At 33.9% G+C, this 72,089-nt stretch overlaps 4 protein-coding genes across 4 annotated transcripts in view; 2 read left to right on the forward strand and 2 right to left on the reverse strand.

The window, feature by feature from the left end:
* LOC133205012 (uncharacterized) overlaps positions 1-2,075 on the forward strand; it is a 5,126-nt gene extending 3,051 nt beyond the window's left edge. The window contains exons 4-5 of the mRNA XM_061340753.1: positions 1,589-1,739; positions 2,026-2,075. Coding sequence (XP_061196737.1) covers positions 1,589-1,739; positions 2,026-2,075 — 201 coding nt within the window. The remainder of the gene's footprint in view (positions 1-1,588; positions 1,740-2,025) is intronic.
* Positions 2,076-18,106: 16,031 nt separating this feature from the next.
* On the reverse strand, positions 18,107-25,581 carry LOC133205513 (PRKR-interacting protein 1 homolog). Its single transcript, XM_061341341.1, has 6 exons — positions 25,464-25,581; positions 22,744-22,822; positions 22,122-22,222; positions 21,887-21,972; positions 20,008-20,063; positions 18,107-18,969 (listed from the first exon to the last, which is right to left on the reverse strand). The coding sequence occupies exons 1-6, from the start codon at positions 25,572-25,574 to the stop codon at positions 18,806-18,808; spliced, it is 597 nt and encodes a 198-aa protein (XP_061197325.1). The 5' UTR covers positions 25,575-25,581; the 3' UTR covers positions 18,107-18,805.
* A 2,619-nt stretch (positions 25,582-28,200) lies between these two features.
* LOC133172503 (uncharacterized) lies at positions 28,201-44,180 on the reverse strand. Its single transcript, XM_061307395.1, has 6 exons — positions 44,087-44,180; positions 43,629-43,772; positions 43,287-43,390; positions 36,545-36,595; positions 32,778-32,991; positions 28,201-31,246 (listed from the first exon to the last, which is right to left on the reverse strand). Exons 1-6 carry the CDS (start codon positions 44,161-44,163, stop codon positions 31,084-31,086), a joined length of 753 nt encoding a protein of 250 aa, XP_061163379.1. The 5' UTR covers positions 44,164-44,180; the 3' UTR covers positions 28,201-31,083.
* Positions 44,181-62,235: 18,055 nt separating this feature from the next.
* The window catches only part of LOC133205753 (G-protein coupled receptor 161-like), a 19,579-nt gene continuing 9,725 nt past the window's right edge, over positions 62,236-72,089 (forward strand). Inside the window, exon 1 of the mRNA XM_061341623.1 lies at positions 62,236-62,457. The gene's annotated coding sequence lies outside the window, so the exon portion shown is untranslated. The remainder of the gene's footprint in view (positions 62,458-72,089) is intronic.

Genomic DNA, 72,089 nt, shown 5'->3' on the forward strand with positions numbered 1-72,089 from the left:
CAATTGAGATGTGTTTTTATCTTTTCTTTGATTATGTTAAAGAATGTGAAAAATAAACACACTGAGAAATTGTTATTAAGTTCAACTAATTCCATCTCAACTTCACTGAAACAACAGAACAAGTTCTGATATAATTTTCGCTTCACAATTCTACTTTAAAAACTCCCATGTTTTTGGTCAGGAGTGCAACAAATATGATAGATTTATTGCTGATCAAATATAAATAAATATAAAGAAAAAATGATGATAGAATGTTTTGGTTGACGTCATTAGCTTACAGTGTTTGTCATGTGAAGGAAAATATACTATAAAATATTTTTTATCCTCTAAATATATATTTTAGCTAGTTTTTTGACATAGACAGGAAATAATTCAAGATATAAAGTCAAGTTTATATACTTTCATGTGTTTCAATTATGAATTATTGGACTATAAATATTGCACAATTTTGTTATGTACCACTTGATGTTGCCAACACTTAATGAATTTTTTATGTACTGTTTTTTTTTTTTCAATTTTAAATTTTACTGCAGTCAGGAGTGCAACAAAACTGTTTTATAATTATCAATGATCTTCATCTATCTTTACTAAAAAATAAATTGAAAAAAAAGTTTGATACTATTTGATGTTCAAAACATTATGTCTATCAACTAATTACAGACATTTTACAGTCAGTTTTCATCACTTTATGTAAATTTTTTTAATACAATGTATATATATTACACGTTGCAAATAATCATGTTTTGAAGTCTTGAAAATATGAAAATCTTGCCGTAAATGATTAAAAAATATCAAAACGGGGAACTGATTTACAAACTAAGAATGGGTTATTGTGTGTTATAATTTTTAAAACAATGTTAAATAAAATCGGATATCAGATGTCAGGAGTGCAACACAATAATGTTACAAAGGGTTCCTTCAAAATCTAATATTTTTTGTAAGAAAACTTGTTTGTCAAAATTCTCTTTTGGCTTAAATTTAAAGAACCGACTTAAATGGACAAAAAAAATGATTTTGGCGGAATTTTATTGTTTCATATTTCTTTCATATTAAAACCTTTCAAACCGAACTGAAAAAAATAATGTAAAATACCAATCAAAAAGCCAATTTTTTCCAACTCAATCAAGGGTTAGATCTAGTCATTTATATCCCATTTATATCCCATATATATACCATTTGGAAGCATAAACATAAAACACTATAATTTCTTTTGAAAATATATTTTAGAAAGTCTTTTAGGATATACTGATATTTTCTTTCTAAATTAAAGTAAAGTTTTACTAATCAAAATTCTGAAACTTTTTTATCCAACTGTCAATTACATTGCAATTACGGGAATTTTAAGTAGAATGTATTTACAATATGATGATATAAGTGAAAAATATGTTATGGGTAGTTGATTTTTTTCAAAAAATTTCAATTTGGTGGTCATTTTTTATTCACCCCCGTACAGAAACTGGCATGAGTGACACGGAAAAACAAAGAATTTTTAACAAAGACGTGAATTCGCAAAAATTAGAAACCTTAAAATAAATATATAGCATCTTGACAAAAATTTGCAAAACTAAATCAACGTTTAAATTTCCAGATATACGGTAATGAAACAGGCATGACACAAACAGTAAATGGCTACAAAGTGATAACAAACTGTACCAGAGGTGTATCTGTCAGCTATAAATGCTGTAATGCAGCTGGGAATTGTGAGGTGCAAACGTTCAAAGTACCTGAACCTGTTGTAGGTATGTTACATTTTATTTGACGCAAACCTTTGAAAATTTACTCGTAAATGATTAACGATATTAAGATGGAGGGTATTTAACATAATGTTTCTATTTGTATATTTATGTAATCTTAATCACCATGAAGAGATCCAGGAGTCAACCATGCGTACGGAATATGATTGTTTTATCTGCTACATTATATAATTTTCCTCTTCTATTAACTATTTCCCTTGTAAAACTTGGTGGCAATAATGATACAAAAGGGCAATGATTTTTATACATTTGATTTTTCACTATTCGTCAGATTTTCAGGTTACATTTTTGTCCATAGTATGGACTCTCAGTAAGAGGTGATGCGCTGTATAACCTTATACATATTGTGCATCACAGCAAATTAATGCTAACACAGAAAAAAAGAAACAGTGCATGACAAAATATAGAAAATACCTTACAGTTTAGTCTTTATAGAATCAAAGGGGCTTGGACACAGATTTGAAGTTAATATTTTCTAAAGTTTTCAGTATAATATCATGTCATATCTTTTACGTTGCTATCTAGCATATCACGCCGAAATATAATAAAAACGTATTTAGACACTTCTTTTATCTGGAAATTATTAAAACTATGGGATGCGCTTGATGCAAATATCCTTGTACGTTCACGAAGTATACATTATCTTTAATACTTAAGTAGAGTAGAAATTTTGTTGTGTATTAATGAAAAATATTACAACTATAATCTTGAAAAGTAAGAGTAGAAAAGCGAGGGATCAAAACCAACTCACCAGTATTGTCAGTCCGTGCTCAGTGATGTGTGCAGATTAAACAAATTGAACACACTCGGTAAAACATAAACATTTACAATAACAGAGCTCGTGCCCTGTTTACAAACACAGATGTTTGACGTGTTGTAAAGAAGAATAACGTAGTCATTGAATTCTAAGATATTCATGTAAGTTCAATTCGTTAAACTAAATCTATTTTTTGAATAAACAATTTTTGAGTTAAAAAACTGTGTTTGTGAAACACTGATGCCGCCGTATGACAGCTTACGGCGAAGGTTAAAGTTTCTAAAATGCAAGTCAAACTACAGGTCAAGAGATAAAAAATACTGGTACTCAGAAAGGTCTTGTCTCAAGGAAAATACCTTTGAAATATGAAAGCCCTAGCACCAACCGTTGAAAAGTTATGGGGAAGCTTAAAGATTTTCAAAAACAAGTAAAACGTCAAGGGCAAATAGTGCTCAAGGGAAGGTCTTGTCACAAGTAATACACGTAGGTGAAATATGAAAGACCTAGAACCAAATGTTTAAATGTTATGGCCAAGGTTAAAGTTTTTTAAAGTAGGTCAAACTCCAAGGTCATGGTCGAACGGTCAAAGTTGTTGGTATACAAAGGAAGGTCTAGTCACAAGAAATACACATTTGAAGAATGAAAGTCCTATCACCAACTGTTCACAGGTTATGACCAAGGTTAAAGTTTTTCAAAAGAATGTCAAACTCCAAGATCAAGGTCAAAGGGTCAAAGTTGTTAGTTTTCAAAGGAAGGTCTTGTCACAAGAAATACATATGTTAAGTATGAAAACCCTAGCTCCAACTGTTTCAAAGTTATAGCCAAGGTTAATTTTTTCAAAAGTAGGTCAATCTCCATGTACATATGTTAAGTATGAAAACCCTAGCTCCAACTGTTTCAAAGTTATGGCCAAGGTTAATTTTTTCAAAAGTAGGTCAATCTCCAAGATCAAGGTCAAAGAATCAAAATTGTTGCTATCCAAAAGAAGGTTTTGTCCTTGCTTCAACTGTTCAAAAGTTGTGGCCAAGGATAAGGTTTTTCAACAGTAGGTCAAACTCCAAGGTCAAGGTTAAAGTTGTAAGTATCCAAAGAAAGGCCTTTTCACAAGAAATGCACATGTGAAGTTTGAAAGCCTTAGCACCAACTGTTCAAAAGTCATGGCCAAGGTTAAAGTCTGATAAAATTTTGCAAAAGTGGGTCAAACTCCAAGGTCAAAATCAAAAGGTCCAATATGATGGTACTCAAAGTAAGATCTTATCACAAGGAATACAAACGTGAAATATAAAAGCCATAGTTCCAACCAATCAAAAGTTATGGGCAAGGTTAAAGTTTTTGTGGACAAACAGACAGACAAACAGATGGACGGACAGGACAAAAACTGTATGCCCTCGAATCTTCGATTACGGGGGCATAACAATGAAATTGTGTCCAGGCCCCTTTAAATTTTATCGATTTCCGTTCCGGTGTCGTATAGTGAGACTTCCCGCTATAGAGCCAGTTCCCCCTCTGTTTTTTAATATTCGAACGTTTCAGTGTTGAATAAAAGTTCTCTGCCATATGAAATATGGAGATAACGAATAGCATTCAAGCTCAAAGTCCATTAAAACAATACAAATCGGGAGCAGAGCAAACACGGACCGAAAACATCAGAGGTGGGATCAGGTGCCATGGAGGAGTGAGCATCCCCTGCCGACGTCACACCCGCCGTGTGCTCCTTGTCATGAAAATAACGGGAAATTCTGTCGACAATTCAGAGTGTAAATAATTGCCTAACAATTAGTATGAAAAATGTCAGTCAGCATATGACTTAATGATAGATTGTATTTGCTGAGGTCATTGTACCGACCATAGAACTTACGAAATGATGACTTTAACCGAGAATGCTGATATTCTTGTTTCATCAACTTGTTTGTCAATAATTTACCTCTTTTTAGAAATTGTTCATACGTAGAGCATGCTTTTGCGTATCGAATCAACTGAGAGATATACACCCCATATGCAGGTGATAAGGGTATAATGCAGCATAAGTAAGGGAAGTTGACGATTGAAAAGTTAAAATCATTACGTTTATCATAAATCTTTGTTGTTAGATTACCATTCACGTCTTTTTCTAGTAAAATATCCAAATATGAAACAGATATGTCAGACTCTGTGGTATCTTTTATTTCAAGCTCACTGGGATATATCGTGTCGACATATGAATGGAAATAACTATTTTAAGTGAAAATACGTCGTCGATATATCTAAATGTCGAGTTGAAGGCCACAACAAGAGATTTCTTTTTCTTGTGTATAGGATTTTGAAAATTAATTCTGCTTCATATGAATACAAAAACAGGTCTGCTAACAACGGGGCGCAATTGGTACCCAACTGGGAATTGCAAATAGGCAGGTGATAAGGGTATATTGCTGCTGCATAAGTAAGGGAAGTTGACGATTGAAAAGTTAAAATCATTACGTTTATCATAAATCTTTGTTGTTAGATTACCATTCACGTCTTTTTCATGTAAAATATCCAAATATGAAACAGATGTGTCAGACTCTGTGGTATCTTTTATTTCAAGCTCACTGGGATATATCGTGTCGACATATGAATGGAAATAACTATTTTTAATTGAAAATACGTCGTCGATACATCTAAATGTCGAGTTGAAGGCCACAACAAGAGATTTCTTTTTCTTGTGTATAGGATTTTGAATATAGATTCTGCTTCAAATGAATACAAAAATAGGTCTGCTAACAACGGGGCGCAATTGGTGCCCAATTGGAAATTCCAACAGATTGTCTCCAAAAACCACATATCAATCAGAAACTTAAGCATCCTTTTAATATTAACTTCAGAGTACTTGTGTATACTATCAGTATATTTTATAACAAAATAATTTTGCAAATGACCAATGACAAGGTAAGGAAATTTACGAGTTCCATTTCTATTGAAAAAGCAGCTGTCAATGAAGTCAAAAAGCCTGGACTTTAATTTAACGTGGGGAATGGTTGTATACAGAGTTGAAAAGTCGTATGTTTTTATATTATTGATTTTGGTAAAATTTTGTGATATCAAATTTACCAAAAGTTCCTTGGAATTTTAAAGTATCCACATCTTATTTACACCACTTCTCGAATGTATTGTTGCATAGTACTCCTGAAGTTTCTCCTTCACTGTTATTATTTTAGTGAGAAGTAAAGAAAGAGGCTAATGGTAGAACATTTACTGGAACCCACTAAGTAGCTTTGTTTGTAAGGATTTTTATGAAGTTTCGGAATCCAATATAGATATGGTAATTCAAATTCATTTTGGTTGTTGGGAATATTAAAAATATTCAAAACTGACATATGATTTTGAAGAATTTCCTCCTTAGAAGGGGAGCTATGGGTATAGGTTGGACTGCCACTTGTAGAATTAAATCCGAGTTCTTCTGAAATACAATTAAAATAATGAGCCTTACAAACAAAGACAATGTTGTTACCTGCTTTGTCAGCTGGGATCAGTACATACTGATCGTGTAGAGTATCTAATTCTTTTTTTCACTTCTGAATTATTGAACACAGAAGGATAGATGGTTTTCATATTGCCCCTCAATCGCTTAATAGAGAAATACCGACATCTTACGAACGAACGTAACCAAAAAAGGGGATCGTTCATTGTATTCACATTTGCATTATTTAATTCTTCAATGTTATTGCGATTTCAAAAGATAAAATCCCCGCAGGATACCTCAAAAGTACTTCTTGTCGAAGTCGCTACCGTGACGCTACAATACATTTCAATGGACATTTAAACGAGCAAAGGTGTTCCGAAAAGGGAAATACACATGTAAAAGGAAAATGAAAAATGTCTCATTTTGAGGCATGTAGTCAGAGATTCTGTCTTACGAAAACGAAAAAGAGGGCGAGGGAGAGTTAAAAAAAAAAATAAACATAAAACAATGGCCTTTTTATTCATGCTACTGGCTAAACTTTGGACATGTAAATCATATACGGTGCCAATTTTGATGCACCAGAGGCGCATTTAAAGTTACATAGTGAGTCAATATCATGGGTTTCTTTTAAGTTTTCTTTTTCGTGTTGGGGCAAACTAAAATTAGTTTTACTTATATTTTTCTCCACAAAAGTAGATTTTTTAGGTTCTGAAACCTGTAATTTTCTTAAATCTAATACTTTCAAGAATTGAATTAAATCTGCATGTGTCTTGCAAAAATTTTACTTCTGACAGTGTCTCTTTAAACAAATTATGTCTCTTAAGTAGATTCCTTATTTTACGCGAGTACTTAATATCGCAAAATGGCCGAAGGGCGTCAAATCGCGAGAACAATAATTCGCGAATGGGTGATTTATTTAGAGATTTTACATACAGTAAAGCACCATAAAATAAAAGCGAGTAATTTTATTTCGCGAATGGCGCTTCTCGCGTAATTACGCGATAATTTATTCCTCGCGTATATTTAGGAATCTACAGTAATGCTCATGCTGAATCGTTGGAAATCCGAAATATTTAATCTAAAAAAAATCAAAGAGCTGAAAAAGGGGGGGGGGGGGGCAAAGACTGGAGCAAAATTACATCGAAGGATCGTATATATCTAAGAAGAAGCCTTATCAACCGAAAAATTACGAACCGGCTTTTTTTCCCACGGATTCATAATATGGTTATAATACATGTACATGTATATTGAAGCCGGGTTTAATTTTATTTTGATAGTTTTCTTAGCCATTACAAGGAATTATCATCTCTGACAATATCTGTGTAGAAAATTAATCAATAGCCATTCCTGGCGTGACATATATGAGAATGTTTTTGTAAATGAAACTCACACACACTCATTTTAAAATATTCAGTTTTTTACAAAGAAAAATGCAATGCAATTAAATCAGCTGAACAGAAATTGGCCTTAGTAACCCCTGTCCACATGAATGCTGCTTCGGTGAGTAATTTCCAGACACGTGGTATCAACCAAATTAGGTTAGACCATCTTTAAAAAATTGTTTCTTTGCCCTCACCGACTGGCTAAAAATGACCCGACTCAAAACTTGTTTAATCAGGGGAAACGATAATTTTTCCTCCTGAATTTTCTTTCTCCATCAATAAGAATGTTGACATTTTCTGGAAAAAAAATTTATAACCTATCTACCGACCCAATTTTTATATGATAATGTATAAAGAAAATTTTTTCCGAAAAAAGTTGGACCACCCCACATGAAAAAAGGATTTTCGAGTTTAAACCTCACCCCCTTTTTTTCTCTGGCGCCCCAAACCCCTCCCACTTTTAAAAACGAAAATTATATGTTTCTAATTCGACTAATGAATAATAAATAAATCTGCAGCAATATAACTTTTACCAGAAAGAATTTATGACTGTTTTAAAAAATGAAGAAAAAAAAATATCAGTAGAATCAGTGAAAACTCGTCTGTTCTGTTTATTTGCCTGTGTGTGCAGGTACATTTGAAGCATGCCTTGACAACTCAGTGAATTAGCGTCATGCACTTGATGTCTTCAAATTATTCACAATTAGAAAAACTACAGTATCTTTTTGTCAGTGTACTTGAATAAATCAAGGATTTTTTTTTCTTAGAGGTGACGCAAGTTATAATTTCGACTATAGTTTTTTTTCTGTACATTAGAGCTTCGGTCGAAATTACTCTGAGTGCGGGGTCAAAGTTACCCTTCACGTATACAGTGTATCTTGTAATTTTATATTCTGACGAATAATGCATGCTTAACAAACAATGATATAATGGTACATAGCTTGAGTACAAAGAAAATTTAATAAATATACACCACCCAGAGGGGCCTGCCCCCACCTTTTCCACACATTACTTTTTACTGTTGGAAATGTTCATTGAAAGGCTCGTTGCCCCCCCCCCCCCCCTTTGTTGCATTACAGTCAAATAAGGCTAATGTAGTAATGTATGGGGAAAAAATGGTACCGAAAGAAGGTTTTTTTAAATTATTATTTTGCTTGTCAGGTTTTTTCAGGTAAGTTGAATTTTTTTCTCTGGCTGCCCCCCCCCCCCCAGCTTTAAATCTGTGAACCTACCCAAATACATAATTTGCAGCTTTTATAATCCTCATATCTATACAGATATAACATATATCATGAAAGGCAGCCGAAAGATAAATTAAGTGAAGATTGCAACATAATACATCATCCAAGAAGATACTGTCTATCATATAAATGCTCGTTTATTTTTTTGAAGTGATATTTCACATAAAGAAAACCCTTTATGAAGTTACTTTTTCTTTTACTAGATACGATATGGGGAAAAAAACATTGCATATGCATGCATTGCCCCATTCCACTTTTATAAGGATTGTAGTATATGGATCGTAGTATTCCATGTATTTAGTTAAATGTAATGAAAATGGACATTCAATTCGATTAGTTGAGCTTCGACCCCCTCTCCCTTCCCAAGTACACAAACATCTACGCGCGATCACTTTAAAAATATTACGTTTTCCGGAGAAGTCCCAACTATTTTCTGATTTTTAATGGTTGATTTCTGAAACGTTGGAAAACAATGCTACATTGTATAATTCATTACAACAATTATTGTCCATTGCATGTGCTCTCTCTCTCTCTCTCTCTCTCTCTCACAAGCACATAAATGTATACTTTCAAATACAAGACACTATATAATCGCATCACCTGGTAACTTGTTGCCTTTGCATGGATTTATACAGGGTGTGAGTTTAGATTTCATCCATGCTATAAAACGTAACTTTCCCCAAATGAACACAGCTCACACTAGTATATACGTATAACCACTGACGCATGACAAATGTGTTTCCTAACCCGTCATAGGTATTTTGGCGTATTTTCTTCTATTTGTCCGCTTTTAATTACATTGTAAGTGATTACAGAAAATTAGACAGAAGAAATTATCATTTACAAAGTCATTAACATACTGTCCGTTCTATTATACACATATACTTAATTTTTCTGATTTATTAATTTTAAACTAGGTGCAATAACTGGTCCCGGGAAAACTACCAAGATACGGGAAGTTAGGGCGAGTTACGTTCGTTCGTAAGATGTCGGTTTTTCTCTACTGCGAGATTTTACATACATCTAATACATTTAATCCATTCTGACAAAGTGTCAATGTATTCTTTTTCATGTCTGGCCCATCGCCTGGCGTAATCTTCTACCGAATTCATAGTATTTATGAAATTATGATTCCAGTTGAAAAACGGGGTTCACTAAATTTTGGCCCTTTTAAAATAAGTGATTTAAGGTCCTCATTATTAAAGTATATTTACGTTACCAGTAATAACATGTCCAGCAGGATTATAGTTGTAGGGTGAAGAAGAACATAAACACGATGGATATATATTAATTTCAGATGCTCAATATCCAGGCTCTGTAAAGTTTTCTTGTAATTAAAAAGTTTGGAAGAATGAATAATTAAATCATCTTAATAGTGTTTCAACAGTTTGTAAGCCATGAATAATTTGTATTGATAAGTGAGAAAATTGCATGACAGAAAAATGTTTATATACGTACGTTATTATTACAAGTATGCATCATTACTAAATTGTATTATTATTGTATTCTTTATGCAGGTAAACCCCACGAATCCACGAGTGATGACCTCTTAAAAATGTTATGATATAAATTGCGTTAATATCGGACTTCCAGATGTAAATAAAAAATACTGTAAATATCTTATATAAAACGGTTCCGACATCGTCGATGTAAATAAAATCCAAACCAAACACGGATGGGAGAAGCTTCATTATGGTCATTTAGAGGAAGGCTCACTATATAGCCATTCTTCCCCCAAGGAAGACTCGCTATATAGCCAGACTTCCGGGGGGAAGTCCCACTATATGGGGGGAAGTCTCACGTACTTTCAAACCATTTTTTACGGCAAATCTCATGTTGTGCGGTGCCGTACATTGCCACGATTGGTCGAGTGTCACCGTACAGTTATTTCATTCGTTAAGCCCTATCACGTGGTATCTCAGAAAGTCTATATATGTGGTATTTCGTTTCTCATTCTTAGTTTTAATTTTAGTCAATGCACATTGTATTTAGATAAACATGTTGGAAAACCTTAATCTTAAACGTGAACTATGTAGCATGATATTGTCGACGCATTTTATTTTAAATCTCGCAATGTAATTTGATATTTTCTTTACTTTTCATTACATTAATGTCTAGTCATAATTCCTATATGATTTTTACAACACATTGCTTTGGAAATAGTAAACCCGTCCTTCCATCGCTTATTTTTGTATTGTTTATCATGCTAATGGCATTGACAATCTGTAGCCCACAATAAATTAGTATAAATTTTTGGGGCCATAAACTGAGCAGTCTTGAATATATTGTCAGGTGTTCCTTCTGAAAAAAAAAAGTTTAAGGATTTGTTCTATATAATTTGATGTAAAATTTGCAACTTCTTCATAGTCCTACTTTCTGTCGAAGACAAATTAAACTGAACAAAGTGGCATGCTACATAATGCCTCCATAAAAATGTGAAAATTTGTAGCTTTTTATCCTTTTTGTGTCACCATTGCTGTCCATTCGGTCCATGGTAAGTATTCCTGCTCTTCCCATTACTCGCATGTGAATAAACTTGAATCTATATGATGATGTCTAGATTTAAATTTTACAATTTTTAGTTTACCATTTCTTGAAAAATGATTCTGTAAAAAGAAATTTCCATACGATTGCTAACTAAAAAACATCAACATACATAAATATATTTTTGTAAATGTAAAATAAAAAATATGAAATGTTAACTTAAAAGTCAATGTCTAAACTTTTCACTTAGAACCGCAGTCTCATCAGAAATTTCGGGGGGGGGGGGTTCCTAACAATCTCGAAGTATTGTTAAACCGTTCAAATTCTGTAATATGCAGTACTTTTGTGAGGATACGTCACTCATAATGATCTGCATGTTGCTTTTGTGAAAAAAAAATTATACGGATAAAAAGATGTGCATCTTCAAAAACTTACTTCTAAGACTAAAATTTTAACAGCATACACTATTTAAGCGGTAGTGAATTTCTAATTTATGCATTTATCATTTTTAATAGATTCTGATTCTGATAAAAATGGCGGACCTTCACGTGGGACAATAGTTGGTATATTGTTTGGAATTTCGATAGGCTTTGCTCTCATCGTTGGTATAATATAGTGGTCCTAGTGAGACGCAAGAGAAAAATGAAGGTAAGACTAGTTTTTAGTGTTTTACAATGTTTAGACTATTACTGAAATAGTGAAAAAGCTGTAGTATGTTTACGAAGGTGATTTTTATTGTAATTCATTTTAGTCTTCGTCAGTTTTGTGACATTTTAACGTTTGAGCATCCATAATTTTGACAGAATATGCGATCAAGAATCCTTGAAATTCCCTGGTAAGACCCCTTTCAAACTGGGGAAATAGATAAATTAGGATGGGGATTACCAGATCTTTTCAAGAAAGGGTGGATCAAAATTATTTTTAAAATGGTGGCAATAAATACAAAATTTACTTTGTTATACCTATGCTCTGGGTAAAAATTGTTGATCATGTATTTCATCCGCACGATTGAGCTAAATTCAATCATGTACATCAAAGTTCATTGATTTTAAAACAGAATCCTAAACTTATTTTTAAACATGACCTTTAAAATGCTTTAAAAAGGTTATAAAAATGATGACTTTTGGATAATCATTAAACATTGAAAATGTAAAGAAAATTATAGAAATAAAGAAAAGAATTCAAAAATAATTTGAACTGTAAAATCCTAAACAAAATATTTTATGCCATTACATCCGTCAAATTGTGAAACTCCGAACTTCAAGGTATTTGAAAGAAGAATGAAAACTCGCTGAAGAAAAGAATAGTGAAAATAATTCAAATTGATAAAAAATATCTAGGTGAAAAACCAAAATACAAGAAAAGTAAAATACGTGAAATGATAATTAATATCTGACGTCCAATTGATCTTGGAAGAAAACCAGAATCCTATTCAAACTTTTGATAATATATTTCAGAAATTACATGTATATATCTATTCCTAGAAATCTTTTAGGTAACCATGCAATTAAATTCATTTTCAGTCAACAGGTATCGGGGTTTGCAGAATATCAAATATACCGGTATGTTTCGAACCTTCTTTTGTATATGCTAAAACGTAAGATATGAAATGCCATCCTTTCGTGTGAATTTTGTGGATTTAAAAACATACTCTTCACAAACAGGATAGTGTATCTATTTTTCTTTCAGGTAAAAAGAAAAGATTGGGAGTATTTTTTCATTGAAATGAATTCACCAGAGAGGAGGAGAATTTTTGTTTTGGTAAAAAAGAACTAATAAAAGTTAAATTGGTTTTTTTTTAAATGTATTTCCTATATGGAAAATGTGTTTTATAACAGAATCTGGTTTTATTCTCAATTCTCACAATATAGAAAAAAAATTGAAGAATTTCGTTTCCTTAAGATTGTTTGAATTATTTTTCCTGAGGAGAAAGATAAATAATTGTTCTGTTTTACAATGTTTTAAATTACTGATTATAAATGGAAGAAGTATATTTTTAAAAATGTTCAAACAATTCTTCTTGCACATTATGCAAGCTTAAGGTACATATATGATGCTTTTATTGTTTATTTACTTGATCTTTGATGCTGGAATTAAAGCATTAGTTTGGATAATGGCTAGTTTGTAAGGATAAAATTATTATCCAGTCAAAGAACATGAAGAGAGTTTACATCTCATTTATACATGTAGTGTTCCCAGAAATTATTGAGAATATATTTTTTTTTTATACTTTTATCTAAAAGTTTGGATTAATCACATAGAATATAAGAACTGCGAACGATAGTATTGTTCTGCCGCCTACCTCCAAGTCATTTATCAAAAGTTAACATATTTGATTTTTTTTTCATATTTATGGAGATATCTGTACTTATAAATTAATAAATTTTGCAAATAAACTCCAAAACTTTTGGAACAGAGTTCATGTTTACTCCTCTGATATTACACTAGGTATGAGATGATGTCTGTAAACTATATTGAGATTTCACTTGCATAGTAATTATCTAAAATTGAATTAAAAGTCTTCCTTCATTTTCGATAAACAGCAGTGAAATAGCAAAAAAGGAGTAAGGTGGCGTTTCCGGTTGGCGGATCCAAGTTAGTGACAATTTTTTATGAAACAGACAACAAGCAACTGTTTAATTATTTGATAAAACGTTATTAATGAATTTTTCAATTAACACTTGATTTACGTTATATAAAAGAAATAAGTTTTGATTACTGATTAAAAAATAAAATGTGTATATCGTTTCAGTTTATATCCGATCTGAGTCTTGATAGAAATTTCTAGAACGTCAGATGGCATCGAACCCAATATTAAAAAAGAAAAACGAGGCGTTTTATGTCAAAGAATAATATTGAAAAAAAAAATATGTGAATGGGCAGGGAAATAATGGTAAAGCAATTGCATATCACTATGAGTCATGAAAATGTTTATATATCGAAGAGCTTTTCGTACATGTAAGTAGTGCTAATAAATCTAGCATTAAAATTTGCATATTCGCCACAGCATTATGGCAACGAACTTGATGTACAATAGGGACATAGTAAACTTGCTGAAGAGAAAATATCAATAAATATGGTACTGTTCAAAAATATGAAGTAAAGGTGATTTATCCTTAATTTACTTAAGCTGTTAAAAATATATTTATTCTTTAATCAATATATTTTAGGATTTTTTCAATTACATGCAGATGCAGTCTTTAGTATATTTTTTTTCTTTGATGGAAAGGAAACGGAGAACTCGAAGTTTAATTTATATAAAAACAGTATGACAAATATCAAAATATAAAGATGTCAACATGAAAATAGAAATTGTCATTTAATGAAATTGATATTTTAAAAGTTAAAATAAGAAAAGAAGGGGGTGTATATCTTACCCAATTCTGCTCCTAAACTTATTGGGGGATTTTGTACAAAGTATTTCTTCCTGCTATAAACCTATAATTAACTGTCAGTACAAAGTATTGAGATACATGTATATTATTCGAATTTATCAGTCAGGGGAAAAAATCAATTCCCTGCGCTTGCGCGGGATTTCATCTAGTTTATGTAGATTTCAAAAAGCATAAATGGTTTGGAATAGCAAAGAGGGATAACTCTATAATTTTGGTAAAACGTGTTTTTCACTATAGAAATCAACGAAAAACGGAAAATATTTATAAAACATCCCCACCCCCCTTGAAACAAAATAAAATCCTTTTTACAGGTATTATGGAGTGTTGTTTCACAAAATTCATACCAAAGCTTTTTTGTGTTTCACGGGGGGGGGGGGGGGGGGGGGGGGTCATACATTTATAGACAAAAACAGCAAAAATGCACTTTTTTACCGATTTCAAATGACATGACAAATTTTTAAAAATGCATTTTATTAATCTTATACATTAAATTTTACACAAGTTTAACATACGGAGAGATTTAGGGGTCATTTATCAATTTCCATGCATATCTAAAAATTTGGCGATGTTTTAAGGCCTGATTTCAATGGATAATTTTTTTTATCCCCTTATGAAAAGAGTTGTAAAAAAAGCAGTAACTTTTTGACGCTGGTTTTAAATTAATAAATTAATTATTAATGAAGTATTCTTTGTATTCAAATAAGTTTTAATGGTTAAAATGCAAGATGAGTTTAAAATGTAGACGGGAATCGAGAGTTAGCGTTCGTATTTCTTTAACATTACTATTTTTATTTAATGACACTACCCCTACCTTCTAATGATACATGCAGTTTTCATTGATAACCTCCCATTTATTTTATATACTTCCTGTTGTCTGCTGTTGCTTCAAAAACAGACAGCCTTTTGAGCTACGTATTGGTAAGGGATTGTTAAATCTGGTGATTTTTCTGAAAAAACAAAACAAAAGAAAACAGACTATTTCACCGTCTACTTTGTATTGTGTGGTGAAAAAAAAAATAAAAAAGAAGAAGAATTCAGTTAAGGAAAAAAAGTTTGTAGGCCTAGTAAACTAACATTCACATGTCAAAGAAGGCTTGGATATTTGCTCAGAAAAAGCAACGCGAAGTGTAGAAATCGAGTTTTATTCCTAGCCCTACCAACTCTTTCTCTCTGCCAAATTCCTTTCCATTTTTCAATATTTTGCCCCATGTGAATCAATAGTAGACAGTGGAATCCTCAGTGTTTCAATTTTTGTAATTCTTTGATAATAAATATCTATAACAGGCTTTCTTTTTCAAAAACACTTATTTTGAACATTAGGAAACTACCGGAAGTATAAAAAGAAAATGGCAAGTCATGAAAACTGCATGTAAAAAAAGTAATAAATATTGTCATTTGATGAAAAACTTATTTCAAACTACAAATATTTCATCTTTAAAATATTTTGAAACGAAAAAATTCTCAATAATTTCTAGAAGACTATATACATGTGTATATACATTCTGATTATACATGTAGGAAAACACATGCAGTTGATGATAAACTACTCATTTTTTTTTAAAGCGTTAATATCATATATGCACATGGATGGCATGCTTGTAGTTACAAATCATTTGATGTAGAATGTAATCGGAAACAATTTTATGCCATTGACAAATCATACATGTAATACATTATTGCTCACATTATGCAGGGGTTTAAATGCTTAAGAATGTAAAAGCATAAATCTTTTTACATGTTGTTCGTGTATGTTGTGTTATTAGTTTGAATATGCTATGATTTTTGTGTGCATGATAGGAATATTATGTATGCATTTTCAAGAACGCAATGATTCCGGTGAAATGTATATTTATTTTACGTATTTATGTCTGTATGTAAAACAACAATAATAATGACCCAGAGAATTTTTTATCAAGGTATCTGAAACTGGCCAAGAAAAATGTAATATTAACTAACATTAATGACCCGTATTTATTAAAAACTCTCTCTATACCACACTAGGGTTCTGATTTTGTGGTATTCTTATGTAGTCAGAGTAATCTGCCCTTAGATCATTAGAACTGTGAATATTACTCAATTTGTAGTCAATTCAAGGATTCTTAATATTTTAATATGTCATGATAAATCAATAATTGAACACTTAAGTGTTCAATTAAAATTTTCATGTATTTTCTCCACTTAGTTTGAATTTAACATTTTTCATGGGGGTAAATGCCAGGTAACCTACGTTGAAAATGAAAAGGATAATATTTACATCTTTAATTTATAAAATATTATTTTTTCATTGTTCATAAAACATTTGTTTCAGTGTATAGATGGGTCCTTAAATCATCAAGAAACAAAAATAGAGCTTTTATGTGCCTTTTATGTACAATTATACAAATGTAAGTTGCACATAACGCCCATTTCTTTGTTACAAATGAAAAGCATAAGCCAATGTAGAACATCTAGAAAGGACCAAATTGACAATTTTGAGTTGTCTGAAATATTTCTTCCTGCAAAATAAAGACTCTAATTTAGAAAGTTTTATTGCTCTTTCTACAAAAGGGTGTATTCAAATTTTAAAAAAAATTGACCTACAGGAGAGAACAATTTTCCGAAAAAGTAACATGTCAGAATCAAAGTCCATTGGTTACTTTCTATTATATATGTTTAAAAAAATTCAAAGAAGATGGGTGAACAAGGCGTGCAGAATGCCTATAGCTTCAGATATTAAAAAAATCGTATTCAATTTGTGAATTATAAGTATTTAAAATATAGTTATCGTTATTGAAATTTATGAAATTATGGTCAACAAAACTTTTCTGAGAAAAAAAAATCTCGGAAAAAATTATTCTTTTATCAAAAAAATAAAATGGTATTCGTGGGATTCGAACCCCCCTAACAATAAAAATCCGGAGTATCATATTGCTTTGAGACTAACACGCTAACCACAACGCCACGCAGCTCCTGGTGAATAGTGGCATTTAAATCATGTTTGTGATATGACCCTTGACTTAATGGACTTCAAGTATTTCTCGGAAAGATGTGAATGCTTTGTCATAAAAGTGTACTTTTGAGGTATAGTGGGTCTTAGCTCCATGTTTTTGTAAACCAAAAAATGTATATTTTTATGCAAACTTTTAGGATCAACTTTCAAAAAAATGGAGCGAAGACCCACTCATATCGAAAAATTTTGTTGAAGTGTGAGAAAATGATCGTTTTTGTCCTCTTTAGTGTGTGTATGCTATTTTGTAGGCAAATAATTTCAGTCTTTGTGAGATTTTTGTAAGTTGTAGAGATTTAACATAAAATATACTTTAATGTTAGATGAAATATCAAAGAAAATTTTTATATAATTGAGATTTTATTTTTCACTTCATGTTTGTCGCACTATAGGCACTTCGCCCGCCTTGTTCACCCATCTTCTTTGCATTTTGATTTTTTGAACCTAAAATTTATTATTTGCAATTTTAAAAATTAATCCTCAAAGATGGCTAAAACAGCATTTTCCATGTTTAAGCACTGGTTTTGCATAAATTTTGGCCTAGAAGTTCTTCGGGACAGGCCCGCCCCTAAATAAAATTATATTTTTTAAATAGGATTTGAACTAAGGAATGGTTTAAAATAGGATTTTTTAGGGGCACCCCAGCCCTACGCTTGAAATTCACACAAAAAAATAAGGAAACTTGGTAATACATGTATATTCTACTTTTAATAGTCAGAATTCCTCAAATGGTTAAACCACTGACTCTTCATAAAACAGTTACATGTACTTTTTGGAGTCGTGGTTCAAATCCACCTTGCACCACACTTTTAGTTTTAAATTCTTGCCTTTTCAAACACAATTTTAATCTTTTTAATAGGAATTTTCCTTCAATTATCAATCTTTAATTCAAGTTCATTCTTGATATTAGAGAAGGCAAATCATAATTTAATTCTATGTAATAAAAATGCAGGCATGTACAGGCACATTTAACACCAATGTAGTCAAGCTTTCTGGCACAAAAGATTAATGAAACTTACAAACTCTGCATTTTTTCCCAACAATAAAAATTATGTGAATTATATTGCATCAGTATTGTTACAAATGTAAACTTTGCTACAAATGATTCCTAAGCATTTTTTCCACAATATTTAAGTAGTAGATAAAGTCCTGCTTACAGAGCATATCAACTGATATCTGTTATTTCACAATCTTCTGTAATCAATTTCCAGACTCTTGTTTGATTCAATTTTTTTCATTTGAATTCACGTCAATATTTCTCAAAATAAATAATTTCTTTCGAGTAATATCCACCCGACAAGAATGAAAAAAGATCAACTGTATATCACAAGACATTAACATTAGCAATCATTCATTCTCAGGTGATCACAAACAATGAGAATGTTTTGTCACCGATTGTCTTCCCCATTAGTAAAGTCCTTGTCTTCCCCATTAATGTCTTTAGAGCCTGTGAGCTGTTTATCTGATTCTTTACTTCCTCCATCTTCTTCCTCCTTCTTTCCATCTTCTTCCTCATCACTATCCTCATCTTCCTCCTCACTCTTGTTTTCCTCTGTAAGTGAAATCAAATTACCTTACAATGACATGTACGTACCATGTATTTTTCCATATTTTTTGACTGATGAACAATTTATTATTTGAAGATATTTGTGATATTCAAAACTTCAAAATATATACTATTATAAAACTACAAAATATATATAGGATCTCCCATGATTTGTAGTTGGATATGATTTTTATCCAACGAGTTGTGTGTTTTTTATCCCCGAGCCTTGGCGAGGGGATAAAAACACACAACGAGTTGGATAAAAGTCATATCCAACTACAAATCATGGGAGATTCTCTTTATCCCATGTTTAATACTTCACAACCAATGTTTTACACTGTTTTATATAGGACTCCACTTTATTTTACTTCATCGCGCTAACACAAAAACCACTGTGACTTCACAACTGTGGATTATGAAGAAATTATCCAATGAGTCATATCCACAGGATAAAGGGGTAAACATGGGATAAATACTATTATAATGTCAAAGGAGCTAGGGGAAAAACTAAGTCTCAACCAGAACTTGAACCCAGGGCCTCTGTCAGTGCTTTAACTACTGAGCTATTGAGGCCTGATATGTTGATTGACTCTCCTATGACATAAGTTTGGGTTGGTACCTTTAGGGGCAAAGGCCTTTAAGGAGGGTACAATGTTGTGGTTAGTTGGTTCTATTGCCATTCGCCAGAGAGCTAAGTTGGTAGAGCTAGGAATCTAATCATAGTCTGGTATATATGGTCAGGATTTCAACTCGGGCCCCCTGAATAGTTAGTTGTGCACCAAATGTCACAGGTATTGTAAAATCAAGTCTCAAGTGGGACTCAAACCCAGGGCCTTAGAAGTACCATGTAAGCGCTCTAACTACTGGGCTATTGTGACCCAATATGTTGACTGACTCACACAATTGTTAACCCGGGGACAAAAGGTCTTTGTCATACAATGTATAAGTAATATTTAATTTTCAAGTATGTTATACCTGTTATTCCATTTAAAGATAGGTAACAATAAGTATGTCAACCAGAATAATATAACAACTCCCATGTACCTTTCTCTCCAGTAGCTCTGCTCTTCTTTGCTTTCTGTCTCTGTTTCTTTTTATTTCTGGAATAAAATGTACTTATCATGTTAGTAAAATATAATTTCTTCTGAAGAATTTATTTACTAGACAGATATTGTAAGTTTAAAAGGACAATTTTTTTTTATATTGTTAAATCATATACATTATGTATACAGTCAAACCTTGTTATCTCGAACTCAATGGGACTGAGAAAAAACTTCAAGATATCTGAGGGCTTGAGATATCGAGGGTAAAATACCTAAGGAATACGTGGTTAGGACTTTCAAATGAATTCGACATATCCATGGTATTCGAGATATTCGTGTTTGAGATACCGAATTTCAACTGTATCTACTAAATGTTAAATTTACATCTAGTAAAATACATTTATATGTCAATGTAACAAAAACATGATTTCTCATGATATATTATTTGAGAAAACAGACTTAAAAATAACTTTTAAAATATGAATTTGTAAAATATTTTTAACATGTGTTAAATTCTTTATATTTACAGTCAGTGTAATTTTCTTTATGAAATCCATTAGAAATCTACGATGTTCAAATCTCTATAACACATGCGAAACCTTGTCACCGCACTGTAGAGTACACAGAAGGAACTATATGCATTTTCAATATCTATATGGAACACCAAAATGTATATAGTTTTGACTCAATTAAATTAAAAAAAAAACAACTACCCTGTTAAATTAACCTAAAATACAACAACTGTGCATTTAAAATTAATTTGTCTTTTTTTTTCTCGCAATGTTCATTTGCATTATTTAACTTCACAAACGGCTCTGACATCTATTAAGCACACCAGTTCTGAAAGGCGCTAAATTCATAATAAAGATTAACGAAATAAACAATTATGAAGAAAGAAAATTAGAAGATGTAAATGTAAGCATTGAATTCTTATTTTGAATGTCGTCGGTCCTATAACACTGAATTATTTGACTGAATTTTAAGTCCATAAATAGTTATCCAATACTGGAACAATTTTTTTACAAGTTTGCTAGCTTCTTCAGAAACACTCAATTTAATCGATCTCCGCTTTTATAAATTTATTCAAGCTTCCATGGTTAAGAATTTTAAACAGCCTCTCAAAACATTTTTTTATTCAATGTTTTGATATTCTGTTGTATACTTGGTTCATTATTTCACACAAACTAAAAATAAACATTTTTATTGGATTTGCAGATTAAGATCCTCAACAATACAATGTCACTTTATCCTATTCATATCAAATCTTTAAAGGTCTAGTAAATGAAAGGAGCCTACAGATTTCTCAAACCTGAAAAATGAATTTCTTTAATAACGCTGAATTTCCATATCTTGGTTAAAAAGGTATATCCGGGCATAATTTTTCAGTAAACACAACAAAATTAATTTAAACTGACATTTTCAATGAAAAAAGAAGAAAATCAGCTATGAATTTGTGAGGGTTTTTTTTTTCATATAAAACACATGATATGTATCCAGATTGCCTACAGACTTCCAGAAAATGGTAATTTGTATAACTTTTCACATGGTTTCAAACTGAATGCAGTGAAAATACTTCATTGTCTACATAATTAAATGATAACTGTAAAGTATGGGAAAATTTAAGTTTGAATTAATTATGACATCTTCAAGTTACAAATGTAATTAAAAGATCTGTTAAATGAGTTCACACAGCCTTTTGGTGCCAGATCCTTGATGATGTCATAATTAATTCATTGCAATGCATTACCATTACATTTAGCATTGCCTCAAGCCTGTTATCAACCATATATCATTTCATCAGATTCCTTCATGTCAAATATATATCTTGACATTATATGAGCATGTACGTTATAGGTCGTATCTTGTCATCTTTTACTCACCTTTTTGCCCTCTTCTTAGCTGTCCTTTCGTCTGCTGCTTTTTGATTTTCCTCTACCTTTTTGTGAAATTCTGCATCCTTTTCCATCTGCAAAATACTTCCATGTTACCATTTGAAAGTACAATGTAATTCATTGGCAAGACTCGTGAATATATGTCAAAGTCAATAAAAGTTCGTCCTGGCATTAACACACCTGTAGTATAAATAAACTGGTGTTACCTATCTGTCATACCTACCCTTTCTGCCTTCTCGTTGATGAACTTCTGCCTAGCGTACTCTCTCCGCCTGACTCCTCTGTAAACATGGAAATCCCCACTGCCAGCCCCTGCACTGGATCCTAAAAATAAGAATTGTACCTTTTAAATCAACCTAACTCTTTAATTCCATTGTTTTGTAGATATAGCAGTGTAATTAACAACAGTATGAGACTATAGAAATGCCAAGCAGTCTCTTTTGATACATGAGAAGAACAGAAAAGTTGTCCCATAGCTTCAGTATTATAATATGCTTATTTATCCTTCTACAACACATCAATTCAAAACAGATAACTTGCAAAAAACCTCTTTCAGACACATTTTAAAGCAAATGTAGTGAAAATTACAGTTGTATTTGTATTGTTCAAAGTTTTAATGGCTTGAAATCTTAAAAGAGAAATAGAGCACAGTACAGGTACATGTAAAAATAAACCCCATTTGAAGTATACAAATTCTTCTGGGAGACATGCAGGCAAAAACCATACAAATGATGTGAGGACAGCAGAAATGTATCATTTGAATTTGAAAGTTATATCAATTATAAGTCATGATTAGGAAAGGTTTTATATAAAGTTTCTCATTCAATATTAAAGAATAATCTTACCCCAAACATTCCTGATGAATTCATGGGGTGCTCTGGGTTCTTTCTCTTTCGATTTTTCAGGTATGAATGCTTCTTTATTCTTCATGAAAAATGTACAAGAAAATAAAAAAAATATAAGAATAACAGACAGTCTTAAATACTTGGCAAATCAAACATATAAGCTTCATAAAACAAGAGGCCCATGGGCCACAACGCTCACCTGAGTTATTTTGGCCATGCTGTTCTTCACCAGACCCCCCCCCCCTTGTAATACTTACTGCGGCCCTGCCGTACCCCTGGGGGCCATGATTTGAACAATTTAGAATCTACACTACCCAAGGATGCTTCCACATAAGTTTCAGCTTTTCTGGCCCCGTGGTTCTTGAGAAGAAGATTTTTAAAGATTTTACCTATAATTACAATGTAAAACTTTGATTCCCTATTGTGGCCCCGCCCTACCTCTGGGGGCCATGATTTGAACAATTTAGAATCTACACTACCCAAGGATGCTTTCACATAAGTTTCAGCTTTTCTGGCCCAGTGGTTCTTGAGAAGAAGATTTTTAAAGATTTTTTCCACATATTTCAATGTAAAACTTAGATTCCCTATTGTGGCCCCACCCTATCCCCGGAGGCGATGCTTTGAACAATTTAGAATCTACACTACCCAAGGATGCTTCCACATAAGTTTCAGCTTTTCTGGCCCAGTGGTTCTTGAGAAGAAGATTTTTAAAGATTTTGCCTATATATTTCAATGTAAAACTTTGATTCCCTATTGTGGCCCCGTCCTTCCCCCGGGGCCATGATTTTAACAATTTAGAATCTATACTACCCCAGGAAGAAGATTTTTTAAAGACCCCACCCTATTTTTGTCTTTTCTTGATTATCTCCCCTTGTAAGGGGGTTGGCCCTTCATTTTAACAATTCATACCCCCCTTGACCCAAGGATGCTCTGTACTAACTTTGGTTAAAATTGGCTCAGTGGTTCTTGAGAAGAAGTTGAAAATGTGAAAAGTTTACAGACGGACAGACAGACAGACAGCTAGACAGACAGACGGATGGACGATGGACAACAGGTGATCAGAAAAGCTCACTTGAGCTTTCAGCTCAGGTGAGCTAAAAAAGAACACTGTACGTAAAAACTGAATACAATAAGATGTGTATGTGAAACACTGATGCATCTGTATGGCAGCTCAAGGCTAAAGTTTTTCAAATGTAGGTCAAACTCCAAGGTCAAGAGGTAAGAAATATCTGAACCCAAGAAAAGGCCCAGTCACAAGGAATGTGTACATGAAATATGAAAACCCTAGCACCAACCATTCAGAAAATAAGGCCAAGGTTAAAGTTTTTTAAGTATGTTATATTCCAAGGTTAGGTCATGAGGTCAAATACCTGCAAAGAAATGGTCTTGTCACAGGGAATATAACAGTGAAATATGAAAGCCCTAGCATCAATCATTTAAAATTAATAGGCAACGTCAGATCTGGGCAAGGTTAAAGGTTTGTTTGTTTTTTTTTCAAATTTAGGTCAAACTCAAAGGTTAAGGTCATGAAGTAAAAAATGTTGGTTCCCAAAGAAAGGTCTTGCCATAAGGAATACATGTGTGATATATGAAAGCCCTTACTTTAGTGTATGGTTTTGATGTGTGCTTCTTGAATTTCAGCCAGAACTGTTGTAATTTATCCAGTCAGAAAGGTTCTAACAAGACTTTCTCAACTGAATGAAATAACAAAGAAAACCAGTTCTGGTTAACATGAGCACAATGAGAAGCAATCATACTTATCCATGCCTCACCGCACACAAGGTGGTGTAGAGTTACTAAAACGATGGAAATACATCTTTTCCTTAAAAGTGTTCAAATGCAGCAATGTTAAAACTATCTTTGCATTGGATTGGTTTTTAAATAATCCCTAGTATAAATATTAGTAGTCATTTATTTGCAATTTTTTTGTCTTTTTAAAATAAAAGGAAAAATTGTCAAAATTTGCCTTAAAATAGCTAAATAAAGCTACCTGAGGTAGGTAAATAAAGCTATGGTAAGTAATTTTAGCTACGTAGCTAAATGTACTGATTGTACTGGACTGGACAAAGATAACATTTCTCTCAGCTTGAAACACAGGCACTTCTTTCGTATATGGGGCACCCCTACTTATCTTTACCACAAGGTACCTAACTCAATTTCAGGCACCCCCGCTTCAAGCTTGTATTTTACTCATATATCAATCATTAACCTACTTTAGAATTATATCGTTCGCTTCTCGAGACTTTTTTCTTGTCAAATAAATCCTTTCAGGCGTCTCTGGTCGAGCCTCTTTATTGTAAACCACTCATTTATTCCTCGAAAATTACCTCGATACATATTAAAATTTAAGACTTTAGATAGGATACAAATTTCCGGTTGGGGTTATGAACAAAATACAAGCTTGAAGCAGGGGTCCTGAAATTGAGTTAGGTACCTTGTGGTAAAAATAAGTTGGGGTGCCCCGTATATGAAACAAGTGCCTGTGGCTTGAAATGGGAAGCAGCAAGCTAGATACTCTGATGTTAGTCGTAACTTGTAAGATCTTACTCTCGGAGTTTCATTTTTTAAAGATTATTCAAACGCTAGCAACTAAAACAATTCTTGCTTTTCTTTCAAAAGTATGTTTTTCTTACTCTGGAAGCTCGCCATCATCATGTTGGTTTACTAAAATTGTATATTTACTTGCATTTAAGAGTCGAAAGCCAACAAGAAAGTTATACCGGGTTTTTCATCAACTTTTCGAGCTTTAATCTCTGGAGATCTGTTGCACCTTTCAACACTTTGACTGATTTATTTTCATCGCAGTTTGGTTTTTCTAACTTCGACTCCATTTTGCTTTTCTTTGATAAACCGTTCCTAGTTGTGTCGAATTGTATACCGTGAGATAAGCTGTACGTCAAATGTCATGTCGGTTGACATACGTTTTTTAAAAGTTTTTATGTTCCGCCATTAATATATTATATGGCCGGGCTATATCGTGTTTGTCATGTCAGTCTTCCATACGTCCTTAATCAGGTCTGGGCGGCCTCTGTTTTTGGAGGATAGCTAAATTCAATATGGCGGCCAAAAGTTTTACCATATATGGAAACCGCGTTGCATTGTGGGATAGTTTATCCTCCGATTTCAGAGGATAACACAGGTAATTTTCAAACACCTCGTGCCTACCTTTAATCAAAAAGTGCAAGCACCAGAGTACATGTAAATAAAAGTTCAAACATTAAACTATCGATTGTATGTGGCGATTTGAGATTCTATGTCTAGATATTTTGCAATTTATTTTCAAAGTTAGCACTTTTGGCGCTCCATTATTATTGAATATTTCTTGTTATTTTGTTTTATTTTTTAGGATTTTTCCCTATTTAGACAAATAAAAAAGGACTTTATATTTCTTTTATATTTTCTTTTAATTCAAAAAAAGGAAACGCAAAAGAAAACGCATTTTAAGCATATTTAAAACGCAAAATATACTCTGCCTAATAATTTAAGCAAATAAAAGTATAAATGGATTGAATGAATAATTATATAAATAATTTGAATAGCATAAGTAAAAAAAATTAATAATTTAACATGTTTACTAAGAAATTAACATATATTCATACAGCCATGTGTATACATAAACAAATAAAATATTATAAAGTGATGTGCTTAATAATTATTAAATGAAAGAAATAATGAATGATTAAAATTAATTTTTCAAAAAATTGTTTATCAAAATTTCTAAACTGCTTATCACATAATTACGGTACTGGAAAATCAGCGTGGTTATAATTAACCTCAGTCACATGCAGATAAGTGCAATATTTGTTTTCCAATCTGTGTACCGAATAAATGATTGACGGCAAATTACAAAAATATAGTTAATATATTGATTTAATATCTGGAATTATCCATCATCGTATGAAATTGTACCTTTTATTTGTTTTGATTTTGAAGTCAGTGTACGGTTCATAAATTCAAGAGTTGCTGTTATTTGTTTGGTTAAGAGTTAACTGCCCTTAGTTTTGAAAATCCCGGTAGGTGGCAAGACTGCTATCCTCTGTTTTCAGAGGATAAAATCTATCCTCCAAAAACAGAGGCCGCCTAGACTTGTTAATTTGTTCTTACACCCTTCCGCCACACTGCTTTTACAGAAATTACAGAAGCTCAGTCTAAAAAAATTCAGATATTTTATAAATCCTTGCGTGCTGATAGATATTGGTAAGAAATATCAACTTCATCAACTCTTTTGACCTTGACCTTCCCTTTGACCTTGACCTCACTTTTCTGAAATTTGTGTTTTAGCTAAGTCTCAAAGAAACTATATATTCAAGATATTTTTATCAAACTTCATATTTATGCTGATACTTATTGTTGAGAGCTGTTCAACTGCATCAAATTTTTTTTAGCTTGACATTTCCTTTGACCTTGATTGCACTTTAATTAAATTAATTATAATCTCAATTTCAAAGAAACTTCTAAGGATATTGTTATCAGTTTCAAAGAAACTATTCAAGATATTTTAATCAAACCTAATATGTCGATACATATTGGAGAGATCGAGCTATTCAACTGCCACTTAGTGACTGCATCAACATTTTTTTACCTTGATTTTTCCTTTGACCTTGACCTCACATTTCTTCAATTAGTGTTTAGCTCAGTCACAAAGAAACTCAGAAATTTGACTAAAAATTCAGACTTAAGTCTGAGATTTAACTTTTTTTTTTTGAGAAATCCAAGCCTGATCTTTTAATCAAACTTCATATGCAGAATTACTTATTGATGAGAGCAGTTTAACTGCATTGACAATTTTTTTACCTTCCCTTTGACCTTGACCTCACTTTCCCTAAAGAAGCATTAAACTCAGTCTCAAAGAAACACTTTCCTGAAATTTGTGTTTAGCTAAATTTCAAAGAAACTTTTCAAGATATTTTCATCTAATTTTATATGCTTCTACATAAGCTAATGTCTGCAACATTTCTTACCTCGACCTTTCCTTTTACCTGACTTCAAAGAAACTATTCAAGATATTATTATCAAATGCTGATGCATACTGATGAGGTAGATATCTACCGGTATTCAACTTCATCAACATTTTTTGACCTTCACCTTTCATTTGACCTCACTTTTCTCAAATTTGTGTTTATCTCAGTTTCAAATAAACTATTCAAGATATGTTTTATGTAAGCTTATGCACAGATACACCATTTGGTGGGAATTTATCAACTGTGTCCATTTCTTTTTTTTACCTTGACCTTCCCAATGACCTGTGACTTTACTATTTATTGTGTATAAAACTTAGTTTTAAAGAAACTATTCAAGATGTTTTCATCAAACTTCAGACACTAATACAATTCTTTATGTTGTTACTAATGCACCCTGAGTGGGGCATTCATGTCCTATATTTCTAGTTTTAAACATGTTTTCTATTCAAAACAAGTTGATTTATATAGATTAATATATCTTGATATATACAGTAGATAACAGTTTGTAAAACTTTTAATGAATATATCACTTGACATGTACATGGGTAATGTAACTTTATGATAAAATTGCTATGCCATAACAATATTCAAAAAATAAAACATAACATAGTACATGTACTGACATGGTTCTTATCAGATCCATTGTTTAAAAAAAAAAAAAGAACAGAAAGAAAGTGCACCACAACTTGACAAGATGCTATTATAAGAAACTGCTATAAATAATGCAACCAAATACTAACAGAAATAATATTACTGTAATTTTAAACTTTAATCAAGTTAAGTCTTCAAGACAATAAATTTTACTGAATATCTTGGGGGGGGGGGGGGCTCTACATAAGAATGTGCCACTGGAATAGATAACCTTTTTTCTGCTATAGATTTGGAAATCAGGTAAAATATATGACAAAGAATAATACTTGTGAAAGTAGTGGTACGAAAAAGCTCTAAATCCTTAAACAAAAAATAAGAGTTCTCCAAGTCAATGTCAGCCATCATTACCAGCTAGAGTTTAACAGACCTATCAATTTAATTCAATTATCCAATTACTACGTTTCTTTATCATGAATTCATTAAAAGTATAGTAAATATGGCAACATATATTTCCTCTGTGAAATTTGAACAGGTAATTACTCCCCTTGCTCATAAAATAAATTGAGAGGATTGAAATGTATGATAAGAGTGGTCACAGAATCTCAGTGGCACAAAATCCTTCTTAACCCCCGTCCTTCTCCCCAGCCTACTACCTACCTACCTACACATTTTTTTTTCTGTAGCTTGTTAAATTTAGTACAACATGGTGAGGTGGAGAAAATGAAAAATACTGTTTACTTGGCAAAAATGAGAATGTATTGTGAATAGGACATCAAATACACAGTCATGAAGACAATAATGCACTTAAAAAATAGTCATATTGTTGCTTGCACTCTTTAAATACCTATAAATATGTACACACGTGGAGAGGGCTTATATAGGCTATGCCTGCTGCCCAATCCATTTATGTTTCGGTACATAATAAAATATGTTCAAATCAGAAATACGTACACACTATCTAATGTAAATTCCAAACTCTCAATGTATTAAGAATGTATGAAAAACATCAAAATTCTGTGAAATCTCATTTTATGCTAGTAATACATATGCAGTAGTGTTTTTTGTGGCTTCTACTGACCTCTCTTAGCTACATGGATATATGCACACAACCATTTACTGTTGTGTGAATGTATGTACACTGACAAGACACATGATTATGGTGCTGCACATTTGGTTTCATATTTTCATGTTCTCTCTCACACTCTACCTTCAGTACTTATACATGTACTTTGTTAACATTTACCACATCACATTATAAGCTGGTTTAATAATTAAACCAGCAGATGACATTATAGCAAGCGTTAAACATGTAATTCTTAAGTACAATCTTTTTGAAAAGCCAGGGTATACTTGATAAACTAATTCAACAAGTAAAAGATTTTCTCCACATATTACACTGCTTGTGGGTAGATTTATATAAATGCAGTATAGATATTTGGCTATAGAAGAGTATGGATAATGTTTATACTGCATGTACTACCAATCCGTCCTTATCAAGCCAATATATTCCACTGTGTATAATAAATAAATTACCATATTTACATGATTATATCAACATACTTAAGCAATTCTAATTGGTCTGTTTTATATTGAAATCAAATTGAGCAAATTCTCTTGTTTTCTGATCACTTTCAGACTTACAATTTTGGTTTAAGGAGTGTCCCCCAAAAATATACTGAATCATAAATGCAAATATGTTTCATAGAGAATAAAGATAAAATACAAAACTTTCATGCAATCAGGATTTGAATGAAGCCTGATACTGGTAATGCCACAGTCCAGTTTGATACAATAAATACATTCAGTCATTCTTTCAAATAGTTTCAGATTACATATTACATCTAATTAAGTTTATATAGTTATAGTCAGCATCAATGAAACATGGTAAATTGCAATGAAATCACAAATGAGACATTTCACACAACTCCAAAATTTACACAGCTGTTTTCTGCAATCTGCAAAAGTAGTGTAATACACATAACTTAAAACAAGAGGCTCTTACGCTGCAGGCATTGCATGAAATGTTCTGGAGAAGAAATTTTTAACGATTTTTTTCTATCTCTGATTGTGGCCACAACAGGATGATGCAAATTCAAAATTTCAGTGATAATCTGATTCTTATTGTGGCCCCAACCTTGCTCAGGGGGTCATGACCTGAAGAAATTTGAATCTAAACAGCATGGAAATGTTTGTTTACTAATAAGGTTTATTGCAATCTTTTTGTTCTTGAAAAGATTTTTTTCCTAAACATTCCAACATAAACTTTTGTCCCCCTCCAGTGGCCACACAGTGGTTCCTGAGAAGAAATTGAAAGCAAAATAAGTTGATCACAAGATATGATAACCAAATTTTTATCAGAAAAGCTCACTTAAGCTTACAATGATTAAAGAAATGATTGATTAAAGTATCCTGTGCATGTAGAGTTGATCTATACTTATTACAGGATAATAATGCAATTTAAAATTTACATATGTTGCACCTTTTACTCATGATTACGTCATTGGAATGCTTAATTTCTCAATGCAATGAAAACTGTGTAACTATCTTAATATAACATTTTTTTGTATCCATCATATTCCCAATTAAATAAAATGCACATCCCTTAAACAATAACACCTTCCAATTCTAATATAAAACAGTTGGACATTGTCAAAAAAGTACCTCTAATAGACTTATTTCTAATGAAAGACAAATAAAAATATTTAAACATTACTGTTTAAAAGAACTAAAGAAAATATTTTCTTGTGGCAGAATCTCTTGTTGTAATGTTTACATCTAATTACAGCTATCATGTTTCCTCGGTGTCTGGGTGAAGTCGCTCAATCTCCTCGGATACAGAAGATTTGCTGGAATGTCGGGTTTTCACAATAGGGGTTGTTTGGTACATCACTCCTCCCTCCATCTTACAATCTCTCATTCCCTCACTCTTTTTATTTCGTCTATTTCTAAGCCTGTTTAAAATATATATAGGCCTATATATAGTTATAGTTATAGTTATATATATAGTTATATATACATGTATATAGTTATATATAAACTTTGTATTGCATCAATCTTTTTTTTTTATATGAAACAAACAATGTTCCGATATATCTTAATTCCTTTGATATTTTCATTGTTTCTAATTTAAATAGACAGTATCTCAGCACACAAGAGAAATATATTGGGAAATCAAGTCACCTTGTTGACAGCACTGTCCTACCTTTAAAAAGTTGGATAAATTTCCTGCCCAGAACACACATTATATATACTGAAACGCAAAAGAAATGCAACATCCTATTTTAGGGGGAAATATTATATGTAGGATATGATTTTGTATCTAAAATGTAAGGACATCTTCAACTTTGTAAATATCGGTAATTTAACGGTTGAATGATTTTCATACCATAACCGGAAGTTAAGTTTGAGTCCGCTTAATACAAATCAAAAATTGCATGTTTAACAAAATATTTGGCAATAATATGGGGTTTTAAGAATTTGTATCTGTTCATCATAAGTAATGAAGCAATGTTACGAAAAATAAGTTCTCCTTTCTTTTCCGTAAGCGATGCCAAGGCTTCCTAAAAATGACTTAAGTACGCATTTCCATTGCTCTAGCTGGAAAATCTCAAAATAAAGATGATGGAGAGTTGCAGATGCAAATATGCAACACATCACGCCTCAACAGGCTCTTACGTATCATTAGCATGAATGACGGTCCTTGGACCGGAAGTCCAAGGGTTACTACACTGCGCTTGGCTAGAGAAAATTCGACCTCATCATCTGAAAAACAGGCATTTAAAAATGGCAAAGAATATTTCTTTCGCTCAGATCTCGAGATTGATAAACCTACTGCATCATAAAAAAATCAAGCTGCAACTGTTGTACATGGCAGTCTTGCACACTGTAATTGAATGGCCGGGGTGGGGGGGTTTTAACATTCATGTGTTACTTTCTAAAGTTAAAAGATTATAATTTAACATTTTTAACAAATCTCTGATGTTTATAAATCAAGTTTTACCTTACTGTATTCATTTTTGAAAATCATTAGATAAAAAATTCAAATATTTGTAGATTACCGCTTATGTTGCGTTTCTTTTGCGTTTCAGTATATATATTACTTGGAAAAATTTTTATCCAGTAACAAAAGCATTGTCCAAAATTCAGAAATTCTAATGTTTCTTGAATAAAGGTCCATGACACAGAGTCAAATCATATACAAGATGTCTGTTCTCTCCAATATATCTCCCCTATATAAAACCTGTCTGATCTGAAGTTACTATTTTTAGTTAAAACTTGTTTTAATCTGTGTGCTATGCATCCTGATTCAATTTTATAAAATAACCAATAAACTTTACATGAATACAATGTACCAGATATCAATTTTGATTCAAATGACTGTATATCTTGCAAATATTAATTCTTATTACTTGAAGTTCTACACTTTAATAACTAAATTAAACAATAATTATTGACAAAATCCTACTTTTTTGATAATTCTACCTTTTCTTTCTAATGGCAATCCCCACAAATACAGCAACAACACCAAGAAACAACAGAGCACAGGCTATCCCTGCATATGCCCCTTGAGAAAGATTGATGCTATTTTCAGCACTTCCTGTTTTATGAATAACAGGTGATTCATGTTCCAAAGCAGCAGTTTCATATTTGATGACATCTTTTGGGTCAACAATGAAGTCTTCATCAACATCTTTATCTGAAACAAAGGCAAAACAAATATTCGAAAATACTCAGGTTACAGACATTATTGACAATAAAGTGTATACTGATATTTATAGAATGCATTTACTTTTTAAAAAAGTAGTAAATTACATGTATATTAGCTGGATAGGTATCTCTAGTGAATATAGATAAAATTTATCATATGCATTTTCTGGTACATGTACATGTATATAAACAAGAGGCCCAAGGGCCTTAACGGTCACCTGAGTACAATACAACAATTTAGAGGATCCATAAACTGAAAAATGAAGCTTTGTTGCCCAAAAGCAAGAAAAATAGTATGATTAGCATCAACAAAATAATTGGTCTAGTATCTATCTGCCTATCTGACTTTCCAAGTCATTAAATCTATGAAAGTACATTTTCATTATACAATAAATTATTTTGCATAATTCTCTTATTCTATTAAGCTTTCAAATACATTATTTACATTGATTAATTATCAAAGGTGAATGGCAAAGGGGAATAACTTTGCTCAGCAGAATACAAGTTAATAGAGCCCTGGCCAGGACTAGAACTCTTGACTAAATGGTCCAGGTGTTCAAAAATCTGGTAAAAATACCCTTGCATATTAAAACTTTTACTCTGTTTGCCTTGAACATCCCCAGAAGCATAGATGATTTTCAAAGAAATGCATTTTCACCATAAAATTAAATAAATAAAGTCCCATCCTTACCCAGAACATCTGACCCATTGGCCACGAACTCACAATTCTGGAAGAAGCACCCTTTCTCATTATAACTATACACTTGTTTCTTTACTTTATAACCAGTAGTAGAAAAAATATTTTGAAAGAAATTATGCATTTTCACTATATATAATCAATAGAGCTCTTTCCCCCTCACCAGAACCCCTGACCCAAAGGCCATGAGGCATTCTTCCTTATCATAACCATGCACTTCCTTTGTTTGAAAAATACCCAGGCGCACACAAGATTTTGAAAGAATTCATGCCAATTCCCTATCTAATCAATAAAGCCCCGCCCTTACACCAGAACCCCTTACCCAGAGGCCATTAAATTCATAATTTCTGAGGCAGCCATGCTCATCATAACTATGTACTTAGTTTATTTAATATCCAGGAGCAGAGAAGATTTTCAAAGAATTAATGCAATTTTACTATATAATCAATGGAGCCCATCCCTAACACCAGAACCCCTGACCCAAGGGCCATGAAACAATTTCTGAAAAGGCAGTCATGCTCACCATAACTATGTTCTTAGTTAGTTTATTTAATACCCAGGAGCAGAGAAAAAGATTTTCAAAGAATTAATGCAATTCTACTATATAATCAATAGAGCCCTGCCCTAACACCAGAACCCCTGACCCAAGGGCCATGAAATTCAAAATTTTGGAAGAGGCACTCTTGCTCATCATAACTATGTACTAAGTTACTTTATTTAATGCCCAGGAGCAGAGAAGATTTTCAAAGAATTAATGCATTTTAACTATATAATCAATAGAGCCCCACCCTAACACCAGAACCTCTGACCCTGGGGCCATGAAATTCACAATTTTGAAAGAGGCACTCTTATTCTTCATAACTATGTACTTAATACCCAGGAGCAGAGAAAATTATTGCAATTCTACTATATAATCAATAGAGCCCTGCCCTAACACCAGAACCCCTGATCCTGGGGCCATGAAATTCAAAATTTTGAAAGAGGCACTCTAGCTCATCATAACTATATACTAAGTTAGTTTATCTAATACCCAGGAGCAGAGAAGAAGATTTTCAAAGAATTAATGCCTTTTCACTATATAATCAATAGAGCCCCACCCTAACACCAGAATCCCTGACCCTGGGGCCATGAAATTCATAATTTCAGAAGAGGCACTCTTGCTCATCATAAATATGTACTAACTTAGTTCATTTAATATCCAGGAGCAGATAAGAAGATTTTCAAAGAATTAATGCATCTTCACTATATAATCAATAGAGCCCCGCCCTAACACCAGAACCCCTGACCCTGGGGCCATGAAATTCACAATTTTGGAAGAGGCACTCTTGCTCATCATAACTAAGTACTAAATTAGTTCATTCAATAACCAGGAGCAGATAAGAAGATTTTCAAAGAATTAATGCATTTTAACAATATAATCAATAGAGACCCGCCCTAACACCAGAACCCCTGACCCTGGGGCCATGAAATTCACAATTTTGGAAGAGGCACTCTTGCTCATCATAACTATGTACTAAATTAGTTCATTTAATACCCAGGAGCAGATAAGAAGATTTTCAAAGAATTAATGCATTTTAACTAATGTATATAATCAATAAAGCCCTGCCCTAACACCAGAACCCCTGACCCTGGGGCCATGAAATTCACAATTTTGGAAGAGGCACTCTTGCTCATCATAAATATGTACTAAGTTACTTTATTTAATACCCAGGAGCAGAGAAGAAGATTTTCAAAGAATTAATACATTTTCACTATATACTCAATAGAGCCCTGCCCTAACACCAGAACCCCTGACCCAGGGGCCATGAAATTCACAACTTTGAAAGAGGCACTCTTGCTCATCATAACTATATACTTAGTAAATTTATTTAATACCCAGGAGCAGAGAAGAAGATTTTCAAAGAATTAATGCATTTTCTCTATATAATCAATAGAGCCCCGCCCTAACACCAGAACCCCTGATCCTGGGGCCATGAATTTCACAATTTTGAAAGAGGCACTCTTGTTCTTCATAACTATGTACTTAGTTACTTTATTTAATACCCAGGAGCAGAGAAGAAGATTTTCAAAGAAATAATGCACTTTCCCTATATGATCTATATAGCCCCACCCTAGCACCAGAACCCCTGACCCTGGGGCCATGAATTTCACAATTTTGGTAGAGGACTCAATGCTTATTACAATGATGCCAACAGTTTGACTGCTTGATGTCCAGGAGTAAAGAAGAAGATTTTTAAAGATTGCATTATTTTTGGTGGTTTTAGCCCCACCCCTCAGGCCCCAGGGGGGCAGGGACCATGGAATTCACAATTTTTGTTCCCCTTCACCCATAGGTGCTATATGCCAAATTTGGTTGAAATTGGTTAAGCGGTTTCAGAGAAGAAGCTAAAAATGTTCAAATGTTAACACACGACGCACACCGCACGACGCACGCCGACGGACGAGAACGGATAGCAATAGGTCACCTGAGTGACTCAGGTGACCTAAAAATCTCAGACTTGATTAAATGTCTTTATTCAACATAAACTCAATATGTTCATGTATTTTTAATGTTTAATATAATACAATATAATACATAGAGGATATTCAATGTTTTGTATGACTTGTATAATAAATCAAGGTAGAAGTATATATACATCATACTAATACCTTGATTTATTATACAAGTACATGTACATACATACATATACATGTTAATGTAAATGCCTAAATATTTTGTATTCAATTTCTAAAATGAATAAATAACTCCAAATATTACCTATTTAACACCAATCTTTAATTTGATGTTTCATTTTTTAAAATTTCACACATTAAAAAGAATCATAAATTTGCATCTGAGACTCACCAGTGGCATTTTCTATAATGCTCCGTAACTCTGGGTCAAGCGTTGTTTCATCTGAGAGAAGAGAAAAAAGAACAAAAAAATTGTTATCTTCATAGCAGCACCAGGAAAAATGGAAATTGTTTGTAAACTAGGCATTAAAAAATTGAAAAAAAACTAGGCATTATAAACAAGATATTTTTGTGAAACACTGATGCCCCAATACAGCAACTCAAGGTTAAGTTTCAAGTTTTTTACAAATGTAGGTCAAACTCAGAGGTCAAGGTCAGGGGGTCAAACATGTTAGTACCCAAAGGAAGGTCTTGTCACAAGGAATACACATGTGAAATATGAAAGCCCAAAAAAAAAGAAAAGAAATATGAAAGCCCAAGCACCAACCATTCAAAAGTTATGGGCAAAGTTAAATTAATTTTTTTCAAAAGTAGTTTATAATCCAAGGTCAAGCTCAAAAGGTCAAAAATGTTGGAACCCAAAGAAAAATCTGATCACATAAAATACACATGTGTTATACGAAAGCCCAAACACCAATTGTGCAAAAGTTATGGCCAAGGTTAAAATTTGGTAAAATTTTGCAAAAGTAGGTAAAACCCCAAGGTCAAAGAGTCAAATGTGTTTGTACCCAAAGAAAGGTCTTGTCACAAGGAATATACAAGTGAAATATGAAAGCCCTATAGCATCAACCATTCAAAAGCTATGGGCAAGGTTAAAGTTTTGTTGACAAACAGATTGCAAATCTTCAATTATGGAGGAATTAAAAAGTTCACTTAAATCAACAAGAGTTACATTGTTTATCATAACTATGATTTATTTTAATAAAAAATAATGCAATCTTTTTTTTTTTTATCAAATATCTTTAAAAGAGAAAATGACTAGAAATATGTCCATTAAGATGAATGCCTCACCCAGGGTTCATTAGTAATACAACATGAAAATTTGTATTACCGGTACTGTATGAAGTTTGATGAAAATATCTTGAATCGTTTCTTTAACACTGAGTTTAATATACAATAAATGGTTAAGTCAAAGGTTAACGGGAAGGTCAAGGTAATAATACCAGTGTGCGAAATTAACGGTAGACCGATAGACAAAATCTATAGAAAATGCGTCCGGTCTATAGCAAGGTGAATATCTCAAGACCGATTTGTCTATAGAGTAAAATTGGCCGTTTTACTCAATACAACTTTTCAGCCAAGGAAAAACTTAAGCTTCAATGCTCTATTGTTCATAAACATATGATAAATCTCCTTCATCTAATCCATTTTGCAGTACTACATGTTTTATTTATTCCTGTAGTATCTGTGCGACTGTCCCGTGGTACGACTTACTGTCTGTATTACTTCAGACGGCGGGACAGTCGTACGGACCTCTTCTACACGTGGATGCCGAGCTGACAGGACGTGTCAGGGACAGCAGCGGAGCGGGGAGTCGGCCCGGGCCAGAACCTACGGATCTGTATATGTGTTTGTATATATAGTTAATAAATATTTGTAAAGAACCATAAAGACTTTACTGGCGCCCAACTCGCGGGGCCCGGGAGATTCCCGTACTGCTGTCAAAGTAAATTTTTTTTTCAGGCATCGTTTTAGCCGCCATTTTTGGTGCTGCTAGGTATATGAGAGCACGTGTTGGTTTTTTTTATGTATTTTTTGAATCAACTTTCAGAATTAATTTGTATTTTCTGTGATTTTATCTGATTTATTGTGATATTTTATTATGGATATGTCGGTAGAGGAAGCCGTGTCGGCTTTAGGCCTGGGCACTCGCCCGGCTGACAGGCGGTCAGACAATTTCAATCTTCGTTCTCCGTGTAGGATGGGGGTATACCCCGGGGAGGGGAGTTATTCACCATACGCTTATAGCGGGAGTGAGCATTTTGCCTCCCGTCACACACCTTTTGCTCAGTCAATGTCAGGCCACGTGGGAGGGGGGTTGCCCCTGGGGGGTCCCTGTACACCTATGCCCGGCCTGCACTCGGGCATCCCCTGTGGGGAGGGTAGTGTATTACATGGAGAGTCAGGAAAAGAGGCAAGGTTTGCCCAGCCTCAATTTGGCTCACCAGGGATGATGTCAAGTGATTCCCTGGTGTCCTCTCTAGGTAGCCTGTGTAGGTGTAGCTCACCTGGTAGCACTGTGAGTTGTACCCACCCTAATCAAGAATATAGTGAGGCCCCTTCAAATTCAGGGTTAGAGCATCCATATTCTTTAGGGCATGTGCATTCAGTTAGTAGCCACCCTGTCCTTGTGGGAGACACAGCTAACCTGGGGGGCCCTGCTACTATGGGTTATAGACCAAGCCGCTTGGGTGAGGTTGTACCACACCCACTTGACCCCGCCCTTCCGTCCCATACACCGTGTGTTAGTCAGCAACCCGAGAGGCCTGTGAGGCCCGCACAGCTCACCTCCGAGTATGATCGTCAACATGTGAGGCCCGTAGATCCTGTAGGGCTCACCTGGGACCCTGCACCCATACAGAGCCAACCTAGACTAGCAGATTTTGGTACATCCTATTTCCCTGGGGATGATTTGCGACCCCGGAGCTCAATGCCATGCACTATATCTGCCCCAGCCCCTGTAAATTTTGGAATGTCACCAGCAATAGTTCATTCACAAGTAAATGCTTTAGACACTGGTGTGACTGCTGCCAGACCCCAACCTACATTATTGTATGCTAGTTCCACAAGCACACCTTACCATGCGCCCCAATCAGTGTACATCAATCCTGGGGGTAGGCATGCCCAACCCCCAGTACCCGACCACTCCCATTTGTGTTGTATTGAGGCGAGAGTACTCCAGCCACACTCCATGCTATGGCTATGCCCAGTGCACTGCAGCACCATAGTGTTCCTGTGTCAGTGACTTGTAGTCCTGCCCATCCCGATACCCCAGCCTGCCATTTTGGAAGGGAGGGGGAGAGGATAGCACATGTTCAACCTAACATGTATGGGGCAGCCCATCCGGGATACTATGCTAGTCAGTCAGTCCCGGCTAACCAGGCTTGCAACTTTAGCACACCAATACATTATGGCTCACCTGGTTACCAGGGCACCACACCGTACCCAGCTAGGGCAGCCACTGGGGGTAAGCCCCGGTATAAGGACCTTAGGTATGATGGTAAGACCAGCTGGAAGGCATTTTTGCATAAGTTCGTTAGGTTATCTCGCAGCCAGCTATGGACAGAGGAGGAACAGCACGACCAGTTTTGTTTCTGCCTTGAGGGGGCAGCAAGCGAATACTATACCTTGCTGTTGGAAACCAGTAGCCAGCTCCGCCTAGGTGAGATCTTGCAGAGATTTGAGAAGCGTTTTGGCTCCTCTGCCCCCGATCTCACTCATCAGCTCAACTTCCAGGCTGCCAGTCAGAATCCAGGAGAGTCACTTCGTCAGTGGGCTGACAGGGTGCTGATTTTAGCAACTCGAGCCTTCCCCTGTGTGCCTGATGTACACACCCATGCTATACCTTGGCTGTGTTATGGAGCTGAGGACCGTGACGCTGGCCTCTATGCGCTCGACGGGCATCCCCAGACTGTGGAGGAAGCCGTGGAGCGAATGCTATACTACCAGCACTCCCGACTCCACAAGCCTAAACCATCGAGGGAAGTAAGAAGGCTGGGTTCTGACCATGACACTAAGAGGGATGATCCTGGGATGGGAAATGTGGATGCTAGGGAGGAGCTTGAAGCTCTCCGGAGCAGGATAGAGAAACTTGAGGAGGCCTTGAGGCAGAAAGGATATGCCCCCTTTCCGAAACCTCGGAGGGTTGGTTCCCCGCCATCCAGATGGACGGCTCATAGGCGGAACCCTTCTGTGTGTTTTAAATGTGGAGAGGTGGGGCATTCCCGTAGAAATTGCCCCACTCGAGCTACAGGGAAGACAGTAGCCACTGATGGGCCGCGGGGCGGAGCCCGGATGAAGGGACCCCTTGGTGAGAGATTTCGTAGGCCAGAGTCCCAGGAGAGGGGAACGAGGAGTGGAAGGCCTGGATCCCAGGGAGGGCCCTCCCAGGCAGTTCAATTTATGAACCCAGAGCAGTCCCCAGAGAGGACAGACTCGGAGAGTAAGGAGCAGGGGGCTAGTCTACCCCCCTCCTGTATGCGGCGCAGGCTAAGAGTCTGCTTCGAGACGCCCCATTCACCAGAGCTATTCTCAGCTGAGGAGGAAGAGGCATCCTTGGACGAGGAAATGGGGAAGCTTGTGGCTCCCCACTCCACTCCGGAGCCACTTGGACCAGCCCGGGATAGGACTAGGGAGTTTCAGGTCTTTGGGAGGACCAGCCCTGGTAGTTCTGATCAGGTGTCACCCGAGAATGAGGGGAAGGAGACCTGTATACAAACTGGGCAGTCACGCCAATCTCAAGGTTTTGCTGTTAGCCTGTGCGTGCCATGCCTGGAAGTAGAGATAGTGGAGGAGTCTCTATTGGATTCTGCAGTTGAGGATATCGGTGTTACACCTCTCTCCCCAAGACCAGCCCAACCTTCGAATGAGGCGGCCTATGGTCAAGTTTCTGTGGGATCACTGAGTTCTGTGGACAAAGGCCCCACCCTGGAGGTAGATATAGATGGGGTCACGAAGGACCATGTTGCGGAAGTGGGGACAACCCCATATGATTCTGGTAGTCCCTTGTCGTCTGACAGTGCGACACCAGAGGAGAACAGTGCATGTCGTTTATACAGATCAAGGCGGAGGCGTGGGCGACGCCGGAGGGTGAGTTTACCCTCCAGGGCCTGATGGTGTGACTGGTGTCACAGTTTCTCAGTAGTGAGTGGGCCTGATGACCTTGGCCCACTGGGTTATCGTTAAACAGATGTAGGATGATTGTCTGGGAATTATCCCGGACATACCACCTGGTTGGGAGTAATCCCGGACTTGTTACCTAGGATTAATCCTGGGTGCGGTTTTGCCTGGAGCTTGCTCTGGCACTTGTATTCCTTGGGCAGTTAGCCCGGGAGGGTGTTTACAGCGCCCCGACGTTGGAGATGGTTCCGGACCCTCTTTCCTGTGGTAGACTCCAGCCTTTCAAAGAAAACAGGGGGGAGTGTAGTATCTGTGCGACTGTCCCGTGGTATGACTTACTGTCTGTATTACTTCAGACGGCGGGACAGTCGCACGGACCTCTTCTACACGTGGATGCCGAGCTGACAGGACGTGTCAGGGACAGCAGCGGAGCGGGGAGTCGGCCCGGGCCAGAACCTACGGATCTGTATATGTGTTTGTATATATAGTTAATAAATATTTGTAAAGAACCACAAAGACTTTATTCCTAAAACGATCGTAATTTTTTTTGTAGTCCGAATTTCCTCAATTCCTCTGTTTATTGTAGATACGTGTAAATATCCCAGAAAATTATTTCCTGACTCAGTAAACCTAAAAATGGGTATTGGTTTGATTTATATCACTTAAAAAATATAATTAAAATACATTTTAAATTCTAACATGAAAAAAAATTGATGTTCACTCTATAATCTATAGGTATGCACCTTTGCAAAAGGGGATAGAAAGATAGTTAAAGTCAGTGATATTTATGCATGACTATTGATTAACTAGTACATAAAAATGATAAAAAAATCATCTTCATTTTCAGCAATATGCTTAATTAATTGTTTAAACCAATATGGCAAATGAAAAAAAAATCCTAAGAGCTGAGAATTTTTTTCTTCAACATGTTACAGTAAACACATTTTTTTTGCCTATTCACACAAGTTTTCATTAACAAAAATTGAAATCTTCTTAGAAATTTTAATGTTCCCTGCATCTGTAAAATTCAACATAATAAATTTACTGTTCAAAGTACAACCCCCCCCCCCCCCCTCCCGTAAAATCGTTTCTTAATAATCATGGTTATAAACCTCCATGTATCTTATGCCAATTCATAAATAATGCAGTGTAGGGAAAAAGGAATAAGCAATTGAAAAATATACAATTAAATAAAAAAACAGAAATATAATTTTTTGGTCTATAGGAAATTTCTCAGGTCTATAGAATTTCAATGTAGACCAATTGTCTATAGCTTAAAAAAAGTTAGTTTCGCACACTGTAATACAGGACACAGTTGATAAATTCTCATAATTAATGTATCAGTGCATATGCTTACATAAAAATATCTTGAATAGTTTCTTTGAAACTGTTTAAGAAAACTGAGGTCAAGAACAAAGGAAAGGTCAAAGTCAAAAAATATTAATGAAGGTGATCAGCTCTCCTCAATATATATAAGCATATGAAGTTTGATAAAAATATCTTGATTTGTTTTTTTTGAAACGTAGCTAAACACAAATTTGAGAAAAGTGAGGTCAAGGTAAAAGGAAATGTCGAGGTCAAAAATGTTGATCCAATTGAATAGCTCTGATCAATATGTATCAGCATATGAAGTTTGATAAAAATATCTTGAATAGTTTTTTTAAATTAACACACTCATGCAGTCAAGAAAAAGGTCAATGTCAAAAATGTTGATAGCAGTGAATAGCTCTCATCAATATGTATAAAGCACACAACGTTTGATAAAAATATCTTTAATAGTTTCTTTGAAACTGAGCTAAATGCAAAGTGTGACAAAGACAGATAGAAGGAGGGAAGCCGGACATGACAAACACTATATGAACCTGCCATATTCATGGCGTGACATCATAAATATTTTGTGACATTCAAAGTAAACTTTTTGCATACAAGATAACTTGCTTTGAAGTCTTTTTGCTAAAGCTCTGATAATCTGTAAAATCCTCAGTATGTTGATGTTGAGTAAAAATTACACTTACTGATACATGTATTGTTGGGTGTTCTCACAAACCCTTTACAACATTCTGTTGATTTGTAGTAAAGAATTTTCGTTGAGTTCAGTTCCTTTTTACAGTAGGTTTTTCTGTGGGGAAAAAATTGCACGTTACAAACTTACATTGTCCATATGGTAACAGAGAAATGAATTAATACTTAACAGATGCAATACAATGTATGGATATACTAATGCTTGTAATTATTTTTTTTTTTATTTTTTTTTTATATTATCTTGAAGTTTCCAATGATTTCTCATCTTCTCAAGCCTTGGTCTTGAGTCCACATATACTGTAAAATCACATATTTATTGTTCTTTTTTAACTAACCTGTACATAGTGCAGTATGAAATACTGAACCATCCACAACTTGCTTTGATTTTCTCTGTACATGGAACAGTTACAATGTCAATAACACGTCTTCCTTTAATATAAACACACTTATTGTCTCCTAGACTCTCCTCTTCCACGTCACTGAAATAACCATTTTCAAATGTAAAATTAAACTCAACGGTTCTTCTAGTAGAATTGAACACATTTTGAGTTGTTTATCATGTACACGTAAATGAACAAAATATTGAATGTATATTATTCTTTCATGAAAGCTTATCCAAAATTCTGAATCCTCCAAAACACTTATGTCCTGATTGCAATACATGTACTGCATATTAAACAGAGAACAGTGTTCAACAATTTGTCAATTCTTGCAATATTGATCAGCTGTTGATCGAGGAAACGTTGGCGAAACCAGTAGCAGTGTGTGATATTTCCAATCTTAATCTTCTTACCTCAAGACTTCTGATGTGAATATCAACAGAGTCCAAATCAAACAGATGGAGAATCCGGATGCTGATACTATCTTCATAATGTCCCTCTTTCGTCTTTAGTCTGTTTCACTAGACTTTGACCCTTCTCTGTGTTTACATTTTGTGAGCGATATCATGTGACCCTTAAATCAAAATCAGTTAAACGTTTCTTCTACTGTTTTAAATGCAGGGAATCTAACAAGCTTATTTATAACTAAGAGTAATGGACAACAAAAAACCCAAATTCTCTAAACACTTTCCCGGAAAAATATACAATCCATACAGGATATCAGAAATAATTAAAAAAAAAAGTAATTTGATTAATTGATTGATAATTTCCCTTCTTTTGCAGTAGAAAAAAGCGTTTCTTGTTGTGGTATCCCCTTCCATTCAAAATTCATACATTCAGGCGTTTTTTTTTTTTTTTTTTTTTTTTTTTTTTTTAAATAAGACGGGGGGGGGGGGGGATTTAACAAGCAAGATAATAACTAAATATCTAAATAAAGAAAGAAAGAAAAGTTCCTTTAAAACCTATTTCGTGGTGCCTGGGTCATTTATGACCTAAAAAAGAATTGAGGGTCCAGTCATACTACAACAAAGGGGGTGTATTTGAATAAAAATTACCATTTTAAATAAATTCACAACATCATAAATTTTCAGATAAAACATTCGAAGTTTTTTCCCTGTATTTTTTCTTCGTGGTTTATTATCTTAATAGCACTGGGTCTTTGAGAATAAGTAAGTAAAGTAAGTAAGTAAGTAAGTAAATTATTTATTATAGTGACATGTGTATTATACAGTAATACAGTGTATTTTACAACAATATACTTAGTTTTTTTACACGCGGCCCAAAGGACCTATATGTCACTGTTAATATTTTAACAATATACATATATACAGGCACATAAATGAAGATAAATTATATTAGAATCGTCTTTTTGTGAAGTTCTGACGGGTTTTAAAAGCATCAAATATAAAGTTTGCAGAATGTCTGGGAAATTTACATAAAAAAATCTGAAAAGAATGTATCATTTAAAGACAAATTTGACAAATTTTTAAAACCTATTTTACGAAAGAAGTCTATCCTTTTAATTTCATATAATTTACAGTGTAGTAAAAAATGTTTTTCATTTTCAATTTCGTTATTTTCGCAAAACTGGCAAATTCTGTCTTTGGGTGACTCAGATTTATAACGTCCAGTTTCAATTCGAAGTGGTAATACACTGCATCGAAACACTACCGTAACTGATTGGACAGGTTTGAACGTTTCGATAAATCCATACTGACGTACTGCTACAGTTCATATTAAATTTGATTTTTAAAAAGACGTTAAGTTCTTAGATTGGAATTTTTTTGTAAATCTTCAATTAATCCATTGTGTTTTAATTTTCCGACAGAGGAGTCTTTCGGCAGGTCTCAAATCTCAAAAGAAATAAAAATTAATTTTATATGCATGGAACAATTAACATTTTGACTGGTCGATAACCGTGGTGTGATACCTGGAATATGTAGGGTATGGTATTAAAATAATTGCTCATATTAAAGGAAATTAATGCTATAATTATCGACAACATCCGAAGAAAATATTTGTATAAGTAAATATTCTTATTAGATCCGCCTCTCTAAGATTCTGCAATCATGCAATTGTCTGGAATCAATCTATAGGGAATATCGGTGAATAGCGTTAATAGCACCTTTATTGTGTTCAGCTCAAAGAAAATCGTAAATAATTTCTTGGGATGCAACATCCACAACTGTACCTGTCCTGACAATTCTAGAAATTTTACACCATGACTGTACCGGTTTTTGATTGACAACATCCACGACTGTACCTGTCCAGTACACACACTTTATTCTAAATCCATGACTGTGCCTGTGCTTATAAACAACATCCATGACTGTACCTGTCCAGTACACACACTTTATTCTACATCCCTGACTGTACCTGTGCCTTATAAACAACATCCACGACTGTACCTGTGCAGTACACGCACTTTATTCTACATCCCTGACTGTACTTGTGCCTTATAAACAACATCCACAACTGTACCTGTGCATATATACATACTTTATTCTACATCCCATCCCTGACTGTATCTGTGCCTTATAAATAACATCCACGACTGTACCTGTCCAGTACACACACTTTATTCTACATCCATAACTGTACCTGTGCCTTAAAAACAACATCCACGACTGCACCTGTCCAGCACACACACTTTATTCTACATCCATGACTGTACCAGCGCCTTAAAAACAACATCCATGACTGTACCTGTCCAGTACACACACTTTATTCTAGATCCATGACTGTACCTGTGCCTTATAAACAACATCCACGACTGTATCTGTCCAGTACACACACTTTATTCTACATCCATGACTGTATCTGTCCAGTACACACACTTTATTCTACATCCCTGACTGTACTTGTGCCTTATAAACAACATCCATGACTGTACCTGTGCAGTATACACATCTAACTCTTACATCCCTGACTGTACCTGTGCCTTATAAACAACATCCACAACTGTACCTGTGCATATATACATACCTTATTCTACATCCCATCCCTGACTGTATCTGTGCCTTATAAACAACATCCACGACGGTACCTGTCCAGTACACACACTTTATTCTACATCCATAACTGTACCTGTGCCTTAAAAACAACATCCACGACTGTACCTGTCCAGCACACACACTTTATTCTACATCCATGACTGTACCAGCGCCTTAAAAACAACATCCACGACTGTACCTGTGCAGTATACACACTTTATTCTACATCCATGACTGTACCTGTGCCTTATAAACAACATCCACGACTGTACCTGTGCAGTACACACACTTTATTCTACATCCATGACTGTACCTGTGCCTTATAAACAACATCCACAACTGTACCTGCGTATGACACACACTACATCTATGACTGTACCTATGCCTTATAATCAAGATTTACACACAATAAACTTCTCAGGGTTAAAGAGGTACGTATTGTATACACTATCTGGACCATCCTACCATAAAAAACAACAATATTATTTAAACAATTTTATTTCACTCACAAATTTTGATCTTTAAGTGTGTACTTGAATCTTAAAATTTGACCAGGAAAATCAATTAGAATCAAGTTCGAGACACAATTAATCATTGTACAGGTGGAAAACTCAAAGCTATAAGTCAACATATAGCCAATTACTATTATTAATTTTAATTAATTTTAATAAACGTCTGTCGTATACGTTTGACGTATAATCAGTTGTAAACTATGATAATAATTCCCCGCAACTTTGGGGTTGGCACAGAAGAAGGTGTAAAAATGTTTTCATAGTTGGAAACATTTTAGGATGGAATAGTGCATTTTATCGTGTTAACAAAGAAAGACCTATGGAAAATAATTATTGCAGTACATGTAATACTACATGTGTCTACACATCACAATTCAATGTTTAAATGGCATCCAAAAGAATTTAAAAAAAAAAACAAGAAGTCTGTGAGCCAATGCTCACTAGTAATACCCCCGCTTTGACGTGAATGTACACAAGTTCAGTTAGGGACAGACACAAGAATGAACAAGAAGTTGACATCAGATTCGTACAAAAATGAATCCCACAATATGGCATGCCTAAACAAAGAGTGTGCTAAAATTTCAAGCATCTGCGATGAGTAGTTGCTGAGAAAAGTGTGACGAAAATTTTGTTACGGACAGGCAGACAGACAGACAGACGGACAGACAGACAGATGGACAGCCAGACAGACACACAAGGGTAAAACAGTATACCCCCCTCTCCTTCGGAGAGGGGGTATAATAACCCAATGATGAAACATGACATAAACAGGAGGGGAAAATGAGGAAAAAGTTGGATTTTTTTTTCATGTGCTTAAGAGCCCTCTATACACTGCACACTAAAGAGTTCTAATTTTGTGGTACATTTATGCAAATAGAGTAATCTGCCCTTTCAACAAGAACAAGCATTCTGAGAGTATTGCATTAGTAATACTAGTCCCCTACCGGCAAGTGTAATCTGGTTCCCGTTAAAAATTGAAAATGCCATATAATTCTGTCAAAAATCAATGAAGCGGAACGAAATGCAAACTTCATCTATAACTCATCAAGGTAAAGTCACATACCAAAAATCAGCTCAATATCTGCAAACGTTTAGAAAAAAATGCGGGAAATCCTGAAAAAATGAAAAGGTCGTAATTCCGTCAAAAAGCACTGAAGCGGAACGAAATGCAAACTTGATCTGTAACTCATCAAGATACACTCACATGCCAAAAATCAGCTCATCAATATCTGCAAGCGTTTAGAAAAAAAGTGCAGAAAACCAAGTGGGACAGACAGACAGACAGACCGACAGACGGACGGACAGACTCAGAGGAAACCTATAGTCCCCTCCGGTTTCACTGTCAAACTGTCCGCCTAGCTGTCCCTCTGTCACTCTGTCCCACTTGGTTTTCCGCACTTTTTTCTAAACGCTTGCAAATATTAAGCTGATTTTGGTATGTTAGTGTGTATTGATGAGTTACAGATCAAGTTTTAATTTCGTTCTGCTTCATTGATTTTAGAGGGAATTACAATCTTTTTAATTTTTAAGGGTTTTCCACACTTTTTTTCCAAACGTTTGCAGATATTGAGTTGATTTTTGGTATGTGAGTGTATCTTGATGAGTCACAGATCAAATTTGCATTATGTTCCGCTTCAATGAATTTTTGACAGAATTACAGCATTTTCAATTTTTAATGGGAACCAGATTACACTTGCCGGTAGTGGACTAGTATTGTTAATACAGAAAGCTTGTCTCAATGGCTTTAATTAATACGCATGCTTGAGTGTACCATATGATAGCGAGAATGATAGTAAAATTCTGCCACCTATCGCAGAGTTAATTTAGAAAGTTGACATATTGGAATGATTTTTTCATATTTATATACCGAATATTTATGTGAATTTTATCAAAAAACATAACTTACTTGGGAAAACAAAGAGAGATAAGTCTATAATTTTGGTAAAACTTCATCTCAAAAGAAATCAACGGAAAATATTTTTATCCCCCCCCCCCCCTCACTGAAACAACAATTCCTTTTAAAGTATTATGAATTGTTATTTCACAAATTCAAATTTATACCAATTGTTTTTTGTTTCAGGGGAGTGGGTTGTTGGGGAGGGGGGTGGATGAGGGTGTAGAACATACGTTTACAGACTAAAAGCAGCAAAAATAGTCATTTTATTGCCAATGAATCTAATATGTCAGTTGACTTTTACATAAGTTAAACATACGGAGAGATCTGATGGTTATTTATCCATTTCCATGAGTATTTGAAAATCTGGATCACTTGTTATGTTTAAAGCTCGATTTCAATTTATAAAATTGTCTAACCCTTCCCCCTCTTTATGAGAAGAGTTTTAAAAGAGCAGTTAACTTTTTGACACTGGTTTTAAAATAATTAATCTATGACTTATAAACTCTTCTACAATAATAAAACTTGGCAGAAGTTCTGAAGGCGAGGATGGAGTATATCGAAAGAAGGAGTATTTCCTCTTTAAAAAAGACTAAATCCCAAGCTTTCTTGCAGGCATATGATTCAATTTTTTTGACGGGGTGGGGGTTGCATTGGGGGTGGGGGTTCGGGTCACAAACGACAAAAGAACAAACTTTTAGTAGAGCCTTGAGTAACTTTTCTTGGATGTTGTTAATAACGGAAAGATGCAGTCATGGAAGTAGAATAAAGTGTGTGCACTGGACAGGTACAGTCGTGAATGTTGTTTTTAAGGCACAGGTACAGTCAGGGATGTAGAATAAAGTATGTATATATGCACAGGTACAGTCGTGGATGTTGTTTATAATGCACAGGTACAGTCAGGGATGTAGAATAAAGTGTGTGTACTGGACATGTACAGTCGTGGATGTTGTTTATAAGACACAGGTACAGTCAGGGATGTAGAATAAAGTGTGTGTACTGGACAGGTACAGTCATGGATGTTGTTTATAAGCACAGGTACAGTCATGGATGTAGAATAAAGTGTGTGTACTGGACAGGTACAGTCATGGATGTTGTTTATAAGGCACAGGTACAGTCGTGGATGTTGTTTATAAGGTACAGGTACAGTCAGGGATGTTGTTTTATAAGGCACAGGTACAGTCTTGGATGTTGTTTATAAGGCACAGGTACAGTCATGGATGTAGAATAAAGTGTGTGTACTGGACAGGTACAGTCATGGATGTTGTTTATAAGGTACAGGTACAGTCAGGGATGTTGTTTATAAGGCACAGGTACAGTCAGGGATGTTGTTTATAAGGCACAGATACAGTCATGGATGTAGATTAAAGTGTGTGTACTGGACAGGTACAGTCATGGATGTTGTTTATAAGCACAGGTACAGTCAGGGATGTAGAATAAAGTGTGTGTACTGGACAGGTACAGTCATGGATGTTGTTTATAAGCACAGGTACAGTCAGGGATGTAGAATAAAGTGTGTGTACTGCACAGGTACAGTCGTGGATGTTGTTTATAAGGCACAGGTACAGTCATGGATGTAGAGTAAGATGTGTATACTGCACAGGTACAGTCTTGGATGTTGTTTATAAGGCACAGGTACAGTCATGGATGTAGAATAAAGTGTGTGTACTGGACAGGTACAGTCATGAATGTTGTTTATAATGCACAGGTACAGTCATGAATGTTGTTTATAAGCACTGGTACAGTCATGGATGTAGAATAAAGTGTGTGTACTGGACAGGTACAGTCGTGGATGTTGTCAATCAGGCACCGGTACAGTCGTGGTGTAAAATTTCTAGAGTTGTCTGGACAGTACAGCAGAATCTTAGAGAGGTGGATCTAATAAAAATATTTACTTATACAAATATTTTCTTCGGATGTTATCGATAATTATAGCATTAATTTCCTTTAATATGAGCAATTATTTTAATACCATACCCTACATATTCCAGGTATCACACCACGGTTAATTATCGACCAGTCAAGATGTTAATTGTTTCATGCATATAAAATTAATTTTTATTTCTTTTGAGAATTTTTTTTTTTGGGGGGGGGGGGGTCTTCCAGCCTATTTTTACAACTTTGATACCTGTGCCTAGTAAATTTTATGTACTTTGTAAATAAATATATTTTTTTTTTGTCAGGAACTATTCTTTTTCAGGGCATATAGGAGCTACTTCCTGGGGTGCACTTGAGATGTTTATATATAACACATTGAAAACGGGTGAATCAGCCCATTCCACCCGTAAATATCGTAAGACATATATTTATGGGAAAAAACCTGTGCTTTTCATTGACACCTCTTGCGTGTTCAATGAAATGGGTGAAATTAATAATATTGTGACGTACTTATACTTTCTAACATAAAATTGAGGATTAGAAATTAATTCCAATATTTATTTTAATTTTCTTTTTTATTTTACTTTGTTTATTGTTTACTCGTATATTTTCTATAATTATACTAGCATGTTTCATTTTAAATTCATCATTGTTATTGAGCACGTAGGATATTGAAATCATGCCCCCAGCCCCCCCCCCCCCCCAAAAAAAATTAAAGACCTGGCTCATATTGTACTCTGAACATAAAGCTTTAAATTCAAATCTGTAAAAGTTTTGGATCCTTCCCTAATCACTGCTGACATCGTTTGTCTCGGTATCACTGTCATGGGTAATATAAAGATTAGCGTTAATTGCGCTTTGATTGAATTCAGTCTAAATCTAAATCGGAGAAAATCCGCAGAATTTTTTGTTGTGGATGTTATTAATCAAGCGCGGGTTAAGTTAATCAAGCGCGGGTTGAGTCAGTGGTAGTGTGTATGTACGGCACAGATACAGTCGCAGAAGTTGTATATCAGGCACAGGTATACAGTCATAGATATACAAATTGAAAATGTACGCTGTAGTAAATGATCTACATTTTAGAGATAATAGCGATCTATGCAATGGATTTAGGCATAGTCAAGCTTACACATATATTTTCCGCGATATATTCACTAAGCTAGTTATCGTTTACTTACCGTTTTGGCGATTACAGCCTTCCATAAAGTAGATTAATTATTAACACATTTCGTATGTTTCATTAAAAAAAAAACAATCCATACTTAATTAACAACATACAGTTTAATACGTTGAACAATCCGGAAAATCTTGCTCTGACATTCCGTTTTTGATATTAGTGAGCAGGTGCAGTCATGGATGTCCGGTACCAGCATTGCCGAGTACAGTTGCGGATGATAGCTGACAGCCACTGTTGTTTTGAGGTCCAATTTGTTCTGTTATTTTGATCCCGATCCCAAAGGAAAATCTTCTTCGTCAGACGGTCGTTTTCTAGTGTCAGTTCAGTTCTTTTATTCCTTGTATCAACAGATACATCAGATAAACATAATTACGTATACATGTAATTACATATAGTATATACATAATTGACATGGCTAAAGAAGACAATTAATATATATATATAAAATATATTACAATATATTCCCACAATTTAAAATGACATTGAGATTAAATGTATATATATATATATATATATATATATATATATATATATATATATATATATATATATATATATATATATATATATATATATATATATATATATATTGTTGTGACATAGTAAATCACTCTTAAAAATTAATATAATAGTTCTAATTTACTTTCCCGTATATGATTTGCTTCTCTTAAAAATTTCCAAGACCCCTTAATTCCTTTACATTTCGAGCGCTAAATAGTTGTATTAATTTATATACACTACTATTTTGATAATAATATCTTTTATATTTCTTCCTCATATTTTCATATGTTGGGCACTGTAAAATAAAGTGAAATTCATCTTCTATTTCATCCAGATTACATAATATGCATTTTCTATCATTTCTATTAGTATTCGTGTATCTACGTTTCAACATATAAATTGTGATCAGACATCCTAAATTTTGAAATTATTTCTCGATTTTTAACACTTAAAGGCTTGTTAAAGTAATATTGAAGGCAATGCGTATCTGTAAGATATTTGTATAAAATAGCTTAGTGTCACTAAACGATTCCAGAATCGCAAGACGTTAATCTGATGTCGATAGTAGCATGGCATCCAACCACATTCTCCTTGGATTGCAATCAATGGGGGTGAATCGGAGAATAACTGCCCAGATAATCTTTATTTTATTATTATTATGATTTTTTTAATTAATGCTTTACATTATAGGACTATACTAAGTCTTAAACTCATCAGTAATTTGAGCATCATCATTACATATAGTATACAAATGGTATCTCGTGTAATCTCCCAGCAAGGTGTCTTCAAGACAAGGGGGTGTGGGTCTTGGGCCGCGCAGTGCCTATAGTTTTAAGCTTTAGGTACATGTATTTTAAATTGACACAGAATCTTTCTTCGCACTGTACCATGTGTACATTTAAGGAATTACAGAGTTGCATGGAACTTTGAACCCTTTGGCCTTATAAAAACTTTGAACCCTTTGGCCTTCCAAAAACTTTGAACCCTTTAGCCTTCCAAAAAGTAACATGTTTGTTGCTGAATATAGAATACGATTGTATCGTGTACTTTTTATTAACATTGTCCACTCTATAGCTTATTGTTGTGCTCACTCCTTAATTAAACAATCTAATAACTTACCATATGTGTGTTCTTCTTTTTTCTTTTTTAAACTGTCCATTCCTTTAAAGAATGGACAAGTTTTTTTTGTTTTTTGTTTTGTTTTGTTTTGTTTTGTTTTTTTTTTTTTTAATTTTTTTTTAAACAATGGACAGTTTTACAAACATAATCGAGAATGCAGATATAAGCCGGAAGATACCCATTAAAAACAATGAATTAGAACTCTTTAGTGTCCAGTATAGAGGGTCCTTCAATACTTTACTGCATGTGACTACTTATAATGGATTCCAAAAACTTCAAAAGAAATCCTTACAAACAGGGTCCAACAAATTTTCAACCAATCCCGATATTTACACCATACCAAAATATCATTTACCGAGGAGGTAATTCTGACGTACTGTGTGACAGCATATTCAAGAAGTGGCGTAGAAGAAATGAGGATTCTCAAAACCTCCGAAGAACTTTTGAAAAATTTAAAATAACATTTTTACCCCCCCCCCCCCAAAAAAATATCAATAAGAACAAGACTTATGACTTTCAACGCTTTATAACCATTCCTCGCGTTAAATTAAAGACCCTCTTTTTTTTTTAAATCATGGACAACTATTTTGTCAATAAAAATGGAACTCGGTAAGGAAGCTCTAAACTCTATTAAAAATGAGTTTAGACTTTGAGAAAATGATAACATATTAAGGTTTTCGTCTTGACTTTATCCAGTTCATTTTCAACATGGGGTACCTGTCATATTTCTCCAGGAAAGTGTTCAAAGACAAAGAATTACAAGTGAACATAAATCATATTTTATATTTATAAACAAAATATGCTGGAGTTCCTTATCGACAATATCTTTGTAGTATTCATAGACCAGTTCTTTCAACAACATGTTTTAATTTTGATGAGCACTAATTGTTCTCCTTTAATAATCGACCTTTTATTTCATAGGAAGCAGAAAAAACTCTTGCTGTGACATTTTCAACATTTCGATGATTAAATCGTTCACTTTTATCGATTAACAATAGATATATATACATACATATGTCGACTCGATATATACCAGTGAACTTGAAATAAAATACACCACAAAGTATGCCACATCACATCCGTTTCATACTTGCATGTGCACTGACTATATATAGACGTTAATGGTCAATTAACAACTAAACTTCATGAAAAAATGACTTCAGGTTTTTCATCGTCAACTTTCCCATTTATGATGTTATATTCCATTGTCATTTGCATAATGTGTTTATGTCTCCCAACTGACTCGATCAGTACGCAAGAGCATGTTTTAATACGATCAAATTTTAACCCTGACAGGCTATTGACAAATGAGTTGATGTTACATTTCTTTTGACAAAGTTTTTTTTTTTTTAAAATGCAGTATTTCACAAATTCTATCAATGGTCGTTATACTGACCTTGTTTGCAAACACAACCCGTCCATGAGTCGTATTTTGACTAACATGTTTCATACCAATTCTTAGGCCATTATTTTTATACTAATTTTGACTACCACGTTTACCTGAATAATACAGAGGGCTCATAGCGGGTGTTACCTGGTGACAGGGATTGCTTATTCTTCCTAAGCACCTGAATGACCTGATTCTACCTTAATTGGTGTTTCCAAGAGTCCGTGCTTTTGCCGTCTTTTGCATTCTTTACTGTTCGTTATATTCAGCCTTTTCATTGTCTATAATACCACTTTCCGTTTTAAGGTCCAAATATAAGGCCATCTTCAAAAAAAAAATGTTTGCTTGCCCCTCTCCCGACTCAGGATAAAAATTTGGGTAGGTAGAGGAGAATTTTATTTTATTCACAAATTCTTACGAATATGAAGTTCAAATAGTTCTTAATGGGATGAGAAAATTTTGGAATGAATGAAAAAAATACTGTTTTCTAGGAGTTAAAGTTTTGAGTCAGGCCGTTTAAGTCAATCGGTTGGGAGAGGGCAAACAAACAATTTTTAAAGATGGCCTAACCTAAACTTCCATCCGCATTTGGCATTTATGTTTTATTAAATTTTTATTCTGTCAAAAACACTCTCTCTCTAGCGGTCGGAGGAAGACATGTTAACCTCTCAAAGCAAACTTTGAATTGATTTCGAAGTATCACATACTTAATTGTATAAATATTCCCCCAGATCCACTTTTAATTGTCCTTTCTAAAGACAAAGACCTTGTTACATACATGTACTATTATGTTGCATCATGTAGTACAATACAAATTCAACAAAATGCTGTGCACCCTTATGTCCGTTTTGTAAACAATTGTAATTGACTTGTCATTACCACAGGTACTTGTGGACAGGACCCCCCCCCCCCCCCCGATATTCAACCCCGGGGCTTGTTGGACATTTTTTTCACAAATTGTATTTATTACACTTATTCATCAAGTGTACAATAGAAAAAAAAATGAAAAGCCCCAAAATAATCGTTCCACACGAAAATACCCCACTATACATTATAAGAGAGAAAGGTTCTTTCTTACAGCCTTTTTGCTTTCCTAAAGTTTTGTCGAGCATTTTTACAATCTTTTGTGAACCAAGGTTTCTTATATTTAAAATTTGTTTTCTTACATGTATTTGTATAAAATGTTTTCTTGCCAAAGGTCTCTTTAGCACTTGATACCAATATGTCACTTATTCTTTCGACAACGTTATCTATAAAATCTGATGTGACTTTTCCTGCTATAGTGTTCCTGATTTCATGTTCTAATAGTGTGATAGCATTTATTTTGTCTTTTATAAAGTAATGAAATGTTTCTTGCTTCTCAGGAATCCAATTTTTAGCAATCTCTTGTGTTTGTTTTTGTGGGTTATTTAATTTAGAAGCGTGTTCTTTTTCAAAGGCTAGTAAAACCTCCACAGGATTATGAACATCAGATAATAGGGTAGAGAATGTTAATATTCTAAAATCAGAAACATATCTTAAAAATTCAAAATTTGCAATACAATAGTCTACAACACTAGTTTGTTTACATGTACATTCACCATTTGGGTCACCCTTGGATCTACCATTGAGAATAAAAATATTACAATGTTTGCAAATATCAATAAGTTTTTTCCCATACTGGTTTACAATCATATCTCTTGAATTTCTTACCATTGAAAAACCATATTTTTCAAGACATCTTATATCGATTTGATCAACAGCCCAATTAAAATCAGTATCAGACACACGATCATGGGTTTGAGCAAAAGGTTCATCACAATCATTAAATTCTTTCAGATTTGAGACTCTACTGTTAAAGTCACCAAGTAAGCAAATACATTTATTCTCTGTAGATAGATTAAAAATTTCATTTTCAATCTCTTCAAATATTTCACTAGATGAAAATCTGGAGTTTACAGGTGGTATATAGACTGTACCTATTAATAAATGATCATCGATCCCAAATGTTTTACCTTCTATTCGGACCCAAAGTACATTGTCACATTCATTATTAATAATATTACAGGTTTTAGCAATTGAATTTCTAATATACACAACTATTCCACCAGATTTCCGAAATGACAAATTTGTTCTATGCTTACAAAATGCACTAAAATTAGGAATGTCGATTATGTCAGCTTTATCTGTTCTTGTTTCTGTAAGGCACACTATATCATATTTATTTATAAAATCAAGAAAATCAGGAGATTGGAGTTTTGAATTTAACCCACATACATTAATGGATATCAATCTTACTCTAGATGCGTCTTCTGGTTTGAGAGAGTTACTTGAAAAGTTTTTAATTTCATTTTCTATTATTTGTTGTTGCTCTCCGTGGTTTACCTACATCGGAACGTTATCGGAACCTGGATCAGCCACAAATCTACCTGCTGGTGGAAAGATTTGTTTACCTTCTACGAAAAGTTTGTCCACAATCATCACAGCCTTCTTTCCAAGTTTTTTTGCTTTTTTGTAGTGAGGGTATAGGACTCTCCTGCGCTCGTTAATTTCCTTGGGGAATTGCTCATTCACTCCAAATGCTTTTCCCTCTAGGGTTGATGGGGCGGCCTTTCTTATTTTTTTCTCCTATACATATTGTGCATGTGGTCGGCAACGATGTACGCTATGAAAATATGCATATTTTGTCGCCAAAAGCGTATCTGAATACCCGGTAATTTAAGAACCGAGAGAGAGAGAGAGAGATTCGTGGTATTTAAAAGTGCAAGTTGTATCTTAAATAGAGCATTTTAACGCAATTTATGTTTCATTAGAGTTAAAAAATGACAATTGTGTATAATTTTTTTTCTTTTAGTGAACATGCAATTTGAAAACTAAACTGAGATAAAATTTTCGATTTGAATACCATTTTTGCGTTAACTCACGCATATCAATATACACAGAGAAATTCTGTGTGATTTACACACCAATTACATTCACAAAACTATTTTTAACAAAATCCGTACAACCCTAAATGTGGGGCGACAATGTGCAATTGAGAGTGGGCACATATTGTAACCGTTGACAATATGTACAGTTTTTCATCCGGCGACAGTACGTGCCAGTGGACGACATTAAAAAATGTGGAATAATTTTTGTGCAGGATTGCTAAAAAAGATGGCTTTTTTTTTTGTCCTTTACAAAATATTATAGGCGATCTAGACTGAGGTGACCAAATTTTATCATATCGGATAATCCCATGTCTGTGAAATGAATCATGTGCATAGTCATATTACTCTTGGCGATGTCTAATTAAAGTATAACATTTTTCTCTCTGCATCACCCATTTCTTGGAATGTATATAGATTTAATTAATATTACAAATTAACAATCGGATCTGCAGATTAATTATTGAGAAAATCATTTCCTCAAGCTAGTGAAAAAAATAATACAGTTAAACAAGTTTCAGCGTATAGTATTAAGCATAACTTCAAGAATAAATATTACACCACCTAAGACGTAGAGTCAGAACAGTTTAACTTCGGTATCGCGAACACGGATATCTCGAATACCATGGATATGTCGAGGTGATAGGGAAGTCCTTACCACGTATTTCTTAAGTACATTGTATGTTACCCTCGAACCCTCGGATATTTCTCAATCTCATCAAGTTCGAGATAACGAGGTTTGAATATATATATATATATATATATATATATATATATATATATATATATATATATATATATATATATATATATATATATATATATATATATATATATATATATATATATAACAAATTACATAATTCTTCATGATAAATATTAGGTTTATATATTTTGTTCACAAGAATTATAATTCTAAACGTTGTTACAATCACTCATCTTAACTTATAAGTATGGTATACATGTATGTATGTATGTGCAAATTCTGGGTTTTCGCAAATTATGACTAACACTATTATATTATGTACATTAAACACCTTCATAAACAAGGATAAACAGCTTACAGTATCTTAAAAAGAATGAAGGTGCAATAATCACTCAAAGAGTCATATAAAAATCACCAGTAATTTCTAATCAAGTATAACAAATTGAGAAAGAGAGAGAGCTTGCTTCATTTGTTCCCTTAGAAAAAGATTTTAAAAATATTTAAGATATTATTCTGATTTAAAGTACATGTATATCAGACATGGTGTATATTAAACTTTGTTGAAAGGTTCCTACAAGAGATATTGCCCCAAAACGGGTTTTTTTAATATCTTTCTCCACAATTTTCCTTCTTTATGCATACTTTTTAAGCACCGAGCATCAATTTAGGCCCCCGCAGTGTGTGCATGCTATTTTGCAGACAATTTCCTGTGAGGAACATTTTGTCGCCCCTGCACATATTGTCGCCGGGGACAGAATGTGCAAATTTTGAAGTCGGCGATAATATGTGCAGATATTCGCCTTATTTTTTGTTTCTCTGCCAAATGGGTGACAATATGTGCATAAAATTTTGCATACATATTACATTAAAAGTTTACAAATGAAGTTTAAACTTATCTTTAACTATCTTTCTAGATACGCTTAAACTTCAGATTTAAACTTCTAATGTAAAAACAACTTGTCGTCGGCGATAATATACTTTTACCCTTATTGTCGCCATGAAAATAGTTTTAAAGAGCATGCAATTTTCGTTAAGCACTTATGGTCATAGGACACCCAAAATCTAGAGAAAGTGGGGATTTGATAGTACCAACTTGTTTCTTTCTTTCTTTTTTTTTTCTTTCAAGTTAATTTGTTACAAGGTTAAAAAAACAGAGTAAATTTGTATCTGTTCTGGAGATTTCATTTTTTTTTTTCTTCATGTTTTTGCATTGAATTTCAATTTAAGCAGAAGAATAGATTTGGAGAGATTGAAAAAAATAAGGTTGGTATGAAAGGGAAATCTTGTGATAAATATGTGTTTTAGCAAAATTACCCTGCACAATATGTTTGGTAGACTTCTATAACATATTTCTTTGAGTTTTCTATACCCTAAAACTATTTTTTGCAATGATGAATACTTATTTTCTTGAAACTTCAAGAATAAATAGATCTTTATCTTTCAAACTTTAAACAATGATAATTTTGTTGCTGTATCAGACTTTAAAGTTGAAAATTGCGTTTATCTATTATGATTTCTCATTGTGGCTTTTTATATGAATAAGGAATATAAAATTCAGGAGGAAGGTTATTATGAGGAACTCGTGTAATACAGGTTGTAACGGTGATTACAAGTTATCTGTGTTTTAAAACATGGACAAGAACTTTCTACAGGTGTCAACATTAAGATGATATTTCAGTGCATTAATTTAAAAAAAAATATGCACGTGTACAGTTGGTAACTACATATCGTTTAATCTAAGGGTTTTTTTTTTTTTAAAATTTACATGTAACTATGCCCAATATCTCAATTTATTTTGAACAAGAACGTCATTAAAATTCGGCTTTGTAACTTTTTTTGAGTGAAATATTCTTAGTGAGTAAGCAATTCAAGCACAATCAACCCATCACTGAATTTATTCATCAATCGACGAATGGTCAAATTAATTTTAAATGCGATCACCATTATCATCATATAAACTCTAAAGATCAAGGCGACAGTATGTGCTGCAAGGATCAGCACACTTTGTCGTTGGCGACAATATGTGCATGTAGGTATTTTTTTTTCTCTGGGTGATAATATGTATCAAAGGGCGACATTATGTACAGTGCACCTCTGCACATAATGTCGCCGGCGACAATGTGCAGTGGCGACAATATGTGCCGTCACAGTTCCAGTATTTCAATGCACAGAACATTGCAGCATATTGCATAGAATACCATGCATTGATGTTTACCGCTATACCAGAGAATATTTTGTTATGGATGACCTTTATTTGTCACTTAAATCTTTTATTTGTTTAACCATGGGTATTTTGGGACTGACTTCAAGGCAATTCAATGGGATTAAATTCACTCGGCTACACCCGGAGGAGATCGAGTCAGTGAACATAATACCTAAAAGTTTCTTATTTCATGAACTATTTCTTTTATATGAACAACAAGTCGATCTTCTCATTTCTTTCTCTCCAATTAATAATTTTTCCTCTTTGTTTGTTAGCTTTGGGTTTATTTGTTGTTGTTGCTTTGTCTTTGTTTTGTATGTTTGTTTTTGTTAATTTTAATTTTTTTGTTTTGTTATTTGTTTGTTACTGGTTCTTGCATGTTTTGTTTTTGCTTTATTTTGCTGTTATTGATATTTTTTATGCATCAAATTAAATCTTCTGTAAAGATTTGATAACCTGGTATCTGTAAAGGCTTGTCACGTTTCTCTTAACAAATATTCATAACATTCTGAGATGGATCTAAATTTTTATTAAAAGGAGTGGTCGAAGTGCGACAACTCTCCGTCACTTTGTGACTCGTATTTCAGGAAATGTTTCAAGCGAGGGAGATACTAGAAAATATAATTATTTTTTCCTTGTAGTTAACGGAAGTCAACGTTTTCACGGTTATTTCATTGAACATGTGATGTCTTATATACAAGCTGTCACTTTTTCGCTCGCTCTCTCTTCTTTCTTCTTCTCCCAATATAGCAGTGGGTTTAAACTTAAGTATCTTACTGAATCAGTAATTATTGACAAATTTTAACGAGGTTTGTTTTAGAAAGATATTTCTTTGATTAGAATTTTAAAAAACAAACAAACAAAAATCCGCTATTGATCTCGTTCTAAGATATGACACCATCAAAGTAATTCTGTAAGCTATCTCATGTAAATACATTTTAAATTGGGGAAGTAAAAGTTATACATGATTTATAGGTGGGTTTAGACATATTTTGTGACTGAGAGTATTTGTATTGTATTTACAGTGCACAGTGTATGGACGTTATCAGAGAAATGTGATAGCAGTGTGCCAGATGCTTGGCATGATTGTTAGACAAAACAAGTAAGCACGTGCGTGCTCCCCAAACAAGCGATCTAGGTAGGTCCTATATCGATGATCGATGTAATTGCATAACCATTTATATATTGTTTTTGTTTTTCCCTGCAGCTGAGTGTGCACAACAACAAGACCAGGGAAATTTTAGCCTTTATCCACGCCAGCAACTTTGAACAAATTGCACTTTTTACAACTTAGACCTTCCATTTAAATGCAAAAATGTCCAAGTGCATTTCTTTTTAAATCGAAATATTCTAATTTTAGTAACAGATGAGTCAATTTAGGCATCCGTTGCCTTGAATAGAAGGAAAAGAATGAAGGAAAGGCTAAATATAGATCGCTACAAAACAAAAACGGAGTGCCAGATTTGATGGTATACGGATAAGTAAATTCCCTGCCACTCCAATGAAAGGTGAGTAATCATCAATTACGTTCATGTATATTTCCATGTAAGTGTCCAGTTGTTAACTTGCGCTGAGTTAGTTTGCCTTAGATATGTTCAATGTATAATATACATGTACCACCAAACGGTATTTGAACTGATTCACCGATAGGATAAAACAATGGTTCCCTTATGATTTGAATATCCTGGGATGGTATAATACTTAGGGTGCATATAGGTAGTCAATGATGTACTTATTGATTTTGACTCTTTATACATGTACATGTATGTATGTAGGTAAAATGAGTTTTCTTCTAAGCTATGATTTTTCACTTTCTTATATCCCTTTACTTGGATCTATCAATAAATTTAGAATTTATTTAAGGTGGACAAAGTTTACAGCATGATAATTAATACATGAATCATTAATAGAAATTCTGCTGTTTAATGTTTTAATAGCGAAATAAGTTGTAGGAAGAGTCATTTCCTATTTTATTATTATTATTATTAACTAGATACAGCTGTAAGTAAACGTACTACAATATGCATAAACACAGGAAAAATAACATGGAAAAATAAGTATGATTCCCTTTCTTATTTTTTTTTATTTGTGTTCTTATTTGATATAAAAAACTAGACATACATACAAAACTAAAATTTCATGTAAAGCGATATAGCTTTATTAACTACATGTAGTTTGATGTTATATTTTCATATACGATACTTTCAGTGACTGAGTATTCCTTGAAATGTTCATGCACTTTGCGTATTTTTATCTCCAATTGCAACCTTGGGCATTTGTCTTGTTTATTCTATCCAAGTTTTTAAAAAATCTCTTTTTAACTATTTATTAAGCACATAATAACAAATCCAACGCATGCACAGCGAAAAAAATTATTGCACATTTTTTTAAAATGCTGAAATTAAAAATGTTGCAGCAATTAATATACGTCCCGGTTAATAGAATACGGGTATCCGTTGAAAGAATTCTTAAACAATCAATCAATCAATTTTTTTTAAAAAATGTAAGTATTTATGAATACTAAATAGCTTGATTAAGTGTTTTTAATATTTCTGTAAACTTCCATGTAATAATGTTAATAGTAGGAAGAACGTGTGAAGCTTTTTGATATATCATTTTGAAAACAGGCATTAAAGAATTGTATGGTGGAAGTGAATTTAACTAGTTATGGATATTTTAGAACAGGGCGGAAATGGAAATATATCTGATTATACATATTTTATCTTTTGTGGTAATTTCCTTCTAACAATTAGTTTATTTTTGGCAAAAACAAGAGAGGAAGTAAAAAATAAGAGGAAACCTTTTTTTAGCCGACATAAATTACAATACAGATGTATATACATTTATTTTCTATGTTTCTTTCCAAGTTGATTTGGAAGTAAAACTAAATTGTTTCTTTTATAAATCTACACTAAGATTTCCAATGTTTTAATAATTTATTGAGAGGTCAAAAAATGAAGCTGTGAGGTGTTGGGCTGCAATTGCAATGTACTTTGTTTCTACGTCACGCTTTGCATTCATTATTCCTCACTTTAGGCGGGATCATCCCCCACGAAACAACAACCTATATTAGCTATATCTAATTTCCTTTCGCTGGTGTTCGTCACTTATAATAAAAACACCAAAGGCTGGATTCTCGAACAGATTGCGTTTTGCCTAATTCTTGACCGTAACTGTTGTCTTCGGCCTATAGAACGGCCACAGACAAACAGTTTGGTTCAAAACGCATTATGCCCCTGAATACAGTCAATGAATGCATATCAGAAAACTACTGAAGCTGTGTAAATTAAGAGAATTCACATTTTTGCTCGATGAAATGATATTTAGGCGACAAGAGACTGTATATAAAAACTCTATAATTTAATACGACAAATCCAAATCTAAAAAAACTGTGACATGAATCATCAAATGTCTTATGTAACTGCCCTGGGACAAGTTGGAATAACTTTTGAGCCCTTGAAAATTATTGATTAAACGATTGAAAGTTGCTGAGTAGGAAGAATTCTTAATATATAGTCCACACATATACTGGGGCAATAGTTACCACTAATTAGTTGACACTTTTCTGGTTAAAACTATCACTTACTGGTGCTAACGAATGGGGTGTATATCAAATTGAGAGTACAAGCCTAGGATCAGCGTTAACTAATCTATCGATCACATTCTCTCACACGAATAGATACCAAGGAACAGAGGGGAAAAAACTACAATAAACGAGGTTTTCTGACTGATTGATTTCTTACAATTTCTTAGAGACAGGGGATCGAGTAGTGCAGCAATATATGCACGTACTCATTAACTGTTCAATATAATTATCTGAAAATATCCAAAATACTCAGTAAACGTAAATTAAAATTTTAATAATCACGGGCTCAAGGTTCGAGCTGCATGACCCTTGACATTTACATGTATATCACGAGCTTGATTGCAGTTGCACACGAATGACACGATATAATTCGTATACATATACATGTTAAGTTAACAGTATGCTTGAAAAGCTTTCACATTTGACGTTTGTTTGGCTTATGAAATCCAAAAACATAAAATCTTAAATTCTCTTCCACTTGTTTTTCCCCCAAGAATCGCACTTCATTCAGTAATTTTGCCTCTCTCTCTCTCAGAGAGAGAGAGAGAGGGGGGGGTAAACGTGATTGCACAGATGTATATCTCTATATCTCTGTGTTTGAGCGGTAAAGCTTAAGAATTGAATTGCATATAGGTATGCTATTTTTTATCGACTGACTCTATTTGCGGTATTTTATTTCCTTTTTAGACTGCTATATTAAATCGACTATAACTATTTTTGGATGTTTCCTCAAAATTTCAATATACATGTGTAATAATAAATATTTTAACAAATAAGATTATGTTGAAGAAATACAAAATATAGGAAAAATTTAGCAAAACTTAAACTGAACTTGGTTTTTATGTGTTATAATCAATTCTGCTTCATATTAGTTTACAGAATTAACGAAGATATGCGGACTCCATCAACCTCCCATCCCCTCAAACAATCCTTTTTACAAAAATATAGCATTTGACTTAAGATTAAGAGTGATAAACATTGAACAAAACATCATAATCTCAAAAAGAAGCATGTTAATTAACTATATAATAAATGTTATGTGCATGCGTTACATGTATATACCATCTTTTTGCCCTTCCTTCCCTGTTCAGTCTTATTGGAAAACAATTTTAATGTACTGATTTGGGGGGGGGGGGGGATACAATTACAATACATTAATTCTGACTTACAATTGATCTTTTATGACATTATAAAAAATCTGTCAAAACCAACTCTGAGTTTAGATTTGTCACGTGCTATTCTGACTTGATTATGTGTTACGCCAATTTTTTCCAGGAAAAGAAAGGTAAAAGATATAATAAGTGGCCTAGGAAAACAAGAATGTTATACTGATAATTAAAAAAGATTAAAAAACCAGAGGAAACTCCTCATCGTGATATATTCAGGGGATTACATCATCTTACATTGTTTTTTGTAGAAGTGATATACACTGTACATGTACAACACTAGAGGAAAAAAATAATATAAATTCAAAACTCCAAGAATTTAACATATTTAAGATCCCAAACAATGTATTTCATGAACAAGAAGAATACACATGTACCCTAATATCGAGTGACTTATTGTTCTCTAACTCTGTCTAACATAACTTTATAACATAACAGGAGAACCGGCGTCTTAATAACTATTCTTCCTCAAAAATTTGCAATTCCCTTTATTCTGTTACATTTATATCTTTATGCTTTTCAAAGAAAGTTTTTTTTTTAAAAAAATGCAAGAATTAAATTTCTTTTAAAATATATATATATATATATATATATATATATATATATATATATATATATATATATATATATATATATGGCGTTCAACTCGACATTTAGATATATCGACGACGTATTGTCAATTAACAATGGCTATTTTCATTCTTATGTCGATACGATATATCCTGGTGAACTTGAGATAAAAGATACCACAGAGTCTGACACATCTGTTTCATATTTGGATATTTTACTTGAAAAAGACGTTAATGGTAATCTAACAACCAAGCTTTATGATAAACGTGATGACTTTAACTTTTCAATCGTCAACTTCCCTTACTTATGCAGCAATATACCTTCATCACCTGCATACGGGGTATATATTTCTCACTTGATTCGATACGCAAGAGCATTCTCTACGTATGTACAATTTCTAAAACGAGGTAAATTATTGACAAATAAGTTGATGAAACAAGAATATCAGCTGTCTCGTTTAAAGTCATCATTTCGTAAGTTCTATGGTCGATACAATGACCTTGTCAGCAAATACAATTTATCATTGAGTCAAATGCTGACTGACGTTTTTCATACTAATTGTTAGGCCATTATTTACACACTGAATTGTCGACGGATTTTTCCGTTATTTCCCGATCATGACAAGGAGCACACGGCGGGTGTGACCGGTCGGCAGGGGATGCTCACTCCTCCATGGCACCTGATCCCACCTCTGATGTTTGGAGGTCCGTGTTTGCTCTGCTCCTATTTTGTATTGTATAATGGACTTTCGAGCTTGAATACTGTTCGTTATCTCCATATATTTCATATAAGAAAGAATAGGATCGTAGCTATGTTTTTTTTTTCTCTTCCGACTTGTATTTTTATCGTTGTACTATATATATTTATACGGTCCGTTGTTTCACTAGTGTATTATTTGACAGAAAACTACTTGGCAAAAAAGTGTATATTTTCCTTGTTAATCAAAGGTATGGTGTCTCTGACAGTTGTAAAATACCCCTTCATCTCAGAGGAAAAGAGGAAAGGAAGATTAGCGGTCTCGTGCATGCAAGCTCCTCCCATAGTATGCTAAAATTTATTCAGGTATGAATAGGATTTAAAATAGGTTTCACTTGACACAAAAGCGTGGTCATCCAGTGATCGAGTTTTATCTATTTGTTGATATTCAAAATTGTGCTATGTAATGCTCTGGACTCGACATACATGTCCAGAGGATAATTTTATTGAGAATTTAACTTTTCAATGAAATTGAACCTATTCTTTTTATTCATATCGCATCCTCAAAAATATGTGGCATTTCAATATTTATTGATTTAATTTGTTTATTTATTATTTATTTATTTTTTATTATATCAATTTATTTTAATTTACCTTTAAAACGAAGTTTAAAATCCAAGAAGGCTCTCAGATTTTATATGCTCTCAATACTACAAATGTTCAGATGTTAATAACTTTGAATTTTATAAGAAAATCTAGAGCATTTGCAAAATAAGTATCAAACAAGCTTGAAAACAAGTTTTTTAGTTTCACTTGGCAAAAAGTTACATGCTGAAAAACAAGGTAATTACAGTTTATCAATTTTTAACCATGAATCATTTGGAACGCAGTTAAAACTCTGTCATTATTTCGGTTCCATTAAATAAGGACAACATTCAACCACAATATATGGTACCACATAGTTCCATGTAATTTCTTTTATTTTAGTATTTTTTCTGGACTTCTATCAGAATGTCCACGGAATCAATTAAATTTGGTGAGATGGTAGTTAAATGAAATTGTATTTTTGATTATGGACAAAAAGAACGTTCAACTCAAATCCATATTACCATTTACCCAAAGGATTGCTGACTCGCTGTAGCAAAGAATTAGTACGAGGAATCTAGAATATCCATCAAAAAAACTCCGACGACATGAATGCCTGACATCTTAATTGGACAGAGCGGTGTGGTTATAAATACAAAAAGATAGCAATGCGTTCTAAGTCCACAAAAAAGTTGAATGCAAGCGTTCTTTGACATTTCCCTAAAGGGAATTAGTTCATTTTAACTCTACAATCAAAGTCACGCAAATCTTTCGGTTTGAAATTTTAAGGTTTTTGTATTCCGCTTTTAAGAAATTACGAATTTTGACTTTCAATTATACTTTTCATATTTTCTTGTATAGTTGAAAATAGCGTTATAGGGACTGCATTTCTGCATGAAAGTCGTAAGTTATGAAGACACAAAAAGAGCAACCGCGTGATGAATCACTAGTTCACAGAATTCTCCCCAAACTAAATCTGTGTACTAAAGGTAACTTTCTTTGAGAATATAACCTTTATTGCAAATAATGGCTTTAGTTTCTTTTTAACATGTGCACTATCCCATACTGCCAGGGAGTTCACTTAGCGATGGATAAGGTCCCTCGTATACAATTAAAATCTTCATGAAAACTAAAAAAAACTACCTACAGGTAGTTTAATTTGTTACAACTATGTTGCTATGCCTAATTAAACACAGAGACGAAACGATGTTCTCTGAGGGGATTGTTGACTGATAATAAGGGAAGCTGTCCTATTTTATGTTTTTAAATAGTTAGTGCAGACAATGCTAAGCCGAAGAATTGAGCAATCCTCCTATAATGAAATATCGCCTACAGGAGACCCACAAATATGGCATTGATTGCAGTGAATTGTCGGAGATCCCTTGATACTTGACGGCCTTGCCCTAGTAACCCGAAGCGCAGGTCCGATAAAATTGTCCATATTTTATTCTATTTGGTACCTTACAATATAAAGACTTTTACCAAGGCCAAAATATTGTCAAATATATGATACTTTTTCAAATATGGATTCCTCAACGTTTCTGAAAAGATTGTATAATTACATTTCCAAAAATAACAATGAACGTTGCACTTGATTTACATTCTTTGAGTACATATCAAAACGCTCTACTTAAGGCGATTTGCTTTCAAAATCTGTTTTCCTTAATCTGTATTGAGTATCTTGATCAAAAGTTAATTCTGGAGAGATATTAAGACCACTTAAGACACAATGAATTTCATTTTATGACAGTCTTGACTATTTATTATACTCTTACTGGAATAAGAGTGTGTTCGATGTAACTTTATTAATTATATAAGCTTAGAAATAATTTGAAAAGACGATTATTTCATACACACTTGAACTGACCCAGCGGCTGTACAAAGATCACGTGTCCATTTTAAACGAAAATTTTTTTTTCACCATATTTTATTCTGTTTCTTGGAGACTTTTTTTCAGCTTAAACGTGTAATATAAAGATTTCATTTTCAAATAAAATCTGTAAAAAAAAAAAAATAAATAAATAAATAAATAAATAAATAAAAAAGTTAAAATTAATTTCGAAAATCGATTGTACATTGCCGGAAAGGGGACTGACCTCCGCAGAGGAAGTTGTGACACCAAATAAATGTTGCTGACTCGACTCAAAGACAATCCTCAATAATTAGCCATTTGCAGTCAACTCCATGCCCACTATTGATCCAGAGAGTGCGAGATTTGACAATATTACACATGCCGCGGCCAGCCATATATTGAACTATTGTTCTCAGGAACCTTGCAAAAACAATGACCTCAATTTCAATCCTTTTATCCATGATATTTTTATGTGTTAAAAACTACCTACCTTTAGCAATATTTGAATTGTTTGCACTAATGAAAAGTTCGAAAATTCTTTACATAATAGACTACTATCACCTCCTTAACATGACCAAGATTTATGAAAATCCCCCCCCCCCCCAAAAAAAAAATGACTTCTGAAGTTGGTCTCTTAATTGATTTGCATTTAAGTCTAATTGATATGGGAAAAGTTCAGTAATTTTTGTTTTCTGTCTAATCCCAGCATGAATATGAACAGAAATCCACTACACGATCTAAGAGAGAACAGGTCAGGAATTGCGGATTAAGGAGGATTATTCTCAAACTTTTATAAATCATTGTATTTATTAACTCATCTTTGATAATAGCAACTGGTCCTATTGCTTAATTTCAATTTAGTTAAATAGCTTAACCACGATCTATGTCAAAGTTTATAAATTCCAGTGTTAAAGGTGACACCTTACAAAAATAACAGAGAAATACTCAGCAATCAAGGAGGAATGACCTTTGGTGAGATAAAATCTAGGGTTTAATTTTTTAATGTTATTCAATTTCATAAATTAATAAATAAAGTAATATGGATTTAATTAATTTAAATTTATAAATGAGACTGGCTGAAGAGACATTATTATTATCTTTCTTTTGTTTAACATTAATATTTAATAGTGCGAAAAGTTTTGGTTTGACATTTGAATTATCGGGGTAATAACTTAACACGCAGAATACGCTATTAGATATATAATTCCCATTAAAATGTAGTGCTGATTTAAAATTAAATTAAATTATGATGAAATAATTTGATAAACTAATGCAAATTTCGTTTAAGATAATAATGTTGTTTTTCCCCTCCCAACAGAGTGAAAGGTCGTAACTACGTCAATGATTTTTTTTTGGTCTCACTTAAGTTTAAAGGCTTGTCTGAGAAGGGGAAGGGGGTCCACGCCGCTATTTAAAAAATTAAAAAGATGATTTTAAAAAATTCCCTGCTTCCTGGAGGTGCTGCAAGTCCCTGGATCCTGGTCTTGAAGTACTCTAGGGACATGATATCTTCTGGCAGCTGGTTCCATATCCTGTAGTGTTAGGAAAGAACGATCCTAGAAGACGGCGGTACGGCAGAGTGGGGTCCTGTGTTGGTGTCCCTTTGTGAATGGTCCTGTTTGGTTTAAATAGGGAGGCAGTCTGCTGACAACTAGGGAAAGAACAACTCGTTATATCATGATGGCCTTGTTTCGGATTCTACATGGACGTAAGCTCTCCCACTCTGTCCTGTCAGTCTTCGCTGTGACACTTCTGTTGTTTGTCACTAACCTAGCTGCTCTTCTTTGCACCGCTTCTATTCTTTCGTTGTCCTTCTTAGTGTGAGGGCCCAGACGGTAGATGCATATTTCATCTGGGGTCTGACCAACTAATATTTGTCCTTGATTTTGGTTGGACAAGACGTGAGGTTCCTCCGTAAGAAGGCAGTGGTGTTGTTTGCTTTATTATAAACGCTATCGATGTGATGCTTCCACAATAGGCTGTTGGAGATGTTGACCCCTAAGTATTTGGCCTGGGTGGTAACAGTCAGCTCCTTCCCGTGGATGTTGTATGGGGTGATGCATTGTTTCAGTTCGGTGGTGTTACGGATAACCACGCATTTTTCTGGATTAAAGTATATTAGCCAGTCTGCTTCCCACAGCTTTAGGTTTTCAAGATCCGTCTGGAGTTGTCTGGCATTGGCCTCAGAAGTGATGTTCCTATACAGGAGTCCGTCGTCCACACATATCTTGTCTTGGACTTTACTCTAGAAGGTAGTTCATTAATATATATACCAAAAATAGCAATGGGCCAAGGATCGTTCCGTGGGACACTCCGGAGGTAACAGGTGCTGTTGGTGAGAAATGACCCTCTACCAGTACTCGTTGCATGTGGCTAGATAGGAAACTCCAGATCCAGTTGAGTAGGCAACCACATACAACGTACACAATGTTCTAATTTGGCGAAATACCTTTCCGGTCACGGTAGTAATAGGGCGTTCGCTTCGTGATCGGTAGGCGTTCGATTCTCTTTCTCTGCGCCGCGTCAAACCTAAGGTGTAAACAGAGGTCCCATGGCACGTTAGGCGTTGGCATGATAAAGAACCCTCATTGCTCAATGGCCCTAAGAGCCGAATAAAGATCTAAATTTGAAGCCCCTTCACCGTTATATGGTGACGTCTTTATATGAGTGAAAAATTCTCGAATG

Source organism: Saccostrea echinata, unplaced genomic scaffold (genome assembly GCF_033153115.1).
Source record: "Saccostrea echinata isolate AGI-Se365-2 ecotype Australia unplaced genomic scaffold, CSIRO_AGI_Sech_v1 ptg000054l, whole genome shotgun sequence".
Lineage (NCBI taxonomy): Eukaryota > Metazoa > Mollusca > Bivalvia > Ostreida > Ostreidae > Saccostrea > Saccostrea echinata.

Bases quoted from the DNA above. Each gene is read 5' to 3' on its own strand.
- LOC133205513 (XM_061341341.1), bottom strand. From the start codon at position 25,574: ATGGAGTCGAAGTTAGAAAAACCAAACTGCGATGAAAATAAATCAGTC. The intron at 20,064-21,886 runs GTGAGTAAAAGA...ATTTTATTCCAG, and splicing joins GCTAAGAAGAGGGCAAAAAG to AAATAAAAAGAAACAGAGAC. The intron at 18,970-20,007 runs GTACATGGGAGT...TTTCACTTACAG, and splicing joins CAGAGCTACTGGAGAGAAAG to AGGAAAACAAGAGTGAGGAG.
- LOC133172503 (XM_061307395.1), bottom strand. From the start codon at position 44,163: ATGAAGATAGTATCAGCATCCGGATTCTCCATCTGTTTGATTTGGACT. The intron at 43,773-44,086 runs GTAAGAAGATTA...TGGTTATTTCAG, and splicing joins TTCACATCAGAAGTCTTGAG to TGACGTGGAAGAGGAGAGTC. The intron at 43,391-43,628 runs GTTAGTTAAAAA...TTTTCCCCACAG, and splicing joins TCATACTGCACTATGTACAG to AAAAACCTACTGTAAAAAGG.